We start from the raw sequence: 72,089 nt of genomic DNA, 5'->3' as shown, positions 1-72,089 counted from the left end.
CTCCGTTTAGGGGTGAAGATTACGATTAAGATCTTTGTTAAAAACTCTTGAGCCACTTTGGATGGCAGTTTTATAAAATTTGTTATGAAGTCTTTGCGCTCATAAAATATTCCTTTTAAGGTTAGACATGGCAAAATCGCGGGCCGATAAATCAGTTTTTTGAGGTACGCTTAGTGGTCACCCCATTGTAGGAAAGGCACTAGGTGGGTTTCTACTCTCAATATTTCATGGCTAATTATCCAGTATGATCCAGTATGTTGAGGCACAAGAAATCATTTTTGAGATTATTTTCACTTGGAGTAAACCATTCTTTATGACCAAGGGTTCACGTATCTTCTCATCCGCGCATCCCCTTAAGTATAGGGATAAATTCAGATCAACTCACTCATTGTACGAAGAGTTCACTCTCGTTCAAAGATCACACCTTTCGTAAGATTTTCTATCGAAAATGTAATGTAAAATACTTTAAAAATCTATGAATCTTGTTATCCTCTTGGAAGGGACTGCTTAAAACATCTATAACACTGTGGTGGTTACTCTATATATTTCTTCCTTCGTTGGTTGCAACTATATGTTGTTCTAGTCGATGTTAACCCTAACTTCAGCATGTAACTGAAAGCATATAGTTGCATTATGGAACTGTGCTTTCATTCCATCCCAGGATAAGTTCACCTGCAGTATGTTAAACTGGGCGATATCTTTCATTGTTCATTCAGACCGTCCTGAAGACACTATAAATAATTATGGCTTGCATTGCATATAAGTCCGATTAGTCACTTCCAGCAAAAACTTCAAATCATTTATTCAAATGAAACATTTCTTAAATATCGGGTTCTTTATGCCTATGGTCACCTTCCGAAATTAAGGGGTTAGTAAAATCCGTGGCTAACACTATCCAGACATCAAATCGCATGGTTGTGATCACCATGTTTTCTATTCTACCTGTCAGCTTTGTATTGCGACATAAGCGCTCAATGTTTTAGATGAGTTGGTAAGATCCATAATGCATTTCATGCATCCAGCTTACTGATGTAGCGACCCGACAAAATCGTCATTGACGGCGCCGTCTACTTAGGTCCCGTTACGTGGTCATAAGTCTTTAAAATGACGTTTGACCAAAATATGTCGCATTCATTTCAAATGTAAAAGTGTTTCAAGTTTACAAAGGTAGTTCCACGACTAGTTACATTACAATGTTTAACGTACAAATGAAACCTATGAGACACAATTTTGAAAGTAATCCAAAAGATGCTCCATGTATGCATATATACTCGACATCTAAGCAAGTATCAAAAAGAGTGCGGAAGCATGTATCACAAAGCCTTCAAGGACCTGAGAAAACATATAGAAAACTGTCAACGAAAAACTTTGGTGAAATCATAGGTGTCTTAGTAATGTTATTTTTGAACCACAAGATTTAATATAGTTGATTATCCAAATCGTTTGTATTCCAAAAGTATGTTCGCGAGCACCCAATTATCAAGACTTAACTGTTTTGCACCCTGTTACGTAGTGTTAGAACATACACTATACTCGAAAATATATTTCATCCGCTAACGGTAGCTAACCATCCGAATGAGGCTCATCAAGCCCATGTGATCACATAATATAAGTTCTCGTTTACACCCTGCAAGTGTAACTAATGATAATTGAATTGAGGCTTTTTGTTCAAACTCGCACGTGGAATGTTTGTTTTCGTACTTGTGTTCAAAGCATAAAAGTATGATACGTATATGTTTCTCATCCCATAGTTTAAAGTAAAAGTTGTTGAAAAGGTGGGACTATGATCTCACCTTGATTGCAAGCGTATAAAAGTACTTCACAAGTAAACGTGTGCAAGGACGAATGCTAGTCTTGACCTAAACCAGTAGGTCGTATCAATAACGGTAAACACGTTTGGTTAAAGTGTTCAATTAGTCCTATGGCTCGTTTCAACTCGATTATTATAGCATGTGAATCAAATTGTCAAGTTTCATGCAAGGTACAAGTATAGAAACATGTTAGAATGGTTGCATAAGTATTTGGTTAAGTTTGGACAAAAGTCAACTTTGGTCAAGTCAAAGTCAACGAAAAAGTCAACACGTTCGGGTCGGGTGCGTTTGACCATATATAAGCATATTAGAACAAGTTACATGTGAATTGGAGGTGCGTAGCATAGAAAATATTTTTTGAAATTTGACCATGTAGGTCAGTCCCTGAATGCGGCTGATGTGCGTAGAGGTGTATACGAAATAGTTTTATATTTTTTATGAAATACTATTAAATACGATACAATTTTACACAAGTTATTTATTTATTTATAGAGTGGATATACCTAAACCTTGCTCCAACACTTATAGGCAGTGTACCTAATCGTACAGTAGTGTAGTTTAGTAAGTCGGGTTCGTTCCACAGGGAGCTAGCCAAGTTTAACGCTATATTTTTAAAACTATATTTGTAAATATATAAATATATATATATATATATAAGTAGTATTATTATTATAAAAGGGGTTTTTTACCGTTTAATGACCGGTTTGTCGATTTTATGTCTTAAGTCGCAGTTAAAACCTAATGTAAAATATTAAAAATAAATATAACTTAATTTAAAGCGTAAAGTAAATGACAATAATTAAAGTGCAATAATTAAAAAGTACGATAATTAAAAGTGCGATAAATAAAATGACAGTAAATAAAATTGCGATGAAATATGAAATAAAAGAATTATGCTTATTTAAACTTCCGTAATCATGATGTTTGACGTGTTGATTTTAGTTTATTACCATGGGTTAATTATCCTTTGTCCTGGATTATTCAATATGTCCATCTGGTTTTGTCTATAACAGTCTATCAGTCATAAATATAAAGTGCGAGTGTCCTCGTCAATTTATCCTCATATCCGAAGTCAAATATTCCAACTAACTGGGGACTTAAACTGTAATAAGGTTTTAATATTTTATTATCAATTACACCAAGTGTCCTTGCATGTAATCCACCCCTGTTTTAATGAGTCCATTGACTATTAATCCATTCCCGTGTCCGGTTAAATGAACGATTATTAGTACTTATAAATATCCTGCCCATCGTGTCCGATCGAGTGTATATGGTTATTTATAGGTATGTCCAATTGTAAATCTTTATATTAAATTAACGAACTATCATTCAATTAAACAAATATAAATCCCATTAATAGCCCATAGTCTAATTTCCACAAGTGTCATTCTTTTGTCCAAACCCCAATTATGGTACAAAACCCAATTACCCAGTCTTAATATTTTAGCCCAACATCACGATTACTTTGATTTAAATAAGCATAATAATAACTTAGCTACGAGACATTAATATAAAAAGGTTGAACATAACTTACAATGATTAATAATAGCGTAGTGTTACACGGACAGAATTTCAACTTACACACTTACAACATTCGCTAACATACCCTTATTATTATTAATCTTAAATTAAAATTAAAATTATAAATTATATATATATATATATATATATATATATATATATATATATATATATATATATATATATCGTGAGAGATAGAGAGGATAGAAAAAGATGTGTTATTTTCGGCCAAAACACGCGAAATTTATAGGACCTGAGCTGATACAGTGCACCATGCGATCGCATGGTTTTTGGTCTTCCTGGCCATGCGATCACATGGCCTTCTTTTACAGCTCACATACTTTTGTTTTTTATTTTCCGACAGTTTTAATAAATAAATATAATATATATATAATTTTAAGAATTATTTATATATTATATTATATTTATGTGCATAGTTGACTTGTAATTTTTAGTCTGTTGCGTCACACGTTGAGAGTTGACTCTGGTCCCGGTTCCGGATTTTTGAACGTCCATGCGTACTATTTAATATCTTGTACTTTGTATTTTGCGGCTCGTTCTCTTGTAACTTTTAGACGTTTCTCATCAATAATTTGAACCTCTTGGATTGTACTTTGTACTTTTGAGCTTTTTGGTCATTTGTGTCTTTAATTCGTCGAATCTGTCTTTTGTCTTTGAAATGTCCCGTTCATATTGATTATAAACGTTCCATATTAATTGATTTCGTTGCGAGGTTTTGACCTCTATATGAGACATTTTTCAAAGACTGCATTCATTTTTAAAACAAACCATAACCTTTATTTTATTGACAAGGTTTAAAGGACACCACCTAGATTATCAGAAATGATAATCTAAAAATATCACACTTACACACTACCAATACATATTGGTTTACAATATTAATATGTTACAACAAAGTAAATTTCGAATGTAGTTTTAAACAATATTATACAAGCATGCTGACTCCAAATCTTGTCCATATATTAGCATGTAACAGCGGAAGCTCTTAATAATCATCTGAGAATAAACATGCTTTAAACGTCAACAAAAATGTTGGTGAGTTATAGGTTTAACCTATATATTTATCAAATCGTAATAATAGACCACAAGATTTCATATTTCAATACACATCCCATACATAGAGATAAAAATCATTCATATGGTGAACACCTGGTAACCGACATTAACAAGATGCATATAAGAATATCCCTATCATTTCGGGACATCCATCGGATATGATAAAATAACATCGAAGTACTAAAGCATCCGCTACAACGGATGGGGTTTGTTGAGCTCAATAGATCTATCTTTAGGATTCGTGTCAATTAGTAAACTGGTTTACTAATTCTTAGGTTGCCAAGTAAAAGGGGCATAGTCGGCTTCGATTGTTCAACCATAGAAAGTAGTTTCATGTACTTGTGTCTATTTTGTAAATCATTTATAAAACTGCATGTATTCTCATCTCAAAATATTAGATTTTAAAAGTGGGACTATAACTCACTTTCACAGATTTTTACTTCGTCGGGAAGTAAAACTTGGCCACAGGTCGATTCATGAACCTATAACAAATATGTACATATATATCAAAGTATGTTCAAAATATATTTACAACATTTTAAATACGTTTTAATGTTTTAAGTTTATTAAGTCAGCTGTCCTCGTTAGTAACCTACAACTAGTTGTCCATAGTTAGATGTATAGAAATAAATTGATATATATTATCTTGACCCAATCCACGACCCAGTGTATACACATCTCAGGCTAGATCACAACTCAAAGTATATATATTTTTGGAATCAACCTCAACCCTGTATAGCTAACTCCAACATTACTGCATAAAGAGTGTCTATGGTTGTTCCAAATAATATATATAGATGGGTCGATATGATATGTCAAAACATTTGCATACGTGTCTATGGTATCCCAAGATTACATAATATATTAGAATACATGTATAATACAATATAAGTTAGCTAGGATATGATTTGTATAGAATTGTTACAGTATTTCCCGTAGCTACAACAATCAAAAAAATATCCAATCTTGTTTTACCCATTACTTATTCGTTTTAAATCCGTTTTGAGTGAATCAAATTGCTATGGTTTCATATTGAAGTCTATTTTATGAATCTAAACAAAAAAAGTATAGGTTTTTTGTCGGAAATATAAGTTACAAGTCATTTTTGTAAGAGGTAGTCATTTCAGTCGAAAGAACGACGTCTTGATGACCATTTTGAAAAACATACTTCCACTTTGAGTTTAATGATGATTTTTGGATATAGTTTCATGTTCATATGAAAAATCATTTTCCCAGAAGAACAACTTTTAATCAAAGTTTATCATAGTTTTTAATTGTCAAACCCAAAACAGCCCGCGGTGTTACTACGACGGCGTATATCCAGTTTTACGGTGTTTTTGGTGTTTTTAGGTTTTAAATCATTAAGTTAGCATATCATATAGATATATAACATGTATTTAGTTGATTTTAAAAGTCAAGTTAGAAGGATTAACTTTTGTTTGCGAATAAGTTTAGAATTAACTAAACTATGTTCTAGTGATTACAAGTTTAATCCTTCGAATAAGGTAGTTTTATATATATGAATCGAATGATGTTATGAACATCATTACTACCTCAGGTTTTGTGGATAAACCAATTGGAACTGAGAAAAATAGATTTAGCTTCAAAGGATCCTTGGATGGCTTGAAAGTTCTTGAAGCAAAATCATGACACGAAAACAAGTTCAAGTAAGATTTCCACTCGAAATAAGATTGTTATAGTTATAGAAATTGAATCAAAGTTTGAATATGAGTAATACCTTGTATTAGAAAGATATCTTACTATAAATAAGAAAGATTTCTTGAGGTTGGATGATCACTTTACAATATTGGAAGTAAACTAGCAAACTTGGAAGTATTCTTGATTTTATGAAACTAGAACTTATAGAATTTATGAAGAACACTTAGAACTTGAAGATAGAACTTGAGAGAGATCAATTAGATGAAGAAAATTGATGAATGAAAGTATTTGTAGGTATTTTTGGTCGTTGGTATATGGATTAGATATAAAGGATGTGTAATTTTGTTTACATGTAAATAAGTCATGAATGATTACTAATATTTTTATAATTTTATGAAATATTTCATTCTAGTTGCCAAATGTTGGTTCCCACATGTGTTAGGTGACTCACATAGGCTACTAAGAGCTGATCATTGGAGTGTATATACCAATAGTACATACATCTAAAAGCTGTGTATTGTACGAGTACGGATACGGGTGCATACGAGTAGAATTGTTGATGAAACTGAACGGGGATGTAATTGTAAGCATTTTTGTTAAGTAAAAGTACTTTTATAAGTGTCTTAAAGTCTTTCAAAAGTGTATGAATACATATTAAAACACTACATGTAAATACATTTTAACTAAGTCGTTAAGTCATCGTTAGTCGTTACATGTAAATGTTGTTTTAAAACCTTTAGGTTAACGATCTTGTTAAATGTTGTTAACCCATTGTTAATTATATTTAAAGAGATGGTAAATTGTTACATTATCATGATATTATGATATATAATATATCTTAGTATGATATATATACAGTTAAATGTCGTTACAACGATAATCGTTACGTATATGTCTCGATTCGAAATCATTAAGTTAGTAGTCTTATTTTTACATATGTAGTTCATTGTTAATACACTTAATGATATATTTACTTATAATTTAACATAATTAACCAAGTGTATCAATATCTTAATATGATTCATATGTACTTAGTAAGACGTTGTTATAAAGATAATCGTTATATATATCGATTTCGAGTTTCTTAATTCAATAGTCTCATTTTTATGTATATAACTCATTGTTAAAATACCTAATAAGATACTTGAAGGAAATTCGTATGCCCGAGAGACATAATTAATTAATGTGGCCAATATGTTATGATCCAAGTCGGGTCATACCCAATAACAAGCCGTCAACACTTTTATGTATTTATTTTAATGAGTGGATCTTTAAAATAAATACTTGACACTTAGACTTTAGAAATTGGTTTTCTAAAGATAAAATGCTTGAGATAATTATTTGGATAATTATAAGTGCAAGTTTAATTATTTATATAATTAAACTTACATGTGTGAGTTATAATTTTATAAAATGGTTTATAGAATTAAGTAAATGTGCAAGTAACATACATATCTTTATAAGTGGTTTATAAAGTTAAGATGTGTATGTGTTATATATAAAATAATGCAAGACTTATTTTATATATTTGTACAAGTTATTTAGCATGCAAGAAATACAAAAGAAAAGCAAAAAAAATTAAAAGGATGGGTGATGGTTGGTGGCGGTTTTGGGGTGCCCAAGACAAGCCACCCCATGCTTGATTTAATGTATAAAACACTCCAAGTAAATGCATGCATTGTCTCTCTCACACACACACCCTTTCTAGCATTTTGAACTTGCAAAAAATCTCTCCCATTTCTCTCCCTTTTGGCCGAAATATTAGAGGAGGAAGAAGAGGTTCTTCAATCTTGTTTTGCTTGTTAATTAGTGTTAAAAATCCTAACCAAGTTCTAGGGTGTTGAAGTAAAAAGGTTTGTGGGTATACAAGGCTTGAGGTTTCAAGTTAGAAACTTGCTTTCTTCATCTTCATCTTCATCTTGCTTCAACCTCCATTTTAGGAGAAGGTATAAACCCTAACTAGCTCTATTTACATTTTAGTATATTTTCAAGACTAGATCTATAAATGGAATTCATGTTTAAAAGTTTTATATACACATGCAACTTGAAAATGCTTCCGCTTGGTCCTTATTTTGGCCGAATTTTAACATGCATAAATGGGTTTTGTGACTTGTTAACATGTGATGAATTCCATCAATGGTATCTAGAGCCAAAGTCTTGTTAATATGCTTCTTGTTTTTGGCTAGTAAACTCATTTATTTTACAATCTACCAACATGCATGAAAGTAGAATGTAAAAATCTTGAGTTTTGGTGGGTTTGATGGGTTGGCCGAATTTTTGGGCTTCCAAAATGGGTTTGGAGCATCAAGTTTGGCCAAGATTTGTTGTTGGTTTAGTTCACAATCATGCCTTGACCTTGTGGTTGGATTTGTGTGTGATTTGGTTGGTTATTCATTCTTATGGTTTGTAATAATTATTTATTTGGTTTGTAATTAATCTTGTAATTTCTTGATGTAATTTATTCTATTTGGTTTGTAAAATAGAATAGGTTGTTATTTCATTTTCTAGAAAAGAATTGTATTAGGATATAATTTTGTAAAGAGAAAATGAAGATTCATGAAGAAGATTACAAGATGGAACTTTGAAGATTACAAGATTAAGTGGGAGATTTTGTTTAAAATCTCTTACTTGTTTAACCCTTTAAGTAACACTTGTTTTGGCTAAACAAGTGCTTACCACTTTGGCATGATTGTGGACTTTTATTTTGCATGCTTGTATGGTTTTGTGTATGTGTTTGGTTGCTACAACAATTTCACATGTTTACAACTTGCAAAATACATTATAAATGGTTATAATAAAAATAACAAAATGACACTAATAATTGGTTATTAGACCTAAATAAAATGGTTTATTTAAAAGGTAATGAAATGGTTTATAACTAGTAATTGGTTTACTAAAAGGACATGAAAATAAGTTTTTCATAAAACACTACACACCAAATGCATGTTGGTGTATAGCACTTTGTTTTCTAAAACTAGAATGTAGAAAACATAAAATCCCTTTAACTAAAACAAGGTAAACAAGTTAAACGCCATCCTTTTATATGAACACTTGGACATATTAGGAAACTCTTGATGGGATAAAGGTCACCTAACCGTCATGAGTGAACTAATATGAATAAGGTACACTTCGCATACATGTGGGATAAAGGTCACCTAACCACTTGTATGTTAAGTCTACATGTTCACGCAAGTAGGACGACTTGATTTGGGAATCATGAACTTAGGGTCACCGAAGCATGAGGAACAAATAGGCGTTGATGGGATTAATATGCCATGCAAAAGGATTGCATGATCCCATAACTTAGAAGTTGCAAAAGGATTGCAATTATCATTATGACTACCTAGCTAAATCAAATGACGGGATAAAGGTCACCTAACCGAAATTTGATTTACCGTTGGATTCTAATATTTAATAAAACAAATTAAAAGGGTATTGTTTATTAAATTTAAAATCGATACTTAAAAGGACTTTGTTGAATTTTGTAGATGGCCGCTAATAACAACAACAACATGCAAAACGCACTACTTAACATGAACAACCTATCGTTACGGTCTCTCCTCGAGAAAGACAAACTCAACCATACCAACTTTATGGATTGGTTCCGCAATCTTCGGATTGTCCTCAAACAAGAGGATAAAGCGTATGTACTTGAGGACCCCATTCCCGATCAACCGGATGAGAATGATGTGGAGGCAATGGCCTCTTATGATAAGTATTGCCACGACTCCCTTCAAGTCTCATGCCTAATGCTTGGGACTATGATACCCGAACTCCAAAACGATTTCGAGCATCATAGTGCATACGACATGATAACGCAATTGAAGGAGATGTTCCTTCAACAAGCGCGTGTCGAGCGCTTCGAAACGGTTCGGGCGCTACATGCTTGTCGTATGGACGATACCCAATCGGTTTCATCTTATGTACTTAAGATGAAAAGCCTTATCGATCGTGCTAACCGTCTTAACCTAAACATATCTAATGAGTTAGCCACCGATCTTATCCTTAACTCCCTATCAAAAAGGTTTGATCAATTTGTAATTAATTACAATATGAATGGGATGGATAAGAGCATAGGTGAGCTTCACGGTATGCTTAGAACGGCGGAAACTAGCATGGGTAAAAGGGCTTTACCCGTGTTAGCAATCGATCAAGGTGGATCCAAAGGTAACACCTCTAAGCCTAAGGTGGCTAAGAGAAAAGGACCCGCCCATCAAGGCAAACGGAAGGGGAAGATGGTTACCACAACCATCAACAAGGCTAAGAAGAAATAGGTAGCCGAGAAGGCAAACCCCAAGGAAGACCCATGTTTCGGTTGCGGTGAGATGGGTCATTGGAAACAAAACTGTCCGGTCTACCTTAAGGAGTTGAAGGACAAGAGGGATGCAGGGCAAACCTCAGGTAATATATATATGGTATATATAGAGCTTAGTATTACTTCTTCTAATACATGGGTATTAGACACTGGATGTGGAACTCATATTTGCAATTCTTTGCAGGGGTTCAAAAGAAGTAATCATAAGGCGGGAACATCAAGTCTCTATATGGGCAATGGTGCAAAGGTGCATGTTAAAGCTCAAGGAGATTTTATTTTGAAGCTTCCAAGCGGATTGGAACTTATTTAGAAAATGTTTTGTATGCTCCGGATTTGTATAGAAACATTATTTCTATTTCTCGCTTAAAACAATGTGGTTACGTTGTTAATTTTATTGATGATGATATTCATGTTTCTAAAGATAATGTATTCTATTTCAAGGCTTCGCCTTCAAATGGAATTTATGAATTGGTTCATGATGACGCATCATCGAGCTCTATATACCATACTAGCACCAAGAAACTCAAAAGGGATTTAAGTGATTCCTATTTATGGCATTGTCGCCTTGGTCACATAAACAAGAACCGAATACATACACTTCAAAAGAATGGACTTTTGAAATCAAATGAAATGGATTCGTTTGATGTATGTGAATCTTGTTTACAAGGCAAGATGACTAAAGCACCTTTCAAAGGGACTTATGAAAGGGCTAAAGATTTATTGGGATTAATACATTCGGATGTATGTGGACCCTTTAAACCCATGACTAGGAATGGTGAAAGATACTTTGTTACTTTCATTGATGACTTTAGTCGTTTCGGATATGTATACTTATTAAGACACAAGGACGAAACGTTTGAAGCATTCAAAGAATATCAAAACGAAGTACAAAATCAACTCAATAGGACAATTAAGGCACTTCATACCGATAGAGGAGGTGAATACCTAAGCGATGCCTTCCAAGATCATCTTAGGAGTTGTGGGATTATCTCACAACTTACTCCACCCGGAACACCCCAACTTAATGGAGTTTCCGAAAGGAGGAACCGAACCCTAATGGATATGGTTCGATCTATGATGGCAAGAAGCTCGTTACCTCTATCATTTTGGGGTTATTGTCTAAGCTCCGCGGCTCGTATTTTAAATATGGCCCCAACCAAGAAAGTGGAACGAACTCCTCATGAGATGTGGTTTGGAAAACCACCTTCTCTTTCATACTTAAAAGTATGGGGATGCGAAGCTTATCCTAAGCGTTATGTAGCTAATAAGCTACATGCTCGATCCACAAAGTGTATCTTCATAGGATATCCCAAAGATGACATGGGATATTACTTCTATGATCCATCCGAGCAAACGGTATTTGTTGCTCGAAAAGCGGAATTCCTTGAAACCAAATTCCTTATGGAAGGTAATGGTGAAAGGAAGATAGATCTTGTAGAGGTACAAGATCAAGTCGATGATACACAATTGGTTGGCACTAGTACTCAACATGAGGATGTTGAAAATGATCAAGTGGATGATCAAGGTACACAAGACGTTCGAAGATCTAGTAGGATTAGTAATCCTCCCGAGAGATATGGGTTTCTCATGGATGGTTGCTATACGGTTGATTTGGATGAACCGACAAACTACAAAGATGCTTTATCAAGGATTGATAAAGATAAATGGCAGGAAGCCATGAACGCCGAGATGCAATCCATGTATGAAAACCAAGTTTGGGAACTTGTTGTGCAACCTCCTAGCTCTAAGCTAGTTGATTGGAAATGGCTTTTCAAGAAGAAAACCGACATACATGGAAACTTGGATACATACAAAGCTAGACTTGTAGCAAAAGGTTTCACTCAAACTCAAGGGGTTGACTATGATGAAACTTTCTCGCCAGTGGCAATGCTAAAGTCTATTAGGATATTATTTGCCATTGCTGCTCACTATGACTATGAAATATGGCAAATGGATGTCAAAACCGCTTTCCTAAATGGATATCTTGAGGAAGATGTCTATATGGTACACCCCGAAGGTTTTGTTGATCCGAAAAATCCTAAAAAGGTATGCAAGTTAAAGAAATCAATCTACGGATTGAAACAAGCATCTAGAATGTGGAATCATCGTTTTAATGAAGAGGCAAAGAAATTTGGCTTCATTAAAAATGGTGATGAAGCTTGTGTATACAAGAAGGCTAGTGGGAGCTCTATAATGTTCCTTGTGCTATATGTGGATGATATATTATTGTTTGGGAATGATATTACCACAATGCAAGAAGTCAAAACTTGGCTAAAGAGTTGCTTCTCCATTAAGGATCTTGGAGAAGCACAATACATATTGGGGATTGGGATCTATAGGAATAGATCTAAGAGATTGATAGGTTTAAGTCAAAGTACATACATTGATAAAATCTTGAAAAGGTTCAAGATGGAAAACTCTAAGAAAGGTTTGGTACCTATTCAAAAGGGAACCGTTCTCAGTTCATCTCAGTGTCCTACCACGAAAGATGAACAAGAGAGAATGAAGAAAGTCCCATACGCATCTGCTATTGGGTCTATCATGTATGCAATGATATGTACTAGACCGGATGTGTCATGCGCTTTAAGCTTGACAAGTAGATACCAGAATAACCCAGGAAATAGTCATTGGACTGCGGTTAAATGTATATTGAAATACCTTAGAAGGACTAAGGATATGTTTCTAATATATGGGTCTGGTGAGGAGGAACTCGCTGTAAAAGGTTACGTGGATGCGAGTTTCCAAACTGATCGAGATGACTCTCGATCACAATCCGGTTATGTCTTCATGTTGAATGGTGGTGCGGTCTCTTGGAAGAGCTCAAAACAGGAAGTTGTTGCGTTATCCACTACAGAGTCGGAGTACATTGCCGCCTCATTGGCAGCCTAGGAAGCTGCATGGATGAAGAAATTCATCGACAACTTAGGAGTGGTCCCTTCCATTCAGGACCCTCTTGAGATCTTTTGTGACAACGAGGGTGTGATTGCTCAAATCAAGGAACCTCGTGCTCATCAAAAGACTCGTCACATTGAGCGGAGATTCAACTACATCAGGGATGAGGTTGAAAAGGGAAAGATATGTATTCACAAGGTTCACACAGATCAAAATGTTGCGGATCCACTCACGAAGCTTTTACATGGGCCAAAACATGAGGGACATGTTTGTGCATTAGGGCTTCGATATTCTGGTGATTGGAATTGATCTATTTAAGTATTGTAACGGAACGAATTAGTTCAAACTCATTAATATAATTATGGTATTAATTTAATTATGAGTCATGTTCCAATTTTGCATATTTTATCCATGAATAAACTATTATTCTAAATTTCGTAGTTGATCACATTTGTGGGAACAAGTGTGAGGTCTAGACTATTATGAACTTGGATTGGTTAACATTCAAATGGTGAATGTGGGGCAAGGTTGCAACCAAGGTTCATAGGTATTTGTGGGACACAAATATTGGAAGACCCGCTCTCAAGATTTACTATATGGAGCCTTTGTGGTTGATCACATGTAATCTTGAGTAAAGGAGAATATCATTATATCCTCTGACCTGAGACACATATTGGGTTCGGATATTCACCGAATATTGTGCCTTGATTCTTTCCTTCGCTATTCTGGAACATGGTAGTACATAAGGGAGGCTTCAGGTATGGTACAAGGTGTAGTATCTAGGACGTATGTAGTCAAGATGGAATTTGTCCCTCTTATTCGTTGAGAGTCAGATGTCTAAGGCCTGATAAAGTTAAATCTATAAGAGAGTGATCATTCTATGTCTCTTGGATTTAACATGACATCTAGGACGAAAGGATATATTGAAAATTCACCTAATCATATTCGAGATGGGAACTCGAAAGGGATGATGTTATTGAATGGCACTAAGTCATAACATATTGGGGGTGATGGACGGTCGTTAGGTGGTATCCGTCACTTGCATTAATTTCTTATGTTCTCGTGCAAGTGGGAGATTGAAGGAAATTCGTATGCCCGAGAGACATAATTAATTAATGTGGCCAATATGTTATGATCCAAGTCGGGTCATACCCAATAACAAGCCGTCAACACTTTTATGTATTTATTTTAATGAGTGGATCTTTAAAATAAATACTTGACACTTAGACTTTAGAAATTGGTTTTCTAAAGATAAAATGCTTGAGATAATTATTTGGATAATTATAAGTGCAAGTTTAATTATTTATATAATTAAACTTACATGTGTGAGTTATAATTTTATAAAATGGTTTATAGAATTAAGTAAATGTGCAAGTAACATACATATCTTTATAAGTGGTTTATAAAGTTAAGATGTGTATGTGTTATATATAAAATAATGCAAGACTTATTTTATATATTTGTACAAGTTATTTAGCATGCAAGAAATACAAAAGAAAAGCAAAAAAAATTAAATGGATGGGTGATGGTTGGTGGCGGTTTTGGGGTGCCCAAGACAAGCCACCCCATGCTTGATTTAATGTATAAAACACTCCAAGTAAATGCATGCATTGTCTCTCTCACACACACACCCTTTCTAGCATTTTGAACTTGCAAAAAATCTCTCCCATTTCTCTCCCTTTTGGCCGAAATATTAGAGGAGGAAGAAGAGGTTCTTCAATCTTGTTTTGCTTGTTAATTAGTGTTAAAAATCCTAACCAAGTTCTAGGGTGTTGAAGTAAAAAGGTTTGTGGGTATACAAAGCTTGAGGTTTCAAGTTAGAAACTTGCTTTCTTCATCTTCATCTTCATCTTGCTTCAACCTCCATTTTAGGAGAAGGTATAAACCCTAACTAGCTCTATTTACATTTTAGTATATTTTCAAGACTAGATCTATAAATGGAATTCATGTTTAAAAGTTTTATATACACATGCAACTTGAAAATGCTTCCGCTTGGTCCTTATTTTGGCCGAATTTTAACATGCATAAATGGGTTTTGTGACTTGTTAACATGTGATGAATTCCATCAATACTTACTTATCATAATATCATGTTAACTATATATATAACCATATATATGTCATCATATAGTTTTTACAAGTTTTAACGTTCGTGAATCACCGGTCAACTTGGGTGGTCAATTGTCTATATGAAACCTATTTCAATTAATTAAGTCTTAACAAGTTTGATTGCTTAACATATTGGAAACACTTAATCATGTAAATAACAATTTCATTTAATATATATATAAACATGGAAAAGTTCGGGTCACTACAGTACCTACCCGTTAAATAAATTTCGTCTCGAAATTTTAAACAGTTGGAGGTGTTGACATATCTTCTGGAAATAAGTGCGGGTATTTCTTTTTCATCTGATCTTCTCGTTCCCATGTGAACTCAGGTCCTCTATGAGTATTCCATTGAACCTTAACAATTGGTATCTTGTTTTGCTTAAGTCTTTTAACCTCACGATCCATTATTTTGACGGGTCCTTCGACGAATTGAAGTTTTTCGTTGATTTGGATTTCATCTAACGGAATAGTGAGATCTTCTTTAGCAAAACATTTCTCCAAATTTGAGACGTGGAATGTGTTATGTACAGCCGCGAGTTGTTGTGGTAATTCAAGTCGGTAAGCTACTGGTCCGAAACGATCAATAATCTTGAATGGTCCTATATACCTTGGATTTAATTTCCCTCGTTTACCAAATCGAACAACGCCTTTCCAAGGTGCAACCTTAAGCATGAACATCTCTCCAATTTCAAATTCTATATCTTTTCTTTTAATGTCAGCGTAGCTCTTTTGTCTACTTTGGGCGGTTTTCAACCGTTGTTGAATTTGGATGATCTTCTCGGTAGTTTCTTGTATTATCTCTAGACCCGTAATCTTTCTATCCCCCACTTCACTCCAACAAATCGGAGACCTGTACTTTCTACCATAAAGTGCTTCAAAAGGGTCCATCTCAATGCTTGAATGGTAGCTATTGTTGTAGGAAAATTCCGGTAACGGAAGGTGTGGATTCCAATTGTTTCCGAAATCAATAACACATGCTCGAAGCATGTCTTTAAGCGTTTGTATTGTCCTTTCGCTCTGCCCATCAGTTTATAGATGATAAGCAGTACTCATGTCTAGACGAGTTTCTAATGCTTGCTATAATGTCTGCCAGAATCTTGAAATAAATCTGCCATCCCTATCAGAGATAATAGAGATTGTTATTCCATGTTTGGAGACGACTTCCTTCAAATACAGTCGTGTTAACTTCTCCATCTTGTCATCTTCTCTTATTGACAGGAAGTGTGCTGATTTGGTGAGACTGATGTGTGAAAGCTAAGGGGTAAAAAATACTATTAAATTTTAGCAGGAAATACTATTAAATACGATACAATTTTACACAAGATATTTATTTATTTATAGAATGGATATACTTAAACCTTGCTACAACACTTATAGGAAGTGTACCTAATCGTACAGTAGTGTAGTTTTTAGTAAGTCCGGTTCGTTCCACAGGGAAAATCTTTTAATCAAAGCTTAACGCTATATTAGTTTAATTTATAAAAATACGAATATATATATAAGTAATATTATTATTTTAAAGGGGGGTTTTTACCGTTTAACGACCGGTTTGTCGATTTTAAAACTTTAGTCGCAGTTAAAACAAAATGTAAAATATTAAATAAATAAAAGACTTAATTTAAAGCATAAAGTAAATAACGATAATGAAATTGCGATAAATAAAAGTGCGATAAAATAAACTTGCGATAATTAAAAAGTACGATAATTAAAATTGCAATTAAATATAATAACAATAAATAAAAGTGCGATAATTAGAAGTGCAATTAAATATAAAATAAAGGAAATTAAATATGAAATAAAAGAATTATGCTTATTTAAACTTCCGTAATCATGATGTTTGACGTGTTGATTTTAGTTTTATGCCCATGGGTTAATTGTCCTTTGTCCTGGATTATTTAATATGTCCGTCTGGTTTTTGTCCATAACAGTCCATCAGTCATAAATATAAAGTGCGAGTGTCCTCGTCAAATTATCCTTATACCCGAAGTTAAATATTCCAACTAATTGGGGACTTAAACTGTAACAAGATTTTAATACTTTGTTTAATAATTACACCAGGATGTCGACTGAATGTAACCCAAGGTTTTAATACTTTGTTATCAATTACGCCAAGTGTCCTTGTACATAATTTCACCCCCGTTTTAATAATTCTAGTGGCTATTAATCCATTCCCGTGTCTGGTTAAATGAACGATTATTCGTACATATAAATACCCCGCCCATCGTGTCCGATCGAGTGTAAATGGTTATTTATAGGGACGCCCAATTGTAAATCTTTATATTAACATTAACAAACTATCATTTAGTTAAACAAATATAAAGCCCATTAATAGCCCATAGTCTAATTTCCAAAAGTGTCGTTCTTTTGTCCAAACCCCAATTATGGTACAAAGCCCAATTACCCAATTTTAATATTTTTAGCCCAACATCATGATTACTTCAGATTAAATAAGCATAATAATAACTTAGCTACGAGACATTAAATTAAAAAGGTTGAACATAACTTACAATGATTAAAAATAGCGTAGCGTTACACGGACAGAATTTCGACTTACACCCTTACAACATTCACTAACATACCCTTATTATTAGAATTAAAATTAAAATTAAAATTAAAATTAAAATATAAATATAAATATATACTACGTATATAGATAGAGAGATTGATATATATTGAAAAATAGTGCACCAAAGCTCGATTTTTATAGGCATGTGATCTGGAAAAGGGGCTCATGCGATCGCATGAGCTTTGCTCTTCAAGGCCATGCGATCTAATGGCCAGCTGGGGAGGCTCACATTTGGTTGTTTTCTTCTGCCGACGATTTTATAATATAATATAATATATATATTAATTTTAAGAATTAATTATATATTATATTATATTCATGTGCATAGTTGACTTGTAATTTTTAGTCCGTTGCATCGAGCGTTGAGAGTTGATTCTGGTTCCGGTTCCGGATTTTCGAACGTCCTTGCGTACAATTTAATATCTTGTACTTTGAGTTTTGAATCTTGTACTCTTGTAATTTCGAGACGTTTCTTATCAATAATTGGAACCTCTTTGATTGTATTTTGCTCTTTTGAGCTTTTTGGTCGTTTGCGTCTTCAATTCGTCGAATCTGTCTTTTGTCTTCACCTTTTATTATTTAAACGAATATCACTTGTAAATAGAACAATTGCAACTAAAAGCTTGTCTTTCTTGAGGAATAATGCTATGAAATATATTTTTTTTAGCATTATCAAATATTCCCACACTTGAGCGTTGCTTGTCCTCAAGCAATATAGTCTTAAAATACTAGAATCACTTCTTTATTCTTCACTCTTTGTACATCAGTGATTTCTTTACGGCGGTATAAACAATGGTAGTAACGATGTGGTTTACAGTCCCACATGACTATAAAATTTAGATCCATTAAGGAAATTGGATCTTTATGAAAACATTTGATCTTTTGAAAATTAAATCTAGTTTTTACCCTAGATAAGTTTTCCAGAATAACCCTTCACCGGTGTTTGCAAAATATTTTTGTGGGCTTGGTGGGTTTCAGATTTGAAAATTTTAGCTCAAAACTTGTGATTTTGTGTCACCCACTTGCTAGCCTTGTATTAGGAAAGCAACACATCCAGTATACTTGCTCTGTATATTACCTTTCGGTAAACTACCGTCCGGTTATAAAGGAAAGCGTTGAACAAGCAACTGTTAAGGCAATGTCCCCTGACATGCTTTTAATTATGGTCTATAACGTGTCGGACGCAATTACTATCCTTTGTAGGAGCAATAGTAAAGCTCACCCTTATGATTTTTTGGTCTGGCACAAGGTCCTGTCTTCGATCATGCTATGCAACCACCGTTCTTACGGTTGACACCCGATTTGGTTCAGGTGACCTAATGAATTCCAGGTGAATTCCTAGGATTTTACGTTCAATGGTAATGAACGCATTGAAAATGGGTTTTCAGAAAACAAATCGGTTTGTAATTTGATCAAAATATTTTCTCGTTCAAGCTCGAGTTTAGATATCATTGAATTCCATGAGTTTGAATTCTCAATCTTTAAGGTCAATCTCAAAGATTGAGTAATATCAGGCTTAAAAGCTGATTTTTAATCTTTTAAGGAGATTATCCTTTCTGGGGATCTGATTTATTAGTCTTATCAAGCTAATTTGCACGGCGCCCTCCCCATTTTACAAGACAGATCCTCTCATGGTTAGGATAAGTCTGACCACTTGGCGACCCTGTTTTATGCTGAGGTCCGTGGATTTCCTGCTGATTTTAGAGATGACTTTTCTATATTTTTCGTCAACCTACAGCTGGTCTGGACGACAACTTCCTGACCTAAATCAAGAAGCGTGTTTCTTTCTCGGAAGACTTTACTTCCTTTTAATGATGGAATTGATTCATCGTGTAGATCCATCTCTTCTTTTCTTTCATCGGGTAAAACAGTTTAGTTTAGTCTAAAGCAAAAGTATCTTCAATTATTTGTTACAGAAATATGTGACATATGTTTAAAATAACTTGGTAAATTTTCCCACACTTGGCTTTTATTTTCCTTTTTATTGTCCTCTATTCCATTTTAAATGAATTCTAACATTTTGGTTTGTTTCTCAATTTATGTCCTTTCCGAGGTAACAATAATTTCGGTGTTAAAACCTAGTTTTATCATTCATAAATATGTATAAACATGATTTTGAGTTCATTTAATTGAAAATTTTGAAAATTTTTACTAGAATTGGGTAGTCAGTATATAAGACTAGGGCTGTTCTTTATTATCAGAGAGCACTAGATTCTAATACAACTACTACTTTACTAGTATTTCTAATGGTAACCAAGTGTATAAAGTAAAAATTTTAAAATTCGAAAGAATTTAACCCCTTCCCACACTTAAGATCTTGCAATGCCCTCATTTGCAAGAAATCAGTAACAATTTAAATTATTGAGGGTGATTAGCGTAGAAATGATTAAATTTTACCAAAGTTTCCAAACATATTGTTGTTTGTATTGAATGATAAATGGTGCACATCATTTGTTCATTCCGTCTTGTTGTTATTTCACATATATTTTGCATCTTGTCGTCAAAATTAGTTGCTTTTGATGAACTTAATGCCATTCTTTGAAAATGCGTTGTTTTACCCTGTTGTGTACATAAGATAAACTGCAAACATATATACATATTTTTGAAGTTTGGTATATTACCCCACATTCAAAAATTATTAAAATCTAATAATAAAAGTTTGTAAATTATAAAAACTAATACAATTCCAACATAAGTATTAAATGTATCAACATTACAAATTATAAAATAAATAAAACTAAGTAGACTAGGGATGATACTGATACCAGTAGGGGTTCCATGCATAACCATATGTGTTATAAAATGCTTCGGCTGGGTTATACGTAGGATACGGTGGTTGGATCTCTATAGACCAGGGAGGAAATACGGGCGATGGAGTAGGAATATAGTTTCTACCTACATGTTCGCAATGAGCTATGATTTGGTTTTGATGAACTTGCCAATCTTCAAATGCTCTATGTCTAGCATTTTCATACTCTTGTGAAGCTATAAACCTTTGCATTTCTGTCATTTCATTTCCTCCTCCCACATTACCTGGATGTTGGTTTCTCTCAACCTGTGGATGTCTACCATTATATCGTACTGCGGCGTTATTTCGCCTCTTCAAAACTTTAGCACCATGGTATACATTTAAACCAATTGTATCGTGGGGTTCTGGTTCTTCGATTAATAATCCCCCCGACTTATATCCACATCGAGATATTCAGCAATCAAAGTAATAAATATACCACCTCCTATTATACTGTGCGGTCTCATCCCCCTAACCATAGCTGATAAATAATAACCCACACAATAAGGTATACTTACAGCGCTTTGTGGGTCTCGAATACACATGTGGTAAAACAAATCCTGTTCATTTACCTTTTCCTTATTCTTACCTCGTTGTGTAATCGAATTGGCTAAAAACCTATGAATTACTCTTAACTCTGCTCTATCTATATCCAAATAAGAGTAATTTCCCCCTTTAAATCGGTGATGGCTAGTCATTTGACTCCATACACCATGCGTATCAAAATTTTCATCAATTTTCCTACCGTTCAATATCAACCCTCTACAATCGGCAGATGCTAACTCCTCAGGCGTATATATACGTAAGGCCTGAGCCATGTCTAGTAAAGACATGTGGCGCATCGAACCTCCTAACAAAAATCTAATAAAAGATTGATCGGTTAAACTAACTACCCGATCATTTATTTCTATACTACACAATAATTCTTCACACCATACTTTATATACAGGTCTACGAATGGTGAAAAGACGTTCCCAGTCGTTAAAAGTAGAATTACCATACCTCTGTGTAAGTAATTCTCTAATTGGCCCGGCAAATTCTACAGCTTCTAATGGTCCCCATTCTATTACCCTAGGTACTTCAACAACTTTAGAATGAAGAGTATGCAAACCCCTATGGTATTTTGGATAATCTATCCAACGTCTGTCAAATCTCAAGTTCGGGTGCAACTCTTCCAAGTGCATATCTGAAAATGTCATGACTGGATGAGGTATATCTTGTTTGTAGTAGTTATCCACCTCCTGTTGTTCCGCATTCTCAGCAGGAGCATTGCGAGCTTGGGATGAAGATTCACCTCTTTCAGTCTGCAAAACACATCAAACACAATTTTTGTGCATCCAAATATGCACTAGTGTCAGCAAAATCATCAATCAAAATAATTACAATGACATGTCCAATTTATATCAAACTTATGCTCATTTTCATATTTTTATCAAATCTACACTTTTTCAAATAAGCATATACGAAAATGTTCGCCAAGTTCATAAGCATTCAACTCAAATAACATGTCAAAATAATCATTACTAGCAATTAAACAAGTTTCAAATGGCATTATCTCTCAAAAATCAAGTTCATGAATTTTAGACTTGAAAAAGTCTACTTTAATTCTCAAAATCATGTTTATGCTCAAAGTTTAGATCATTTAACTACCTAAACATGTTACACTACTTAATTTAGCAACAATTCATGACAAAAATCGGCCATAACCTGTTTATATCAAAAAGCCCCAAATTTGCTCAAGAACACAAACCCTAGATTACTCAAAATTTGAAGTTTAAGGCTTCTAATCATGTTAAATAGCATCAATCTAGGTTATACAAGCATAATACATAAGCAATTTAAGCATAATTACACTAAAAAGCATCAAAATCGAATTGGGTATAAAATTGCTCAAGAACACTAATTTTCGGATTAAATGGTGTTTAGGTGTAGAAATTTACCGTTTTTCTTGAGTAATTCCTTGATAGCATTCTTCTCAACATGATTTTAGTAAAAAATGTGATGAAAAATGATGAAAAATTGTGAATTTCGGAGGTTTTTGTGTGTGTTTTTCGTGTGTATTTTCGCAGTAATTTTGGGTTGGGTGTGTTGACTGATCTGTTCTGGCCATTTTATTTTTTTCTGGATTTTCGGTCCTCCGCGAGTCGCGGTGATTTTGTTCTTCAAACTCCGCGAGTCGCGGCGTTTGGTTTTTTTTTTTTTTTAATAAGCCTTAACTTATAAAACAAATATAAAATAAATTTAAATTTTTGTTTTCCTTTGTTTTAGGATGAGGTCGTTTCGGATCGATGTCCTAGTCCGTCCCTCGACAAAATTTTAAAATTTGTCTTTTTCAAGCGATTGTTTTAAAAGCTTAGATTTTTGGGTTTTTTAATGTTTTTGGCATAGTTTAATTCAATAAGATTAAAAATAATGATAATCAAAGTTCTCGTCCCTCCCTTGGGTAAAGCAATTTTGGTTCAAAGACCTAGTCTTCAACTCACGACGAATTTTAAAAATCATATTTTTAACTTACGAAATAAAGTAAATTTTTGTTTTTAAAATCACACCAAACTTAAATTTAAAATGCATAAAATTAAAAATTTACACCAAACTTAATTTTAAAATGCATAAAATTAAAAATTCACACCAAACTTAATTAAAAATTCATATTATAAATTCACACCAAACTTATATTATATTTTTGTTTTTATACATACAAACTTATATTTAAAAGATTAATTTTTCAAATATTTACAATTTTAAATATATTGATTTTAAAAAGTTTACAATATTATTTTAATTTTTATATATTAATTTTTTAAAACATGGTAAAATTAAAAATCTTTTTGGCTTTTATCCCACTTTAATCAATCAAATATTATCAAAAATATGTGCCCCTCTTTTCGGTAAAGTAATTTCGGTTCCATGACCTAATTTAACTCATGACAAATTTTTGAAATATTTTGGGTTGATTGATTAAAGATATTTATACCTTAAGAATAAACGTTAAATTTTGCAGTGATGTAATAAATTTTGTATGATATCAATAATTTCGGTTGCCAAACCTAATTTTATTCAATACCAATTTAATACTTTATAGCGAACAAATTAGCGTTTATTATCAAAAGGTTAAAAATAAAAATAAAAATAAAAACTGTACAGACTTACCTGTGAGATAGTATTCTTAGTGATATGATCTATCCCATTCATAAGATAGTCGGTTTAATTGGTTTTCCATAGCTACATAGGCGTAACCTCGAACATTCAGTGTTTTTTCTTCTAAACATATGAGCGGTCCGTCTCTGCATAAAGTAACAAATTCGGTGTTTGAATAGGTTTGATTATTTGAACATTTACCTCCATGTGACCATTTTCCGCATTTGTGACATCTTTCTAGGTGTCGTGCTCTTCTTTTCGCTGCGGATTTTGATTTTCCTTTACCAAATTGTAACTTATTATCTTCGCATCTGGATTCTTTTCTTACTCCATCCAATCTTTCTTTGATTAGTGATACTATTTCACTCGGAAGTGTGTCATTATTACGTTTAGTGATCAAAGCGTGTAGCATTAGACCATGGTTTAGTTCACAGGAAGTCTTCATTTCGTAAAAACAAAAAAAAAAAAATTCAGAATGGGGGGAGAATACTAGTTCTTTAGGGTCTGCTAGGGAAAGACCATTCGGGTTTCATTTTCGAGAACTACACGAAACCAGACAATCTAACTCTAACAAAAATACATATTATCCTTTAAAGACTTGATTCTCCCCACACTTAGTTAGCTGTGGTATCGAAATTGTGATTAACTTCGTTGTCAACTTCCATCGGACTATCTATGTAGTGTTTAACTCTGTGACCATTAACCTTAAATTCAATTCCATTTGAATTTATTAATTCTATCGTTCCGTATGGGAAAACTCTTTTGACTATGAATGGTCCAGAACATCTTGATTTCAATTTTTCAGGAAATAGCTTGAATCGTGAATTGAAAAGAAGAACTCTGTCTCCTTCTTTAAATTCTTTTAAAATTCCGATTCTTTTATCATGCCATTTCTTCGTTCTTTCCTTATAGATTAACAAATTTTCGTATGCTTCATGTCTTAATTCTTCTAATTCGTTTAGTTGACTTAATCGTAGACGTCCGGCTTCATGTAAATCAAGATTACATGTCTTCAAAGCCCAAAATGCTTTGTGTTCAATTTCTACTTGAAGATGACATGCTTTTTCATAAATAAGTTTAAAAGGTGTGGTTCCAATTGGAGTTTTGTAGGCTGTTCTAAAAGCCCAGAGTGCATCCTCCAATTTAATGGACCATTCCTTCGGATTTGATCCTACGGTTTTCTCTAGAATACGTTTTAAAGCTCGGTTAGTATTTTCAACTTGTCCACTTGTTTGTGGATGATAAGCAGTGGAGATTTTATGAGTTACTCCATATCTTTTAAGAACTTTCTCAAGTTGATTATTACATAAATGAGTTCCCCGATCACTTATTAAAGCTTTCGGTGTTCCAAACCTTGCAAAAAGACGTTTTAAAAAGTTGACTACAACTCGTGCATCGTTAGTTGGGAGAGCTTGTGCTTCCGCCCATTTAGATACATAATCAATGGCTACGAGAATATAGAGATTATTATGAGATTTTGAAAATGGACCTATAAAGTCAATACCCTAAATGTCAAATACTTCACATACTTGGATGACATTTTGTGGCATTTAATTACGTTGACTTATTTTTCCGGCCCTTTGACAAGCATCACAGGATTTGCAAAGAAGGTGTGCGTCTTTGTAAATTGTAGGCCAATAGAATCCAGCATCATAAACTTTTCTTGCTGTTAGTTGAGGCCCATAGTGCCCTCTTGTTGGTCCTGTGTGACAATGGTTTAAAATTTTACTAGCTTCATCTCCGAATACACATCGGCGTATTATTCCATCGGGACAACTTTTAAACAGATGTGGATCTTCCCAAAAATAGTGTTTTATATCACTGAAGAATTTCTTTTTTTTTTTGGTACGATAATCCTTTTTCAAGGAATCCACATACTAAGTAGTTTGCATAGTCTGCAAACCATTGTATTTCATTATAATCTATCTTCAATAGATATTCATCAGGAAAATTGTCTTATATGGCCGATTCATTTAGAACTTCTAATTCAGGATTTTCAAGACGAGAAAGATGATCAGCGGCTAGATTTTCTGCTCCTCTTTTATCTCGGATTTCAATATCGAATTCTTGTAAGAGTAAGATCCAACGGATTAATCTTGGTTTGGCATCTTGTTTCGAAAATAAGTATCTAAGAGCAGAATGGTCGGTATAGAACACCGTTTTTGCTAGAATAAGATATGAACAAAATTTGTCAAAAGCAAAGACAGTAGCAAGGAGTTCTTTTTCAGTAGTTGTATAATTTGTTTGTGCTCCTTGTAACGTCTTACTAGCATAATATATAGGTTGAAATCGTTTTTCAATCCTTTGTCCTAAAACGGCTCCCATTGCAAAATCACTTGCATCGCACATTAATTCAAACGGTAGATTCCAATTTGGTGTTATCATGATCGGCGCATTAGTAAGTTTCTCTTTAAGAATATTAAAAGATTTGATACATTTATCTGAAAAGATGAATGGAGCATACTTTTCTAGGAGTTTATTCATAGAAGTGGCAATTTTAGAAAAATCTTTTATGAAACGTCGGTAAAAATCGGCATGCCCTAGAAAACTCTTAACTCCTCTAACATTGGTGGGATGTGGAAGTTTAGCAATTACATCTACTTTAGCTCTATCCACTTCAATTCCTTCTTTTGAAATTTTATGTCCAAGAACGATGCCTTCTTTAACCATGAAATGGCATTTCTCCCAATTAAGTACTAGATTTGATTGTTCGCATCTAATCAGCATTCGTTCAAGATTAGCTAGACATGATTCAAATGTATCACCGAAGACTGAAAGGTCATCCATGAAAACTTCCATGCATTCTTCTATCATGTCGTGAAAAATCGCCATCATACACCTTTGAAAGGTTGCAGGGGCGTTGCAAAGTCCAAATGGCATGCGTTTGTAAGCAAAAGTACCATAAGGACACGTGAACGTGGTTTTCTCTTGATCTTCGGGTGCTATTGGAATTTGAAAATATCCGAAAAATCCATCAAGAAAATAATAGTAACTATTTCCGGCTAATCTTTTCAACATTTGATCAATAAAAGGTAAGGGAAAGTGATCTTTTCTTGTAGCGTCATTTAATTTTCTATAATCAATACATACACGCCATCCCGTTACAGTCCTAGTAGGAATAAGCTCATTTTTTTCATTTGTAATGACAGTCATGCCACCCTTCTTAGGCACGCATTGAACTGGGCTTACCCATGGGCTATCAGAAATTGGATAAATTAAACCTGCGTCTAGCAGTTTAATAATTTCTTTTTTAACTACATCTTGCATATTCGGATTTAGTCTTTGTTGGCGTTGCACATACGTTTTATGACCTTCTTCCATAAGGATTTTATGTGTGCAATACGAAGGACTTATTCCTTTAATATCATGAATCTTCCATGCAATGGCTGGTTTATGAGCTTTCAACACAGAAATGAGTTGTGATTTCTCATTTTCAGTAAGAGAAGACGATATTATTACATGTAATTCAGATTCACCATGTAAATAAGCGTATTCCAAATGGTTTAGAAGTGGCTTTAACTCTAATTTCGGAGGTTCTTCTATCGATGATTTATATCGATATCTCTCTTCTTCTTTTAGCATTTGAATTTCTTCTGTTGTTGGTTCATATCCATTAGCTATAAGTGTAGCTAACATTTCAGCTTCATCAATTTGTTCAGTTCCTTCTTCTAAAGAACATTCTCCTGTTCCTTGTAATTCTGGAAATTCTTCTAACAATTCTGCATGTGAATCTATAGTTTGAATATAATAACATGTATCATCTGCAGATTGTGGTTGTTGCATTGCTCTATCAACTGAAAAGGTAACACTCTCGTCCTCTATACTTAGGGTCAATTTCTTACCGAACACGTCTATCATTGTTTTAGCCGTGTTTAAGAATGGTCTTCCTGATATGAGAGGAACTTGAGAATCTTCTTCCATGTCCAGAACAACAAAATCTACTGGAAATACTAAAGTACCAACTCTAACTAACATATTCTCCATTATCCCTCTAGGATATTTTATTGATCGATCAGCTAGTTGTATGCTTATTCTTGTTGGTTTCAATTCTCCAAGGTCTAGTTTAGTGTATAGTGAAAACGGCATTAAATTTATACTAGCACCTAAGTCTGCCAATGCTTCTATTGAACTAAGACTACCCAGAAAACATGGAATTGTGAAACTTCCTGGATCAGATAGTTTTTCTAGTATCTTATTCAACAACACTGCTGAACAATTAGCATTCATAGTAACAGCCGAGAGTTCTTCCATTTTCTTTCTATTCGAGATTAGATCTTTCAAGAATTTAGCATATCCAAGCATTCCTGAAATCACATCAATGAAAGGAAGATTTACATTTATATGTTTAAACATATCCAAGAATTTGGATTGCTCGGCTTCAAGTTTCTCTTTCTTCATTTTACTCGGGTAAGGAAGTGGTGGTTGGTATGGTTTAACATAAGGTTTAGCCTTAACTGTGTTATCTTCATTAACCTTTTCATCTACCGGTTCTTTTTCCTTATCTTGATCAGGTTGTGGTTCTTGTGGAGTAGGAATAGCTTCATCAGAAGTTACAGGTATTTCAGGTGGTTTAAGTGTTGTACCACTTCTTGTGGTAATGGCTTTAGCTGTTTCATTCCGGGGGTTAGCATTTGTATCACTAGATAAACTTCCCGGTTTTCTTTCACCTATTAACCTTGCTAGGTTACTTACTTCTTATTCCAAGTTTTGAATAGAAGCTTGTTGATTTCTAAATGCTTGAGCATTTTGTTCATTGGTTTGTTTCTGAGATGTGAAAAACTGCGTTTGAGTTTCAACTAGCTTTGTCATCATATCTTCTAAATTCGGCTTTTTATCATCGGGTTGTGGTTTGTTTTGAAAATTAGGTCTTTACTGGTTGTAAGTATTATTGGATACTTGTTGATTGCTAGGACCTTGTTGGTCATTGTATGGAACATTTCTGTTATAATTCTGGTTTTGATTGTAGATCGGTCTTAGCGGTTGATAATTATTCTGATAATTATTTCCAGGCCTTTGGTTTATGTATGAAATATTCTCTCTTTGTTCCATTGTTAATTCAATACTGAGACAATCTTTTGTCAAATGTGGTCCTCCACACTGCTCACAACTAATTCGTATTGAGTGAATATCCTTAGTCATCTTTTCCATTCGTCTCTCGACAGCATCTATCTTTGCAGAAATGGAATCTAAGTCATGGCTAGAATCGGCTCTAGCTGCTTTAGATGATCTAACGATATCTTTTTCTTGGTGCTACTCATGTGAGTGGGAAGCAGTGTTATCAATAATTTTATAAGCATCAGTTTCGGTTTTCTTCATAATAGAACCACCAGCTGCTATATCGATGTCTTTTCTTGTAGTGATGTCGCATCCTTGGTAGAATATTTATACAATTTGACAGGTGTCTAAACTATGTTGCGGACATCCTCTCAATAATTTTCCAAATCTTGTCCACGCCTCATATAGAGTTTCATTCGGTTTCTGTGTGAACGTAACAATTTCTCCTTGAAGTCTTACGGCTTTAGATGCCGGAAAGAATTGTTTAAGAAATTTTTCAACTAAAACGTCCCATGTATCAATCGCCCCTTTAGGTAACGATTCCAACCAATCTTTGGCTTCTCCCTTTAAAGTCCAGGGAAATAACATGAGATATATCTGTTCATCCTCAACTTCTCTTATTTTAAATAGTGTGCAGATCCTATTAAAGGTACGAAGATGTTCATTTGGATCTTCCTTCGGCGCACCACTAAATTGGCATTGATTAGTCACCATGTGTAGAATTTGTCCTTTGATTTCATAATCTGGCGCATTAATTTCTAGATGAGTAATTGCGTGACCTTGGCCAGTACGTTTAGCTCTCATTCGGTCTTTCATACTTAAAGGTTCTAGATTCTCCATAATTGAATTTGTTGCATCGGAATCACTAGAGGATTCTGATTTAATGGTTCTTTCCTCAACAATCTCTGTTTGAATGATTGGTGGTTCCGGAGGAAAATTTAATGGTTCAGGATCTAGGAATCGTCCCTGAATATTCTCCGGATTCTCAATTGTGAGGTCGGGTTCAAAAAATGGATTATCGGAAATTTGAATTGGAGTACTTGGTCGACTGGATGACGATTCTAAAGAAAAATCAACGGCGGTAATATTTGCTAAATGTCTTGATCTAGTTACAGGTGGTGAACGTACAAAAGGTGGTGAACGTCTTGCTTGGTGCATTCACTGAATATCCTATTAGTTTTTAAAAAGGAAAGAAAAATTATATAAGTTATCCAATTAATAGACTTTTCTGATTTTGCCCACGTTTCGAATAGCCAAAAGATGCAGCAGAGGGGCAGGATTCGTTTGGTCTCAATATAATTGAGGACTGTTTGGCTCCAATAACCCGGTCCACGTACAAATCCAACTATTACTACGAACCAGAAAATTTTGATGTCTATCAATTTAACCACTTAAAATAAATTTTCGTAATTTTAAGAAATTTAGATAAGAAGCAGAAAAAAAAATCTATGTCTTAAAACTAGAATAGCGAGAAATAAGAAAGAAAAAGAGTGCGTCAAAAAAGGTCGAAAAAGAAAAGATTGAAAAAGAGTGACTATAAAACTTAAAAACACTTGACTAACCCAACCTTATTACTATTACTAACTTAAAATTATAATCGCAAATTGAGATTACTAATTGGAATGATAATTGATACATAGTAAAAGGCGTCTAAATATATTAAAGCTTACAAGTAAAATTATATCCCAAATGGCAATATCTTAAAAAGGTATTAAAACTTAAAAAGACGTCGCAAAATTCTAAAGCACTTTAATCTTAGTCTAAAGAGAAAAAAAACACTTAAGGGATTTTACGGCAAGGCCTAAAAATCTATAAATAAAAATAACTATAGCAAAAACTAAGTTTAAAACTAAAAACGAGCGAAAAATATAAATATTACGCTAAAACAATTAAAAAGGGACAAAATATAAAAATATACTAAAAGTTGTAAAAAGTACAATTTTTATAAAAATATTATTTTTATATTATTTATTTTATAAAATTATTAATTTTATAATTTATTTAAATTAATTAAACTAAGTATACAAATTAAATAAATAAACTAAACTTAATTAATTAAAAATTGAAACCTAATTAGGGTTTTTAATTAATAATAATAATAATAATTACGTAATTAATGCGAAATTAGGGTTCTGTGTAACCCGTGTCAGACGGCTCCGGAGTTGCGGTATTCCAGGTAAAAAAAACTCCGCGAGTCGCGGGGTTCGAAATTCCGGATGACAGGCTGTTTCGGTTGACACGTTTCGACGTAATTTTATTTATATATATTTTTTTATTTTTCTGTTTTTAATTTAATTAAAATATTTATATAATTTAAATAAAACTTATATTTTAAAAACTAGAATAGAAATAAAAATATGTTATAATTTTATAAATAAAAATCTTAAAACTAGATTTATATATAAATTTTTTTTTCGGTTTTTGATTTTATGTTTTAAATAAAAACAAAATATTTAAATAAAACTTATATTTTTATAAAATAAAAATAAATAAACTTTATAAAACTTAAATATTTAACAAACTCTTAAAAATATTATAATTTTGTTTTTCTTTTTATGTTTTCAAATATTTAAAACGTATTTTTTTAAAAAGCGTCTTTTTATAAAAGTAAACTAAAAATAATTTTTTTTTTAATATTTAGCGTTGCGCTTTCGGCGTTTAAGTTCCCCGGTAGCGGCGCCAAAAATACTTGATGTGTGAAAGCTAAGGGGTATAAAATACTATTAAATTTTAGCAGGAAATACTATTAAATACGATACAATTTTACACAAGATATTTATTTATTTATAGAATGGATATACTTAAACCTTGCTACAACACTTATAGGCAGTGTACCTAATCGTACAGTAGTGTAGTTTTTAGTAAGTCCGGTTCGTTCCACAGGGAAAATCTTTTAATCAAAGCTTAACGCTATATTAGTTTAATTTATAAAAATACGAATATATATATAAGTAATATTATTATTTTAAAGGGGGGTTTTTACCGTTTAACGACCGGTTTGTCGATTTTAAAACTTTAGTCGCAGTTAAAACAAAATGTAAAATATTAAATAAATAAAAGACTTAATTTAAAGCGTAAAGTAAATAACGATAATGAAATTGCGATAAATAAAAGTGCGATAAAATAAACTTGCGATAATTAAAAAGTACGATAATTAAAATTCCAATTAAATATAATAACAATAAATAAAAGTGCGATAATTAGAAGTGCAATTAAATATAAAATAAATTAAATTAAATATGAAATAAAAGAATTATGCTTATTTAAACTTCCGTAATCATGATGTTTGACGTGTTGATTTTAGTTTTATGCCCATGGGTTAATTGTCCTTTGTCCTGGATTATTTAATATGTCCGTCTGGTTTTTGTCCCTAACAGTCCATCAGTCATAAATATAAAGTGCGAGTGTCCTCGTCAAATTATCCTTATACCCGAGGTTAAATATTCCAACTAATTGGGGACTTAAACTGTAACAAGATTTTAATACTTTGTTTAATAATTACACCAGGATGTCGACTGAATGTAACCCAAGGTTTTAATACTTTGTTATCAATTATGCCAAGTGTCCTTGTACATAATTTCACCCCCGTTTTAATAATTCTAGTGGCTATTAATCCATTCCCGTGTCTGGTTAAATGAACGATTATTCGTACATATAAATACCCCGCCCATCGTGTCCGATCGAGTGTAAATGGTTATTTATAATTGTAAATCTTTATATTAACATTAACAAACTATCATTTAGTTAAACAAATATAAAGCCCATTAATAGCCCATAGTCTAATTTCCACAAGTGTCGTTCTTTTGTCCAAACCCTAATTATGGTACAAAGCCCAATTACCCAATTTTAATATTTTTAGCCCAACATCATGATTACTTCGGATTAAATAAGCATAATAATAACTTAGCTACGAGACATTAAATTAAAAAGGTTGAACATAACTTACAATGATTAAAAATAGCGTAGCGTTACACGGACAGAATTTCAACTTACACCCTTACAACATTCGCTAACATACCCTTATTATTAGAATTTAAATTAAAATTAAAATTAAAATATAAATATAAATATATACTGCGTATATAGATAGAGAGATTGATATATATTAAAAAATGGTGCACCAAAGCTCGATTTTTATAGGCCTGTGATCTGGAAAAGGGGCTCATGCGATCGCATGAGCTTTGCTCTTCAAGGCCATGCGATCGCATGGCCAGCTGGGGAGGCTCACATTTGGTTGTTTTCTTCTGCCGACGGTTTTATAATATAATATAATATATATATTAATTTTAAGAATTAATTATATATTATATTATATGCATGTGCATAGTTGACTTGTAATTTTTAGTCCGTTGCGTCGAGCGTTGAGAGTTGATTCTGGTCCCAGTTCCGGATTTTCGAACGTCCTTGCGTACAATTTAATATCTTGTACTTTGCGTTTTGAATCTTGTACTCTTGTAATTTCGAGACGTTTCTTATCAATAATTGGAACCTCTTTGATTGTATTTTGTTCTTTTGAGCTTTTTGGTCGTTTGCGTCTTCAATTCGTCGAATCTGTCTTTTGTCTTCACCTTTTATTATTTAAACGAATATCACTTGTAAATAGAATAATTGCAACTAAAAGCTTGTCTTTCTTGAGGAATAATGCTATGAAATATATGTTTTTTTTAGCATTATCAGAGACGATCAACTATTACCCAAATAGTATCAAAACCACTTGCAGTCCTTGGCAATTTAGTGATGAAATCCATGGTAATGTTTTCCCATTTCCATTCCGGGATTTTGGGTTGTTGAAGTAGACCTGATGGTTTCTGATGCTCAGCTTTGACCTTAGAACACGTCAAACATTCTCCTACGTATTTAGCAACATCGGCTTTCATACCCGGCCACCAAAAATATTTCTTTAGATCCTTGTACATCTTCCCCGTTCCATGGTGTATTGAGTATCTGGTTTTATGAGCTTCTCTAAGTACCATTTCTCTCATATCTCCAAATTTTGGTACCCAAATTCTTTCAGCCCTATACCGAGTTTTGTCTTCCCGAATATTAAGATGCTTCTCCGATCCTTTAGGTATTTCATCCTTTAAATTTCCCTCTTTTAAAACTCCTTGTTGCGCCTCCTTTATTTGAGTAGTAAGGTTATTGTGAATCATTATATTCATAGCTTTTACTCGAATGGGTTCTCTGTCCTTTCTACTCAAGGCGTCGGCTACCACATTTGCCTTCCCCGGGTGGTAACGAATCTCAAAGTCGTAATCATTCAACAATTCAATCCACCTGCGCTATCTCATGTTCAGTTGTTTCTGATAAAATATGTGTTGAAGACTTTTGTGGTCGGTATATATAATACTTTTGACCCCATATAAATAGTGCCTCCAAGTCTTTAATGCAAAAACAACCGCGCCTAATTCCAAATCATGCGTCGTATAATTCTGCTCGTGAATCTTCAATTGTGTAGACGCATAAGCAATTACCTTCGTTCGTTGCATTAATACACAACGGAGACCTTGCTTTGAAGCGTCACAATATATCACAAAATCATCATTCCCTTCAGGTAATGATAATATAGGTGCCGTAGTTAACTTTTTCTTTAACAATTGAAACGCTTTCTCTTGTTCATCCTTCCACTCAAATTTCCTCCCTTTATGCGTTAATGCAGTTAAGGGTTTTGCTATTCTGGAAAAATCTTAGATGAACCTTCTGTAGTAACCAGCTAGTCCTAAAAATTGGCGTATATGCTTCGGAGTTTTCGGGGTTTCCCATTTTTCAACGGTTTCAATCTTTGTTGGATCCACCTGAATACCTTCTTTGTTTGCTATGTGACCGAGGAATTGAACTTCTTCCAACCAAAATGCACACTTTGAAAACTTAGCGTACAGTTTTTCCTTCCTTAACAACTCTAGCACTTTTCTCAAATGTTCTTCATGATCTTGGTCATTCTTTGAGTAAATAAGTATGCCATCGATGAAAACAATGACAAACTTGTCAACGTATGGTCCACACACTCAGTTCATGAGGTCCATGAACACAGCTGGTGCGTTAGTCAACCCAAACGGCATAACCATAAACTCGTAATGATCGTAACGCGTCCTAAAAGCAGTCTTTGGAATATCATCCTCCTCCGCATATGATGATACCCAGAACGTAAATTAATCTTAGAATAAACTGATGAGCCTTGTAGTTGATCAATTAAATCATCGATTCTCGGTAGTGGGTAGCGGTTCTTGATGGTAAGTTTGTTCAACTCTCGGTAGTCGAAACATAACCTAAATGTACCATCCTTCTTCTTGACAAACAAAACAGGAGCTCCCCATGGTGATGTGCTTGGTCGAATGAAACCACGCTCTAAAAGTTCTTGTAATTGGCTCTGAAGTTCCTTCATTTCGCTGGGTGCGAGTCTGTATGGAGCACGAGCTATTGGTGCAGCTCCCGGTACAAGGTCTATTTGAAATTCAACAGATCGGTGTGGAGGAAGTCCCAGTAATTCTTTCGGAAATACATCGGGAAATTCTTTTACGACGGGAACATCATTGATGTTCTTTTCTTCGGTTTGTACTTTCTCGACATGTGCTAGAACAGCATAACAACCTTTTCTTATTAGTTTTTGCGCCTTTAAATTACTAATATGATTTAGCTTCGCATTGCTCTTTTAAATTACTAATATAATGTGAATTGCGTTTTTGTAACAAATGATCTCTACTTTTACTTCTTTCAACCAGTTCATACCGATTATCACATCAAAACTCCCTAACTCTACTGGTATCAAGTCAATCTTAAATGTTTCGCTAACCAGTTTAATTTCTCGATTCCGACATATATTATCTGCTGTAATTAATTTAATGTTTGCTAATTCGAATAAAAATTTATTATCCAAGGGCGTCGGTGAACAACTTAGTTTAGCACAAAAATCTCTACTCATATAGCTTCTATCCGCACCCGAATCAAATAAAACATAAGCAGATTTATTGTCAATGAGAAACGTACCCGTAACAAGCTCCGGGTCTTCCTGCACTTCTGCCGTATTAATATTGAAAACTCTTCCGCGGCCTTGCCCATTAGTATTCCCCTGATTCGGGCAATTTATAATAAAGTGGCCCGGTTTTCCACATCCAAAACAAACTATGGCGGTGTTATTGGTTCTGACATTATTTCTTCCTTTAGTTCTGTTATGCATTGGTCCGTAGATTTCGCACTTCTTCGCGCTATGACCATTTCTTTTACACCTGTTTCAAAATTTCGTGCAGAATCCCAGGTGATGCTCTTCACATCTTTGGCATGGCTGTTTTTGGTTTTTGTTGCCATTGTTGTTATTGAGATTGTTGTTGGGATTGTTATTGTTGATGATGTTGTTGTTGTTGTTATTATTATTGTTGTTGGGACGGTTATTGTAGTTGTTGTTGGGACGTTTGTTGAAGTTGTTGTTGCGATTGATGTTGCGGTTATTGGGATAGTTATTGCGATTGTGGTTGTGATTGTTGTTGGTGTGGTATTGGTGACTCTTGTCATTGGTTTCTTCCCACTTTCTCTTGACTTGTTTCATGTTAGTCTCTTCGGTCGCCTGCTCTTTAATCCTTCCTTCGATCTGGTTCACTAATTTGTGAGCCATTCGACTTGCCTTTTGTATGGAGGTGGGCTCGTGTGAACTCACATCTTCTTGAATTCTTTCCGGTAACCCTTTTACAAATGCGTCGATCTTATCTTCTTCGTCTTCGAACATTCTAGGACATAATAGGCACAATTCTGTGAATTGTCGTTCGTACGTGGTGATATCGAAACCTTGCGTTCGTAATCCTCTAAGCTCTACCTTGAGCTTATTGACCTCGTTTTTGGGACGATACTGCTCGTTCATCAATTGCTTGAATGCTGACCATGGTAGTGCGTAAGCAGCATCTTGTCCTAAATGCTTGAGATAGGTATTCCACCATGTTAACGCCGTACTTGTGAAGATAAGCGTAGCGTACTTTACTTTGTCTTCTTCAGTACATTTACTTATGGCAAACACCGATTCAACCTTCTCGGTCCACCGTTTCAATCCAATTGGACCCTCGGTTCCATCAAATTCCAAAGGTTTGCAGGCAGTGAATTCTTTGTAGGAGCATCCTACACGATTTCTTGTGAAATTAGTTCCACTGCTAGTGAAATGTCCCGTTCTTATTGATTAAAAACGTTCCATAATAATTGATTTCGTTGCGAGGTTTTGACCTCTATATGAGACGTTTTTCAAAGACTGCATTCATTTTAAAACAAACCATAACCTTTATTTCATCAATAAAGGTTTAAAAAGCTTTACGTAGATTATCAAATAATGATAATCTAAAATATCCTGTTTACACACGACCATTACATAATGGTTTACAATACAAATATGTTACAACAAAATAAGTTTCTTGAATGCAGTTTTTACACAATATCATACAAGCGTGGACTCCAAATCTCGTCCTTATTTAAGTATGCGACAGCGGAAGCTCTTAATAATCACATGAGAATAAACATGCTTAAAACTTCAACAAAAATGTTGGTGAGTTATAGTTTTAACCTATATATATCAAATCATAATAATAGACCACAAGATTTCATATTTCAATACACATCCCATACATAGAGATAAAAATCATTCATATGGTGATCACCTGGTAACTGACATTAACAAGATGCATATATAAGAATATCCCCATCATTCTGGGACACCCTTCGGATATGATATAAATTTCGAAGTACTAAAGCATCCGGTACTTTGGATGGGGTTTGTTAGGCCCAATAGATCTATCTTTAGGATTCGCGTCAATTAGGGTGTCTGTTCCCTAATTCTTAGATTACCAGACTTAATAAAAAGGGGCATATTCAATTTCGATAATTCAACCATAGAATGTAGTTTCACGTACTTGTGTCTATTTTGTAAATCATTTATAAAACCTGCATGTATTCTCATCCCAAAAATATTAGATTTTAAAAGTGGGACTATAACTCACTTTCACAGATTTTTACTTCGTCGGGAAGTAAGACTTGGCCACTGGTTGATTCACGAACCTATAACAATATATACATATATATCAAAGTATGTTCAAAATATATTTACAACACTTTTAATATATTTTAATGTTTTAAGTTTATTAAGTCAGCTGTCCTTGTTAGTAACCTACAACTAGTTGTCCACAGTTAGATGTACAGAAATAAATCGATAAATATTATCTTGAATCAATCTACGACCCAGTGTATACGTATCTCAGTATTGATCACAACTCAAACTATATATATTTTGGAATCAACCTCAACCCTGTATAGCTAACTCCAACATTCACATATAGAGTGTCTATGGTTGTTCCGAAATATATATAGATGTGTCGACATGATAGGTCGAAACATTGTATACGTGTCTATGGTATCTCAAGATTACATAATATACAATACAAGTTGATTAAGTTATGGTTGGAATAGATTTGTTACCAATTTTCACGTAGCTAAAATGAGAAAAATTATCCAATCTTGTTTTACCCATAACTTCTTCATTTTAAATCCGTTTTGAGTGAATCAAATTGCTATGGTTTCATACTGAACTCTATTTTATGAATCTAAACAGAAAAAATATAGGTTTATAGTCAGAAAAATAAGTTACAAGTCGTTTTTGTAAAGGTAGTCATTTCAGTCGAAAGAACGACGTCTAGATGACCATTTTAGAAAACATACTTCCACTTTGAGTTTAACCATAATTTTTGGATATAGTTTCATGTTCATAATAAAAATCATTTTCTCAGAATAACAACTTTTAAATCAAAGTTTATCATAGTTTTTAATTAACTAACCCAAAACAGCCTGCGGTGTTACTACGACGGCGTAAATCCGGTTTTACGGTGTTTTTCGTGTTTCCAGGTTTTAAATCATTAAGTTAACATATCATATAGATATAGAACATGTGTTTAGTTGATTTTAAAAGTCAAGTTATAAGGATTAACTTTTGTTTGCGAACAAGTTTAGAATTAACTAAACTATGTTCTAGTTATTACAAGTTTAAACCTTCGAATAAGATAGCTTTATATGTATGAATCGAATAATGTTATGAACATCATTACTACCTTAAGTTCCTTGGATAAACCTACTGGAAAATAGAAAAATGGATCTAGCTTCAACGGATCCTTGGATGGCTCGAAGTTCTTGAAGCAGAATCATGACACGAAAACAAGTTCAAGTAAGATCATCACTTGAAATAAGATTGTTATAGTTATAGAAATTGAACCAAAGTTTGAATATGATTATTACTTTGTATTAGAATGATAATCTACTGTAAGAAATAAAGATTTCTTCAGGTTGGATGATCACCTTACAAGATTGGAAGTGAGCTAGCAAACTTGAAAGTATTCTTGATTTTATGTAACTAGAACTTGTAGAATATATGAAGAACACTTAGAACTTGAAGATAGAACTTGAGAGAGATCAATTAGATGAAGAAAATTGAAGAATGAAAGTGTTTGTAGGTGTTTTTAGTCGTTGGTGTATGGATTAGATATAAAGGATATGTAATTTTGTTTTCATGTAAATAAGTCATGAATGATTACTCATATTTTTGTAATTTTATGAGATATTTCATGCTAGTTGCCAAATGATGGTTCCCACATGTGTTAGGTGACTCACATGGGCTGCTAAGAGCTGATCATTGGAGTGTATATACCAATAGTACATACATCTAAAAGCTGTGTATTGTACGAGTATGAATACGGGTGCATACGAGTAGAATTGTTGATGAAACTGAACGAGGATGTAATTGTAAGCATTTTTGTTAAGTAGAAGTATTTTGATAAGTGTATTGAAGTCTTTCAAAAGTGTATAAATACATATTAAAACACTACATGTATATACATTTTAACTGAGTCGTTAAGTCATCGTTAGTCGTTACATGTAAGTGTTGTTTTGAAACCTTTAGGTTAATGATCTTGTTAAATGTTGTTAAACCAATGTTTATAATATCAAATGAGATTTTAAATTATTATATTATCATGATATTATCATGTATGAATATCTCTTAATATGATATATATACATTAAATATCTTTACAACGATAATCGTTACATATATGTCTCGTTTAAAAATCATTAAGTTAGTAGTCTTGTTTTTACATATGTAGTTCATTGTTAATATACTTAATGATATGTTTACTTATCATAGTATCATGTTAACTATATATATATATATCCATATATATGTCATCATATAGTTTTTACAAGTTTTAACGTTCGTAAATCACCGGTCAACTTGGGTGGTCAATTGTCTATATGAAACATATTTCAATTAATCAAGTCTTAACAAGTTTGATTGCTTAACATGTTGGAAACATTTAATCATGTAAATATCAATCTCAATTAATATATATAATCATGGAAAAGTTCGGGTCACTACAGTACCTACCCGTTAAATAAATTTCGTCCCGAAATTTTAAGCTGTTGAAGGTGTTGACGAATCTTCTGGAAATAGATGCGGGTATTTCTTCTTCATCTGATCTTCACGCTCCCAGGTGAACTCGGGTCCTCTACGAGCATTCCATCGAACCTTAAAAATTGGTATCTTGTTTTGCTTAAGTCTTTTAACCTCACGATCCATTATTTCGACGGGTTCTTCGATGAATTGAAGTTTTTCGTTGATTTGGATTTCATCTAACGGAATAGTGAGATCTTCTTTAGCAAAAAATTTCTTCAAATTCGAGACGTGGAAAGTGTTATGTATAGCCGCGATTTGTTGAGGTAACTCAAGTCGGTAAGCTACTGGTCCGACACGATCAATAATCTTGAATGGTCTAATATACCTTGGATTTAATTTCCCTCGTTTACCAAATCGAGCAACGCCTTTCCAAGGTGCAACTTTAAGCATGACCATCTCTCTAATTTTAAATTCTATATCTTTTCTTTTAATGTCAGCGTAGCTCTTTTGTCGACTTTGGGCGGTTTTCAACCGTTGTTGAATTTGGATGATCTTCTCGGTAGTTTCTTGTATAATCTCCGGACCCGTAATCTGTCTATCCCCACTTCACTCTAACAAATCGGAGACCTGCACTTTCTACCATAAATTGATTCAAACGGCGCCATCTCAATGCTTGAATGGTAGCTGTTGTTGTAGGAAAATTCTGCTAACGGTAGATGTCGATCCCAACTGTTTCTGAAATCAATAACACATGCTCGTAGCATGTCTTCAACCATTTGTATCGTCCTTTCACTCTGTCCATCAGTTTGTGGATGATAGGCAGTACTCATGTCTAGACGAGTTCCTAATACTTGCTGTATTGTCTGCCAGAATCTTGAAATAAATCTGCCATCCCTATCAGAGATAATAGAGATTGGTATTCCATGTCTGGAGACGACTTCCTTCAAATACAGTCGTGCTAACTTCTCCATCTTGTCATCTTCTCTTATTGGCAGGAAGTGTGCTGATTTGGTGCGATCAACTATTACCCAAATAGTATCAACACCACTTGCAGTCCTTGGCAATTTGGTGATGAAATCCATGGTAATGTTTTCCCATTTCCATTCCGGGATTTCGGGTTGTTAAAGTAGACCTGATGGTTTCTGATGCTCAGCTTTGACCTTAGAACACGTCAAACATTCTCCTACATATTTAGCAACATCGGCTTTCATACCCGGCCACCAAAAATGTTTCTTGAGATCCTTGTACATCTTCCCCGTTCCAGGATGTATTGAGTATCTGGTTTTATGAGCTTCTCTAAGTACCATTTCTCTCATATCTCCAAATTTTGGTACCCAAATCCTTTCAGCCCTATACCGGGTTCCGTCTTCCCGAATATTAAGATGCTTCTCTGATCCTTTGGGTATTTCATCCTTTAAATTTCCCTCTTTTAAAACTCCTTGTTGCGCCTACTTTATTTGAGTAGTAAGGTTATTATGAATCATTATATTCATAGATTTTACTCGAATGGGTTCTCTGTCCTTCCTGCTCAAGGCATCGGCTACCACATTTGCCTTCCCCGGGTGGTAACGAATCTCAAAGTCGTAATCATTCAATAATTCAATCCACCTACGCTGCCTCATATTCAGTTGTTTCTGATTAAATATGTGTTGAAGACTTTTGTGGTCGGTATATATAATACTTTTGACCCCATATAAGTAGTGCCTCCAAGTCTTTAATGCAAAAACAACCGCGCCTAATTCCAAATCATGCGTCGTATAATTTTGTTCGTGAATCTTCAATTGTCTAGACGCATAAGCAATCACCTTCGTTCGTTGCATTAATACACAACCGAGACCTTGCTTTGATGCGTCACAATAAATCACAAAATCATCATTCCCTTCAGGCAATGACAATATAGGTGCCGTAGTTAGCTTTTTCTTCAATAACTAAAACGCTTTCTCTTGTTCATCATTCCATTCAAATTTCTTCCCTTTATGCGTTAATGCAGTCAAGGGTTTTGCTATTCTGGAAAAGTCTTGGATGAACCTTCTGTAGTAACCAGCTAGTCCTAAAAACTAGCGTATGTGTTTCGGAGTTTTCGGGGTTTCCCACTTTTCAGCAGTTTCTATCTTTGCCGGATCCACCTTAATACCTTCTTTGTTCACTCTGTGACCGAGGAATTGAACTTCTTCCAACCAAAATGCACACTTTGAAAACTTAGCGTACAATTCTTCCTTCCTCATTACTTCTAACACCTTTCTCAAATGTTTACCGTGTTCTTGGTCATTCTTTGAGTAAATAAGTATGTCATCAATGAATACAATGACAAACTTGTCAAGGTATGGTCTACACACTCGATTCATAAGGTCCATGAACACAGCTGGTGCATTAGTTAAACCAAACGGCATGACCATAAACTCGTAATGACCGTAACGTGTTCTGAAACCAGTCTTTGGAATATCATCTTCTTTCACCCGCATTTGATGATACCCGGAACGTAAGTCAATCTTTGAATAAACAGACGAGCCTTGTAGTTGATCAAATAAGTCGTCGATTCTCGGTAGTGGGTAGCGGTTCTTGATGGTAAGTTTGTTCAACTCTCGGTAGTCGATACACAACCTGAATGTACCATCTTTCTTCTTGACAAACAAAACAGGAGCTCCCCACGGTGATGTGCTTGGTCAAATGAAACCACGCTCTAAAAGTTCTTGTAATTGGCTTTGCATTTCTTTCATCTCGCTGGGTGCGAGTCTGTAAGGAGCACGAGCTATTGGTGTAGCTCCTGGTACAAGATCTATTTGAAATTCAACGGATCGATGTGGGGGTAATCCCGGTAATTCTTTCGGAAATACATCGGGAAATTCTTTTGCAATGGGAACATCATTGATGCACTTTTCTTCAGTTTGTACTTTCTCGACATGTGCTAGAACAGCATAGCAACCTTTTCTTATTAGTTTTTGTGCCTTCAAATTACTAATAATATGTAGCTTCGTGTTGCCATTTTCTCCGTACACCATTAAGGGTTTTCATTTTTCTCGTATAATGCGAATTGCATTTTTGTAACAAACGATCTCTGCTTTCACTTCTTTCAACCAGTCCATACCGATTATCACATCAAAACTCTCTAACTCTACTGGTATCAAATCAATCTTAAATGTTTCGCTAACCAGTTTAATTTCTCGATTCCGACATATATTATCTGCTGAAATTAATTTACCATTTGCTAATTCGAGTAAAAATTTACTATCCAAAGGCGTCAATGGACAACTTAATTTAGCACAAAAATCTCTACTCATATAGCTTCTATCCGCACCCGAATCAAATAAAACGTAAGCAGATTTATTGTCAATAAGAAACGTACCTGCAACAAGCTCCGGGTCTTCCTGTGCCTCTGCCGCATTAATATTGAAAACTCTTCCGCGGCCTTGTCCATTCGTGTTCTCCTGGTTCGGGCAATTTCTAATAATGTGGCCCAGTTTTCCACATTTATAACAAACTACATTGGCATAACTTGCTCCGACACTACTTGCTCCGCCATTACTCATTCCGACACCATTTGTTCCTTTCGTTCTATTAACCCCTGGTCCATGGACCTCACACTTCGTCGTGCTATGACCATTTCTTTTACACTTGTTGCAAAATTTGGTGCAGAACCCCGAGTGATACTTTTCACACCTTTGGCATAGCTGCTTCTGATTGTTATTGTTGTTGCGGTTATTATTGTTGTTGGGATGATTGTTGTAGTTGCTGTTGTTGTTATTGTTGTTGTTGTTGTTGTTGTTGTTGTTGTTGTTGGGCCATTTGTTGTAGTTGCGATTGATGTTGCGATTGTTGGGATAATTGTTGCGATTATTGTTGTAATTGCTGTTGTTGTTGTATTGGTGATTCTTATCACCGTTTTCCTCCCACTTTCTTTTGACTTGCTTCACATTGCCCTCTTCAGCAGTCTGTTCTTTAATTCTTTCTTCAATATGGTTCACTAGTTTGTGAGCCATTCTACATGCCTGTTGTATGGAGGCGGGCTCATGTGAACTTATATCTTCTTGGATTCTTTCCGGTAATCCTTTCACAAACGCGTCGATCTTCTCTTCCTCATCTTCGAATGCTCCCGGACACAATAGGCACAATTCTGTGAATCGTCTTTCGTACGTGGTAATATCAAATCCTTGGGTTCGTAACCCTCTAAGTTCTCTCTTGAGCTTATTGACCTCGGTTCTGGGACGGTACTTCTCGTTCATCAGGTGCTTGAATGCTGACCACGGTAGTGCGTACGCATCGTCTTGTCCCACTTGCTCTAGATAGGTATTCCACCATGTTAACGCAGAACCTGTGAAGGTATGCGTAGCGTACTTCACTTTGTCCTCTTCAGTACACTTACTTATGGCAAACACCGATTCGACCTTCTCGGTCCACCGTTTCAATCCGATCGGTCCTTCGGTTCCATCAAATTCCAAAGGTTTGTAGGCAGTGAATTCTTTGTAGGTGCATCCTACACGATGTCCTGTACTGCTAGATCCAAGGTTATTATTGGTATGTAGCGTAGCCTGTACTGCGGCTATGTTTGAAGCTAGAAAAGTACGGAATTCCTCTTCATTCATATTCACGGTGTGTCGAGTAGTCGGTGCCATTTCCTTCAAAATAGTCAAATGGAACAAGTTAATCATACAGAATATTAAGAGTAGTTAATAGTATTTCGTAGCATAATATGAACTCATTTATAAAAGCTTTTTCTTCATATTAGCATTTTATAAGTTTAAATTCGGGTAGTACCTACCCGTTAAGTTCATACTTAGTAGCTAATATACAATTCAACTACTACAATTCTATATGAAAAACTGATTATAATAATATTTCGCATTCAAACTTTTACACAATATTTTACAAACTTACAATACCGCTTATTTTACATATAGCATGAAATATAGCACACAATAAATTTGATACAAGATGGTTGTGAAGATAATTCTAGCTAGTACACAAGTCGTTCAGCAAAGGCAATAAAGACACATAATTCATACGTCCAGAAACAAGTCATGCATTCTGGTTTTACTAGGATTACTTCCCATCCTTGGTCTTGTGGAACATAACTGTTATGGCCTTTGATAAGACAGCGTGTTGTAACGTCGTCAAAGGGACGAGGGTTACGTAATGTCCAACAGTCCCGTAACAATCTAAAAACCTCATTTCTTACCCCAATTACCGACTCCGTCACTTGTGGGAACGTTTTGTTGAATAGTTGTAGCCCGATGTTCTTGTTCTCACTTTGGTGAGAAGCGAACATTACTAATCCGTAAGCATAACATGCTTCTTTATGTTGCATGTTAGCCGCTTTTTCTAAATCACGAAGTCCAATATTCGGATATATTGAGTCAAAATAATTTCTTAACCCATTGCGTAAAATAGCATTTGGGTTCCCCGCAATATATGCCTCAAAGTAAACACATCGTAACTTATGGATTTCCCAATGTGATATCCCCCATCTTTCGAACGAAAGCCTTTTATAAACCAAGGCATTCTTGGAACGTTCTTCGAATGTCTTACAAACTGATCTCGCCTTAAATACTTGTGCCGAAGAATTCTGACCGACTCTAGACAAGATTTCATCAATCATGTCTCCGGGTAGGTCTCTTAAAATATTGGGTTGTCTATCAATTTTGTGTTTTTATACTGTAAAATAGACAAGAGTTAGATTCATAAAAAAAAAAATACTTATTAATACAAGCAATTTTTACATATATCATAAAGCATAAGCACACTATATTACATATATTACACCACACGAATACAACTATCTTATTCCGACTCGCTTGTTTCTTCTTCTTCGGTTTTGGTTCGTTTTACCAAGTTTCTAGGGATATATGATGTTCCCCTAATACGAGCCGTCGTTTTCCACATTGGTTTAGAAAAACCTGGTGGTTTAGAGGTTCCCGGGTCATTGTTACAACTTAAGGACTTCGGGGGTTGACGATACATATAAAGTTCATCGGGGTTGGAATTAGATTTCTCTATTTTTATGCCCTTTCCCTTATTATTTTCTTTTGCCTTTTTAAATTCAGTTGGGGTAATTTCTATAACATCATCGGAATTCTCGTCGGAATCCGATTCATCGGAGAATTGGTAATCCTCCCAATATTTTGCTTCCTTGGCGGAAACACCATTGACCATAATTAACCTTGGTCGATTGGTTGAGGATTTTCTTTTACTTAACCGTTTTATTATTTTCCCCACCGGTTCAATTTCTTCATCCGGTTCCGATTCTTCTTCCGGTTCCGATTCTTCTTTCGGTTCCGACTCTTCTTCCGGTTCCTCTTCGGGAACTTGTAAATCAGTCCACGAATCATTCCAATTTACATTTGACTCTTCATTATTATTAGGTGAGTCAATGGGACTTGTTCTAGAGGTAGACATCTATCACATAATATCAAACGTGTTAAGAGATTAATATATCACATAATATTCACATGTTAAAAATATATAGTTTCCAACAAAATTTGTTAAGCAATCATTTTTAAAGTAAACACGGTCGAAGTCCAGACTCACTAATGCATCCTAACAAACTCGATAAGACACACTAATGCAAAATTCTGGTTCTCTAAGACCAACGCTCTGATACCAACTGAAATGTCCCGTTCTTATTGATTAAAAACGTTCCATAATAATTGATTTCGTTGCGAGGTTTTGACCTCTATATGAGACGTTTTTCAAAGACTGCATTCATTTTAAAACAAATCATAACCTTTATTTCATCAATAAAGGTTTAATGGTTTACAATACAAAATATGTTACAACAAAATAAGTTTCTTGAATGCAGTTTTTACACAATATCATACAAGCATGGACTCCAAATCTCGTCCTTATTTAAGTATGCGACAGCGGAAGCTCTTAATAATCACCTGAGAATAAACATGCTTAAAACGTCAACAAAAATATTGGTGAGTTATAGGTTTAACCTATATATATCAAATCATAATAATAGACCACAAGATTTCATATTTCAATACACATCCCATACATAGAGATAAAAATCATTCATATGGTGAACACCTGGTAACCGACATAAACAAGATGCATATATAAGAATATCCCCATCATTCCGGGACACCCTTCGGATATGATATAAATTTCGAAGTACTAAAGCATCCGGTACTTTGGATGGGGTTTGTTAGGCCCAATAGATCTTTCTTTAGGATTCGCGTCAATTAGGGTGTCTGTTCCCTAATTCTTAGATTACCAGACTTAATAAAAAGGGGCATATTCGATTTCGATAATTCAACCATAGAATGTAGTTTCACGTACTTGTGCCTATTTTGTAAATCATTTATAAAACCTGCATGTATTCTCATCCCAAAAATATTAAATTTTAAAAGTGGGACTATAACTCACTTTCACAGATTTTTTCTTCGTCGGGAAGTAAGACTTGGCCACTGGTTGATTCACGAACCTATAACAATATATACATATATATCAAAGTATGTTCAAAATATATTTACAACACTTTTAATATATTTTAATGTTTTAAGTTTATTAAGTCAGTTGTCCTCGTTAGCAACCTACAACTAGTAGTGCACAGTTAGATGTATAGAAATAAATTGATAAATATTATCTTGAATCAATCCACGACCCAGTGTGTACGTATCTCAGTATTGATCACAACTCAAACTATATATATTTTGGAATCAACCTCAACCCTGTATAGCTAACTCCAACATTCACATATAGAGTGTCTATGGTTGTTCCGAAATATATATAGATGTGTCGACATGATAGGTCGAAACATTGTATACGTGTCTATGGTATCTCAAGATTACATAATATACAATACAAGTTGATTAAGTTATGGTTGGAATAGATTTGTTACCAATTTTCACATAGCTAAAATGAGAAAAATCATCCAATCTTGTTTTACCCATAACTTCTTCATTTTAAATCCGTTTTGAGTGAATCAAATTGCTATGGTTTCATATTGAACTCTATTTTATGAATCTAAACAGAAAAAGTATAGATTTATAGTCGGAAAAATAAGTTACAAGTCGTTTTTATAAAGGTAGTCATTTCAGTCGAAAGAACGACGTCTAGATGACCATTTTAGAAAACATACTTCCACTTTGAGTTTAACCATAATTTTTGGATATAGTTTCATGTTCATAATTAAAATCATTTTCTCAGATTAACAACTTTTAAATCAAAGTTTATCATAGTTTTTAATTAACTAACCCAAAACAGCCCGCGGTGTTACTACGACGGCGTAAATCCGGTTTTACGGTGTTTTTCGTGTTTCCAGGTTTTAAATCATTAAGTTAGCATATCATATATATATAGAACATGTGTTTAGTTGATTTTAAAAGTCAAGTTAGAAGGATTAACTTTTGTTTGCGAACAAGTTTAGAATTAACTAAACTATGTTCTAGTGATTACAAGTTTAAACCTTCGAATAAGATAGCTTTATATGTATGAATAGAATGATGTTATGAACATCATTACTAACTTAAGTTCCTTGGATAAACCTACTAGAAAAGAGAAAAATGGATCTAGCTTCAACGGATCCTTGGATGGCTCGAAGTTCTTGAAGCAGAATCATGACACGAAAACAAGTTCAAGTAAGATCATCACTTGAAATAAGATTGTTATAGTTATAGAAATTGAACCAAAGTTTTAATATGATTATTACCTTGTATTAGAATGTTAACCTACTGTAAGAAACAAAGATTTCTTGAGGTTGGATGATCACCTTACAAGATTGGAAGTGAGCTAGCAAACTTGAAAGTATTCTTGATTTTATGTAACTAGAACATGTAGAATATATGAAGAACACTTAGAACTTGAAGATAGAACTTGAGAGAGATCAATTAGATGAAGAAAATTGAAGAATGAAAGTGTTTGTAGGTGTTTTTGGTCGTTGGTATATGGATTAGATATAAAGGATATGTAATTTTGTTTTCATGTAAATAAGTCATGAATGATTACTCATATTTTTGTAATTTTATGAGATATTTCATGCTAGTTGCCAAATGATGGTTCCCACATGTGTTAGGTGACTCACATGGGCTGCTAAGAGCTGATCATTGGAGTGTATATACCAATAGTACATACATCTAAAAGCTGTGTATTGTACGAGTACGAATACGGGTGCATACGAGTAGAATTGTTGATGAAACTGAACGAGGATGTAATTGTAAGCATTTTTGTTAAGTAGAAGTATTTTGATAAGTGTATTGAAGTCTTTCAAAAGTGTATAAATACATATTAAAACACTACATGTATATACATTTTAACTGAGTCGTTAAGTCATCGTTAGTCGTTACATGTAAGTGTTGTTTTGAAACCTTTAGGTTAACGATCTTGTTAAATGTTGTTAACCCAATGTTTATAATATCAAATGAGATTTTAAATTATTATATTATCATGATATTATCATGTATGAATATCTCTTAATATGATATATATACATTAAATGTCTTTACAACGATAATCGTTACATATATGTCTCGTTTAAAAATCATTAAGTTCGTAGTCTTGTTTTTACATATGTAGTTCATTGTTAATATACTTAATGATATGTTTACTTATCATAGTATCATGTTAACTATATGTATATCCATATATATGTCATCATATAGTTTTTACAAGTTTTAACGTACGTAAATCACCGGTCAACTTGGGTGGTCAATTGTCTATATGAAACATATTTCAATTAATCAAGTCTTAACAAGTTTGATTGCTTAACATGTTGGAAACATTTAATCATGTAAATATCAATCTCAATTAATATATATAATCATGGAAAAGTTCGGGTCACTACAGCTAGATCCAGAGTTATTGTTATTTTGCATCGCAGCTTGTACTGCGGCTATGTTTGCTGCAAGGAAAACACGGAAGTCTTCCTCGCTCATGTTCAAATTCTGACGAGTCGTCGGTGCCATTTCCTTTAAAAATAGCCCAAAAGAATTAAGTTAATCATATAGAATTTTAAGAGTAGTCAATAGTATTTCGTAGCATAGTATGAACTTATTTATAAAAGCTTTTTCTTCATATTAGCATTTTATAGTTTTTAATTCGAGTACTACCTACCCGTTAAGTTCATACTTAGTAGCTAATATACAATTCAACTACTACAATTCCATATGAAAAACTGATTATAATAATATATCACATACAAATATTCTTCAAACTTACAACTTCGCTATATTACATATAACATGAAATATAGTACACTTTCATACAGGACTGTTTTGAAGATAAATCGAGTTAATACGCAAGTTGTTCAGCAAAGGAAATAAAGACACGTAATTCATAAGTCTAGAAACAAGTCATGCATTTTGGTTTTACTAAGACGACTTCCCATCCTTGATCTTGTGGAAAGTAACCGTTATGACCATTGGCTAGGCAGCATGTTGTAATGTCATCAAAAGGACGAGGGTTTCGTAATGTCCTACAGCCCCGTAATAATCTAAAAACCTTGTTTCTCACCCCAACTACTGAATCCATCACTTGTGGGAAAGTTTTATTTAAAAGTTGTAATCCGATGTTCTTTTTCTCACTTAGGTAAGAAGCGAACATCACTAACCCGTAAGTATAACATGCTTCTTTATGTTGCATGTTAGAAGCTCTTTCTAACTCACGAAATCCTATGTTGGGATATGTTGAGTCAAAATAGGTTCTTAACCCGTAGCGTAAAATTGGATTTGGGTTCCTAGCATTTAACGCTTTAAAGAAAACAAGGCGTAACTTACGGTCCCCCCAATGTGATATACCCCACCTATCAAAGAAAAGCCTTTTATAAACTAAGGCATTTCTGGAAAGTCTTTCAAATGTTCGACAAGTTAATTTCGCCATAACTAAATGTGCTGATGAATTCTGACCGACTCTAGATAAGATTTCCTCAATCATATCCTCTGGTAGGTCTTCTAAAATATTCGGTTGTCTACCCTTAACGTCGATTTTGTTTTTATACTGTAAAATAGACAAGGATTAGATTCGTAAAAGACAATTAACAAACAATACTAGCAATTTTTACATAGAACATAAAAGTACAAGCACACTACAATACATATAATACACAACATGATTACAACCCTCTAATCTGAATCACTGGTTTCTTCTTCTTCGGACTTGGTTCGTTTTCCTAATTTTCTAGGAATATATGGTGTTCCTCTAATATGAGCCGTCGTTTTCCACAATGGTTTAGAAAAACCTGGTGGTTTAGAGGTTCCCGGGTTATTGTTACAATTTAGGAAATACGGACATTGGTGATACATATAAAGTTCATCGGGGTTGGAATCAGGTTTCTCTATTTTTGTACCTTTTCCCTTATTATTTTCTTTTGCTTTATTAAATTAGGTCGAGGTAATTTCTATAACATCATCGGAATCCTCATCGGGATTCGATTCATCGAAAAATTGGTAATCTTCCCAATATTTTGCTTCCTCGGCGGAAACACCATTGACCATTATTAACTTTGGTCCGTTGGTTGAGGATTTTCTTTTATTTAATCGAATTACTGTAGGTATCAATATTTCTTTCTCCGGAACCTCTTCTTCTTTCGGTTCCTCCTCTTCCAGTTCCTCCTCTTCCGGTTCCGCTTCTTCCGATTCCTCCTCTTCCGGTTCCTCCTCTTCCGGTTCCTTTTCTTCCGATTCCTCCTCTTCCGGTTCCTCTTCGGGAATTTGTGAATCTTCCCAAAATATATTCGACTCTTCATTATTATTAGGTGAATCGATGGGATTTGTACTAGTGGTAGACATCTATCACACAATATCAAACACATTAAGAGGTTAATATATCACATAATATTTACATGTTAATAATATATAGTTTCCAACAAAAGTGTTAAACAATCGTTTTTAAAGAAAACACGGTCGAAGTCCAAACTCACTAATGTATCCTAACAAACTCGATAAGACACACTAATGCAAATTTCTGGTTCTCTAAGACCAACGCTCGGATACCAACTGAAATGTCCCGTTCATATTGATTATAAACGTTCCATATTAATTGATTTCGTTGCGAGGTTTTAACCTCTATATGAGACGTTTTTCAAAGACTGCATTAGTTTTTAAAACAAACCATAACCTTTATGTTATCGACAAGGTTTAAAGGACACCACCTAGATTATCAGAAATGATAATCTAAAAATATCACACTTACACACTACCAATACATATTGGTTTACAATATTAATATGTTACAACAAAGTAAATTTCGAATGCAGTTTTAAACAATATTATACAAGCATGCTGACTCCAAATCTTTTCCATTTATTAGCATGTAACAGCAGAAGCTCTTAATAATCACCTGAGAATAAACATGCTTTAAACGTCAACAAAAATGTTGGTGAGTTATAGGTTTAACCTATATATTTATTAAATCGTAATAATAGACCACAAGATTTCATATTTCAATACACATCCCATACATAGAGATAAAAATCATTCATATGGGGAACACCTGGTAACTGACATTAACAAGATGAATATAAGAATATCCCCTATCATTCTGGGACATCCATCGGACATGATAAAACAACATCGAAGTACTAAAGCATCCGCTACAACGGATGGGGTTTGTTGAGCCCAATAGATCTATCTTTACAATTCGCATCAATTAGTAGACTGGTTTACTAATTCTTAGGTTATCAAGTAAAAGGGGCATATTCAGCTTCGATCGTTCAACCATAGAAAGTAGTTTCATGTACTTGTGTCTATTTTGTAAATCATTTATAAAACTGCATGTATTCTCATCCCAAAATATTAGATTTTAAAAGTGGGACTATAACTCACTTTCACATATTTTTACTTCGTCGGAAAGTAAAACTTGGTCACTGGTCGATTCATGAACCTATAACAAATATGTACATATATATCAAAGTATGTTCAAAATATATTTACAACATTTTTAATACATTTTAATGTTTTAAGTGTATTAAGTCAGCTATCCTCGTTAGTAACCTACAACTAGTTGTCCATAGTTAGATGTACAGAAATAAATTGATATATATTATCTTGACCCAATCTACGACCCAGTGTATACACGTCTCAGGCTAGATCACAACTCAACGTATATATATTTTTGGAATCAACCTTAACCCTGTATAGCTAACTCCAACATTACTGCATATAGAGTGTCTATGGTTGTTCCAAATAATATATATAGATGGGTCGATATGATATGTCAAAACATTTGCATACGTGTCTATGGTATCCGAAGATTACATAATATATTAGAATACATTTATAATACAATATAAGTTAGCTAGGATATGATTTGTATAGAATTGTTACAATATTTCCCGTAGCTACAACAATCAAAAAAATATCCAATCTTGTTTTACCCATAACTTCTTCGTTTTAAATCCGTTTTGAGTGTATCAAATTTCTATGGTTTCATATTGAAGTCTATTTTATGAATCTAAATAGAAAAAGTATAGGTTTATAGTCGGAAATATAAGTTACAAGTCGTTTTTGTAAGAGGTAGTCATTTAAGTCGAAAGAACGACGTCTTGATGACCATTTTGAAAAACATACTTCACTTTGAGTTTAATGATGATTTTTGGATATAGTTTTATGTTCATAAGAAAAATCATTTTCCCAGAAGAACAACTTTTAAATCAAAGTTTATCATAGTTTTTAATTGTCAAACCCAAAACAGCTCGCGGTGTTACTACGACGGCGTATATCCAGTTTTATGGTGTTTGTGGTGTTTCCAGGTTTTAAATCATTAAGTTAGCATATCATATAGATATATAACATGTGTTTAGTTGATTTTAAAAGTCAAGTTAGAAGGATTAACTTTTGTTTGCGAACAAGTTTAGAATTAACTAAACTATGTTCTAGTGATTACAAGTTTAAACCTTCGAATAAGGTAGTTTTATATATATATGAATCGAATGATGTTATGAACATCATTACTACCTCAGGATTTGTGGATAAACCTACTGGAAATGAGAAAAATAGATCTAGCTTCAAAGGATCCTTGGATGGCTTGAAAGTTCTTGAAGCAAAATCATGACACGAAAACAAGTTCAAGTAAGATTTCTACTCGAAATAAGTTGTTATAGTTATAGAAATTGAATCAAAGTTTGAATATGAGTAACACCTTGTATTAGAAAGATATCTTACTATAAATAAAAAAGATTTCTTGAGGTTGGATGATCACTTTACAAGATTGGAAGTAAGCTAGCAAACTTGGAAGTATTCTTGATATTATGAAACTAGAACTTATAGAATTTATGAAAAACACTTAGAACTTGAAGATAGAACTTGAGAGAGATAAATTAGATGAAGAAAATTGAAGAATGAAAGTGTTTGTAGGTTTTTTTGGTCGTTGGTATATGGATTAGATATAAAGGATGTGTAATTTTTTTTACATGTAAATAAGTCATGAATGATTAATAATATTTTTGTAATTTTATGAGATATTTCATGCTAGTTGCCAAATGATGGTTCCCACATGTGATAGGTGACTCACATGGGCTGCTAAGAGCTGATCATTGTAGTGTATATACCAATAGTACATACATCAAAAAGCTGTGTATTGTACGAGTACGAATACGGGTGCATACGAGTAGAATTGTTGATGAAACTGAACGAGGATGTAATTGTAAGAATTTTTGTTAAGTTGAAGTATTTTGATAAGTGTCTTGAAGTCTTTCAAAAGTGTATGAATACATATTAAAACACTACATGTAAATACATTTTAACTGAGTCGTTAAGTCATCGTTAGTCGTTACATGTAAATGTTGTTTTAAAACCTTTAGGTTAACGATCTTGTTAAATGTTGTTAACCCATTGTTAATTATATTTAAAGAGATGTTAAATTGTTACATTATCATGATATTATGATATATAATATATCTTAGTATGATATATATACAGTTAAATGTCGTTACAACGATAATCGTTACGTATATGTCTCGATTCGAAATCATTAAGTTAGTAGTCTTATTTTTACATATGTAGTTCATTGTTAATACACTTAATGATATATTTACTTATCATTTAACATAATTAACCAAGTGTATCATTATCTTAATATGATTCATATGTACATAGTAAGACGTTGTTATAACGATAATCGTTATATTTTCGAGTTTCTTAATTCAGTAATCTCATTTTTATGTATATAACTCATTATTAAAATACCTAATGAGATACTTACTTATCATAATATCATGTTAAATATATATATATAACCATATATATGTCATCATATATTTTTACAAGTTTTAACGTTCGTGAATTACCGGTCAACTTCGTTGGTCAATTGTCTATATGAAACCTATTTCAATTAATCAAGTCTTAACAAGTTTGATTGCTTAACATGTTGGAAACACTTAATCATGTAAATAACAAATTCATTTAATATATATAAACATGGAAAAGTTCGGGTCACTACTGTACCTACCCGTTAAATAAATTTCGTCCCGAAATTTTAAACAGTTGGAGGTGTTGACGTATCTTCTGGAAATAAGTGCGGGTATTTCTTCTTCATCTGATCTTCTCATTCCCAGGTGAACTCAGGTCCTCTATGAGCATTCCATCGAACCTTAACAATTGGTATCTTGTTTTGCTTAAGTCTTTTAACCTCACGATCCATTATTTCGACGGGTTCTTCGACGAATTGAAGTTTTTCGTTGATTTGGATTTCATCTAACGGAATAGTGAGGTCTTCTTTAGCAAAACATTTCTTCAAATTTGAGACATGGAAAGTGTTATGTACAGCCGCGTGTTGTTGTGGTAATTCAAGTCGGTAAGCTACTGCTCCGACACGATCAATAATCTTGAATGGTCCTATATACCTTGGATTTAATTTCCCTCTTTTACCAAATCGAACAATGCCTTTCCAAGGTGCTACCTTAAGCATGACCATCTCTCCAATTTCAAATTCTATATCTTTTATTTTAATGTCAGCGTAGCTCTTTTGTCTACTTTGGGTGGTTTTCAACCGTTGTTGAATTTGGATGATCTTCTCCGTAGTTTCTTGTATTATCTCTAGACTCGTAATCTGTCTATCCCCCACTTCACTCCAACAAATCGGAGACCTACACTCTCTACCATTAAGTGCTTCAAACGGCGCCATCTCAATGCTTGAATGGTAGCTATTGTTGTAGGAAAATTCTGCTAATGGAAGGTGTCGATCCCAATTGTTTTCAAAATCAATAACACATGCTCGTAGCATGTCTTCAAGCATTTGTATTGTCCTTTTGCTCTGCCCATCAGTTTGTGGATGATAAGCACTACTCATGTCTAGACGAGTTCCTAATACATGCTGTAATGTCTGCCAGAATCTTGAAATAAATCTGCCATCCCTATCAGAGATAATAGAGATTGGTATTCCATATCTGGAGACGACTTCCTTCAAATACAATCGTGTTAACTTCTCCATCTTGTCATCTTCTCTTATTGGCAGGAAGTGTGCTGATTTGGTGAGACGATCAACTATTACCCAAATAGTATCAAAACCACTTGCAGTCCTTGGCAATTTAGTGATGAAATCCATGGTAATGTTTTCCCATTTCCATTCCAGGATTTTGGGTTGTTGAAGTAGACCTGATGGTTTCTGATGCTCAGCTTTGACCTTAGAACACGTCAAACATTCTCCTAGGTATTTAGAAACATCGGCTTTCATACCCGGCCACCAAAAATGTTTCTTGAGATCCTTGTACATCTTCCCCGTTCCAGGGTGTATTGAGTATCTGGTTTTATGAGCTTCTCTAAGTACCATTTCTCTCATATCTCCAAATTTTGGTACCCAAATTCTTTCAACCCTATACCGGGTTCCGTCTTCCCGAATATTAAGATGCTTCTCCGATCCTTTGGGTATTTCATCCTTTAAATTTCCCTCTTTTAAAACTCCATGTTGCGCCTCCTTTATTTGAGTAGTAAGGTTATTGTGAATCATTATATTCATAGCTTTTTACTCGAATGGGTTCTCTGTCCTTTCTGCTCAAGGCGTCGGCTACCACATTTGCCTTCCCTGGGTGGTAACGAATCTCAAAGTCGTAATCATTCAACAATTCAATCCACCTGCGCTGTCTCATGTTCAGTTGTTTCTGATTAAATATGTGTTGAAGACTTTTGTGGTCGGTATATATAATACTTTTGACCCCATATAAGTAGTGCCTCCAAGTCTTTAATGCAAAAACAACCGCGCCTAATTCCAAATCATGCGTCGTATAATTCTGCTCGTGAATCTTCAACTGTCTAGACGCATAAGCAATTACCTTCTTCGTTGCATTAATACACAACCGAGACCTTTCTTTGAAGAGTCACAATATATCACAAAATCAGCATTCCCTTCAGGTAATGATAATATAGGTGCCGTAGTTAACTTTTTCTTTAACAATTGAAACGCTTTCTCTTGTTCATCCTTCCATTCAAATTTCCCCCCTTTATGCGTTAATGCAGTCAAGGGTTTTGCTATTCTGGAAAAATCTTAGATGAACCTTCTGTAGTAACTAGCTAGTCCTAAAAATTGGCGTATATGCTTCGGAGTTTTCGGGGTTTCCCATTTTTCAACGGTTTCAATCTTTGCTGGATCCACCTGAATACCTTCTTTGTTCACTATGTGACCGAGGAATTGAACTTCTTCCAACCAAAATGCACACTTTGAAAACTTAGAGTACAGTTTTTCCTTCCTTAACAACTCTAGCACTTTTCTTAAATGTTCTTCATGATCTTGGTCATTCTTTGAGTAAATAAGTATGTCATCGATGAAAACAATGACAAACTTGTCAAGGTATGGTCCACACACTCGGTTCATGAGGTCCATGAACACAGCTGGTGCGTTAGTCAACCCAAACGGCATAACCATAAACTCGTAATGACCGTAACGCTTCCTAAAAGCAGTCTTTGGAATATCATCCTCCTTCACCCGCATTTGATGATACCCAGAATGTAAACCAATCTTAGAATAAACCAATGAGCCTTGTAGTTGATCAAATAAGTCGTCGATTCTCGGTAGTGGGTAGCGGTTCTTGATGGTAAGTTTGTTCAACTCTCGGTAGTCGATACATAACCTAAATGTATCATCCTTCTTCTTGACAAACAAAACAGGAGCTCCCCATGGTGATGTGCTTGGTCGAATGAAACCACGCTCTAAAAGTTCTTGTAATTGGATCTAAAGTTCCTTCATTTCGCTGGGTGCAAGTTTGTATGGAGCACGAGCTATTGGTGCAGCTCCCGGTACAAGGTCTATTTGAAATTCAACAGATCGGTGTGGAGGAAGTCCCGGTAATTCTTTCGAAAATACATCCGGAAATTCTTTTGCGACGAGAACATCATTGATGTTCTTTTCTTCGGTTTGTACTTTCTCGACATGTGCTAGAACAGCATAGCAACCTTTTCTTATTAGTTTTTGCGCCTTTAAATTACTAATAAGATTTAGCTTCGCATTGCTCTTTTCTCCGTACACCATTAAGGGTTTTCCTTTTTCTCGTATAATGCGAATTGCGTTTTTGTAACAAATGATCTCTGCTTTTACTTCTTTCAACCAGTCAATACCGATTATCACATCAAAACTCCCTAACTCTACTGGTATCAAGTCAATCTTAAATGTTTCGCTAACCAGTTTAATTTCTCGATTCCGACATATATTATCTGCTGTAATTATTTACTGTTTGCTAATTCGAGTAAAAATTTATTATCCAAGGGCATCGGTGAATAACTTAGTTTAGCACAAAAATCTCTACTCATATAGCTTCTATCCGCACCAGAATCAAATAAAACATAAGCAGATTTATTGTCAATGAGAAACGTACCCGTAACAAGCTCCGGGTCTTCATGCGCTTCTGTCGTATTAATATTGAAAAATCTTCCGCGGCCCTGCCCATTAGTATTCCCCTGATTCGGGCAATTTCTACTAAAGTGGCCCGGTTTTCCACATCCAAAACAAACTATGGCGGTGTTATTGGTTCTGACATTATTTCTTCCTTTAGTTCTGTTATGCATTGGTCCGTAGATTTCGCACTTCTTCGCGCTATGACCATTTCTTTTACACCTGTTGCAAAATGTCGTGCAGAATCCCAGGTGATGCTCTTCACATCTTTGGCATTGCTGTTTTTGGTTTTTGTTGCCATTGTTGTTATTGAGATTGTTGTTCGGATTGTTATTGTTGCTGTTGTTGTTGTTGTTGTTGTTGTTGTTGTTGTTGTTGTTGTTTTTGTTATTATTGTTGGGACGGTTATTGTAGTTGTTGTTGGGATGTTTGTTGAAGTTGTTGTTGCAATTGATGTTGCAGTTATTGGGATAGTTATTGCGATCGTGGTTGTGATTGTTGTTGTTGTTGTATTGGTGACTCTTGTCATTGGTTTCTTCCCACTTTCTCTTGACTTGTTTCATGTTAGCCTCTTTGGTCGCCTGCTCTTTAATCCTTCCTTCGATCTGGTTCACTAATTTGTAAGCCATTCGACTTGCCTTTTGTATGGAGGTGGGCTCGTGTGTACTCACATCTTCTTGAATTCTTTCCGGTAACCCTTTTACAAATGCGTCGATCTTCTCTTCTTCGTCTTCGAACGTTCTGGGACACAATAGGCACAATTCTGTGAGTCGTTGTTCGTACGTGGTGATATCGAAACCTTGCGTTCGTAATCCTCTAAGCTCTACCTTGAGCTTATTGACCTCGTTTCTGGGACAATACTGCTCGTTCATCAATTGCTTGAATGCTGACCATGGTAGTGCGTAAGCAGCATCTTGTCCTACCTGCTCGAGATAGGTATTCCACCATGTTAACGCCGTACCTGTGAAGGTATGAATAGCGTACTTTACTTTGTCTTCTTCAGTACATTTACTTATGGCAAACACCGATTCAACCTTCTCGGTCCACTGTTTCAATCCAATTGGACCCTCGGTTCCATCAAATTCCAAAGGTTTGCAGGCAGTGAATTCTTTGTAGGAGCATCCTACATGATTTCTTGTGAAATTAGTTCCACTGCTAGATCCAGAGTTATTGTTATTTTGCATCATAGCCTGTACTGCGGCTATGTTTGCTCCAAGGAAAACACGGAAGTCTTCCTCGCTCATGTTCAAATTCTGACGAGTCGCCGGTGCCATTTCCTTCAAAAATAGCCCAAAAGAATTAAGTTAATCATATAGAATTTTAAGAGTAGTCAATAGTATTTCGTAGCATAGTATGAACTTATTTATAAAATCTTTTTCTTCATATTAGCGTTTTATAGTTTTTAATTCGGGTACTACCTACCTGTTAAGTTCATACTTAGTAGCTAATATACAATTCAACTACTACAATTCCATATGAAAAACTGATTATAATAATATATCACATACAAATATTCTTCAAACTTACAACTTCGCTATATTACATATAACATGAAATATAGTACACTTTGATACAGGACAGTTTTGAAGATAAATCTAGTTAATACGCAAGTTGTTCAGCAAAGGAAATAAAGATACGTAATTCATAAGTCCAGAAACAAGTAATACATTCTGGTTTTACTAAGACGACTTCCCATCCTTGATCTTGTGGAAAGTAACCGTTATGACCATTGGCTAGGCAGCATGTTGTAATGTCGTCAAAAGGACGAGGGTTTCATAATGTCCAACAGCCCCGTAATAATCTAAAAACCTTGTTTCTCACCCCAACTACTGAATCCATCACTTGTGGGAAGGTTTTATTTAAAAGTTGTAATCCGATGTTCTTTTTCTCACTTAGGTAATAAGCGAACATCACTAACCCGTAAGTATAACATGCTTCTTTATGTTGCATATTAGTTTCTAACTCACGAAATCCTATGTTGGGATATGTTGAGTCAAAATAGGTTCTTAACCTGTAGCGTAAAATTGCATTTGGGTTCCCCGCATTTAATGCTTTAAAGAAAACACGGCATAACTTACGGTCTCCCCAATATGATATACCCCACCTATCAAAGGAAAGCCTTTTATAAACTAAGGCATTTCTGGAAAGTCTTTCAAATGTTTGACAAGTTAATTTCGCCATAACTAAATGTGCTGATGAATTCTGACCGACTCTTGACAAGATTTCCTCAATCATATCCTCTGGTAGGTCTTCTAAAATATTCGGTTGTCTACCCTTAACGTCCATTTTGTTTTTATACTGTAAAATAGACAAGGATTAGATTCGTAAAAGACAATTAACAAACAATACTAGCAATTTTCACATAGAACATAAAAGTACAAGCACACTACAATACATATAATACACAACATGATTACAACCCTCTAATCTGAATCACTGGTTTCTTCTTCTTCAGACTTGGTTCGTTTTCCTAATTTTCTAGGAATATATTGTATTCCTCTAATAGACCCTTCATTTTCCACAATGGTTTAGAAAAACTTGGTGGTTTAGAGGTTCCCGGGTTATTGTTACAATTTAGGAAATACGGACATTGCCGATACATATAAAGTTCATCGGGGTTGGAATCAGGTTTCTCTATTTTTATACCTTTTCCCTTATTATTTTCTTTTGCTTTATTAAATTGGGTTGAGGTAATTTCTATAACATCATCGAAATCCTCATCGGGATGCGATTCATCAGAAAATTGGTAATCTTCCCAATATTTTGCTTCCTCGGCGAAAACACCATTGACCATTATTAACTTTTGTCCGTTTGTTAAGGATTTTCTTTTATTTAATCGAATTACTGTAGGTATCAATATTTCTTCCTCCGAAACCTATTGTTCTTCCGATTCCTCCTCTTCTGGTTCCGCTTCTTCCGATTCCTCCTCTTCCGGTTCCTCCTCTTCCGGTTCCTTTCCTTCCGATTCCTCCTCTTCCGGATCCTCTTCGGGAATTTGTGAATCTTCCCAAAATATATTCGAATCTTCATTATTATTAGGTGAGTCGATGGGATTTGTACTAGTGGTAGACATCTATCACACAATATCAAACACATTAAGAGGTTAATATATCACATAATATTTACATGTTAATAATATATAGTTTCCAACAAAAGTGTTAAGCAATCGTTTTTAAAGAAAACACGGTCGAAGTCCAGACTCACTAATGTATCCTAACAAACTCGATAAGACACACTAATGCAAATTTCTAGTTCTCTAAGACCAACGCTCGGATACCAACTGAAATGTCCCGTTCATATTGATTATAAATGTTCCATATTAATTGATTTCGTTACGAGGTTTTGACCTTTATATGAGACGTTTTTCTAAGACTACATTCATTTTTAAAACAAACCATAACCTTTATTTTATCGACAAGGTTTAAAGGACACCACCTAGATTATCAGAAATGATAATCTAAAAATATCACACTTACACACTACCAACACATATTGGTTTACAATATTAATATGTTACAACAAAGTTAATTTCGAATGCAGTTTTAAACAATATTATACAAGCATGCTGACTCCAAATCTTGTCCATATATTAGCATGCAACAGCAGAAGCTTTTAATAATCACCTGAGAATAAACATGCTTTAAACGTCAATAAAAATGTTGGTGAGTTATAGGTTTAACCTATATATTTATCAAATCGTAATAATAGACCACAAGATTTCATATTTCAATACACATCCCATACATAGAGATAAAAATCATTCATATGGTGAACACCTGGTAACCGGCATTAACAAGATGCATATAAGAATATCCCCTATCATTCTGGGACATCCATCGGACATGATAAAACAACATCGAAGTACTAAAGCATTCGCTACAACGGATGGGGTTTATTGGGCCCAATAGATCTATCTTTAGGATTCGCGTCAATTAGTAGACTGGTTTACTAATTCTTAGGTTACCAAGTAAAAGGGGCATATTCGGCTTCGATCGTTCAACCATAGAAAGTAGTTTCATGTACTTGTGTCTATTTTGTAAATCATTTATAAAACTGCATGTATTCTCATCCCAAAATATTAGATTTTAAAAGTGGGACTATAACTCACTTTTACAGATTTTTACTTCGTCGGGAAGTAAAACTTGGCCACTGGTCGATTCACGAACCTATAACAAATATGTACATATATATCAAAGTATGTTCAAAATATATTTACAATATTTTTAATACGTTTTAATGTTTTAAGTTTATTAAGTCAGCTGTCTTCGTTAGTAACCTACAACTAGTTGTCCATAGTTAGATGTACAGAAATAAATTGATATATATTATCTTGACCCAATCCACGACATAGTGTATACACCTCTCAGGCTATATCACAACTCAAAGTATATATATTTTTGGAATCAACCTCAACCCTGTATAGCTAACTCCAACATTACTGCATATAGAGTGTCTATGGTTGTTCCAAATAATATATATAGATGGGTTGATATGATATGTCAAAACATTTGCATACGTGTCTATGGTATCCCAAGATTACATAATATATTAGAATACATGTATAATACAATATAAGTTAGCTAGGATATGATTTGTATAGAATTGTTACAATATTTTTCGTAGCTACAACAATCAAAAAAATATCCAATCTTGTTTTACCCATAACTTCTTCGTTTTAAATCCGTTTTGAGTGAATCAAATTTCTTTGGTTTCATATTGAAGTATATTTTATGAATCTAAACAGAAAAAGTATAGGTTTATAGTCAGAAATATAAGTTACAAGTCATTTTTGTAAGAGGTAGTCATTTCAGTCGAAAGAACGACGTCTTGATGACCAATTTGAAAAACATACTTCCACTTTGAGTTTAACGATGATTTTTGGATATAGTTTCATGTTCATAAGAAAAATCATTTTCCCAGAAGAACAACTTTTAAATCAATGTTTATCATAGTTTTTTATTATCAAACCCAAAACAGCCCGCGGTGTTACTACGATGGCGTATATCCGGTTTTATGGTGTTTTTGGTGTTTTCAGGTTTTAAATCATTAAGTTAGCATATCATATAGATATATAACATGTGTTTAGTTGATTTTAAAAGTCAAGTTATAAGGATTAACTTTTGTTTCCGAACAAGTTTAGAATTAACTAAACTATGTTCTAGTGATTACAAGTTTAAACCTTCGAATAAGGTAGTTTTATATATATGAATCGAATGATGTTATGAACATCATTACTACCTCAGGTTTTGTGGATAAACCTACTGGAAATGAGAAAAATAGATCTAGCTTCAAAGGATCCTTGGATGGCTTGAAAGTTCTTGAAGCAAAATCATGACACGAAAACAAGTTCAAGTAAGATTTCCACTCGAAATAAGATTCTTATAGTTATAGAAATTGAATCAAAGTTTGAATATGAGTAATACCTTGTATTAGAAAGATATCTTACTGTAAATAATAAAGATTTCTTGAGGTTGGATGATCACTTTACAAGATTGGAAGTAAGCTAGCAAACTTGGAAGTATTCTTGATTTTATGAAACTAGAACTTATAGAATTTATGAAGAACACTTAGAACTTGAAGATAGAACTTGAGAGAGATCAATTAGATGAAGAAAATTGAAGAATGAAAGTGTTTGTAGGTGTTTTTGGTCGTTGGTATATGGATTAGATATAAAGGATGTGTAATTTTGTTTACATGTAAATAAGTCATGAATGATTACTAATATTTTTGTAATTTTATGAGATATTTCACGCTAGTTGCCAAATGATGGTTCCCACATGTGTTAGGTGACTCACATGGGCTGCTAAGAGCTGATCATTGGAGTGTATATACCAATAGTACATACATCTAAAAGCTGTGTATTGTACGAGTACGAATACGGGTGCATACGAGTAGAATTGTTGATGAAACTGAACGAGGATGTAATTATAAGCATTTTTGGTAAGTAGAACTACTTTGATAAGTGTCTTAAAGTCTTTAAAAAGTGTATGAATAAATATTAAAACACTACGTGTAAATACATTTTAACTGAGTCGTTAAGTCATCGTTAGTCGTTACATGTAAATGTTTATTTAAAACCTTTAGGTTAACGATCTTGTTAAATGTTGTTAACCCATTGTTAATTATATTTAAATAGATGTTAAATTGTTACATTATCATGATATTATGATATATATTATATCTTAGTATGATATATATACAGTTAAATGTCGTTACAACGATAATCGTTACGTATATGTCTCGATTCGAAATCATTAAGTTAGTAGCCTTATTTTTACATATGTAGTTCATTGTTAATACACTTAATGATAAATTTACTTATCATTTAACATAATTAACCAAGTGTATCAATATCATAATATGATTCATATGTACTTAGTAAGACGTTGTTATAACGATAATCGTTATATATATCGATTTCGAGTTTCTTAATTCAATAGTCTCATTTTTATGTATATAACTCATTATTAAAATACCTAATGAGATACTTACTTATCATAATATCATTTTAACTATATATATAACCATATATATGTCATCATATAGTTTTTACAAGTTTTAACGTTCGTGAATCACCGGTCAACTTGGGTGGTCAATTGTCTATATGAAACATATTTCAAATAATCAAGTCTTAACAAGTTTGATTGCTTAACATGTTGGAAACACTTAATCATGTAAATAACAATTTCATTTAATATATATAAACATGGAAAAGTTCGGGTCACTACAGTACCTACCCGTTAAATAAATTTCGTCCGGAAATTTTAAACAGTTGGAGGTGTTGACTTATCTTCTGGAAATAAGTGCGGGTATTTCTTCTTCATATGATCTTCTCGTTCCCAGGTGAACTCAGGTCCTCTATGAGCATTCCATCGAACCTTAACAATGGGTATCTTGTTTTGCTTAAGTCTTTTAACCTCACGATCCATTATTTCGACGGGTTCTTCGAAGAATTGAAGTTTATCGTTGATTTGGATTTCATCTAACGGAATAGTGAGATCTTCTTTAGCAAAACATTTCTTCAAATTTGAGACGTGGAAAGTGTTATGTACAGCCACGTGTTGTTTTGGTAATTCAAGTCGGTAAGCTACTGGTCTGACACGATCAATAATCTTGAATGGTCCTATATACCTTGGATTTAATTTCTCTCGTTTACCAAATCGAACAACGCCTTTCCAAGGTGCAACCTTAAGCATGACCATCTCTCCAATTTCAAATTCTATATCTTTTCTTTTAATGTCAGCGTAGCTCTTTTGTCTACTTTGGGCGGTTTTCAATCGTTGTTGAATTTGGATGATCTTCTCGGTAGTTTCTTGTATTATCTCCAGACCCGTAATCTATCTATCCCCCACTTCACTTCAACAAATCGGAGACCTGCACTTTCTACCATAAAGTGATTCAAACGGTGCCATCTCAATGCTTGAATGGTAGCTATTGTTGTAGGAAAATTCTGCTAACGGAAGGTGTCGATCCCAATTGTTTCCGAAATCAATAATACATGCTCGTAGCACGTCTTCAAGCATTTGTATTGTCCTTTCGCTCTGCCCATCAGTTTGTGGATGATAAGCAGTACTCATGTCTAGACGAGTTCCTAATGCTTCATGTAATGTCTGCCAGAATCTTGAAATAAATCTGCCATCCCTATCAGAGATAATAGAGATTGGTATTCCATGTCTGGAGACGACTTCCTTCAAATACAATCGTGTTAACTTCTCCATCTTGTCATCTTCTCTTATTGACAGGAAGTGTGCTGATTTGGTGAGACGATCAACTATTACCCAAATAGTATCAAAACCACTTGCAGTCCTTGGCAATTTAGTGATGAAATCCATGGTAATGTTTTCCCATTTTCATTCCGGGATTTTGGGTTGTTGAAGTAGACCTGATGATTTCTGATGCTCAGCTTTGACCTTAAAACACGTCAAACATTCTCCTACGTATTTAGCAACATCGGCTTTCATACCCGGCCACCAAAAATGTTTCTTGAGATCCTTGTACATCTTCCCCGTTCCAGGGTGTATTGAGTATCTGGTTTTATGAGCTTCTCTAAGTACCATTTCTCTTATATCTCCAAATTTTGGTACCCAAATTCTTTCAGCCCTATAACGGGTTCCGTCTTCCCGAATATTAAGATGCTTCTCCGATCCTTTGGATATTTCATCCTTTAAATTTCCCTCTTTTAAAACTCCTTGTTGCGCCTCCTTTATTTGAGTAGTAATGTTATTGTGAATCATTATATGCATAGCTTTTACTCGAATGGGTTCTCTGTCCTTTCTGCTCAAGGCGTCGGCTACCACATTTACCTTCCCCGGGTGGTAACGAATCTCAAAGTCGTAATCATTCAACAATTCAATCCACCTGCGCTGTCTCATGTTAAGTTGTTTCTGATTAAATATGTGTTGAAGACTTTTGTGGTCGGTATATATAATACTTTTGACCCCATATAAGTAGTGCCTCCAAGTCTTTAATGCAAAAACAACCGCGCCTAATTCCAAATCATGCGTCGCATAATTCTGCTCGTGAATCTTTAATTGTCTAGATGCATAAGCAATTACCTTCGTTCGTTGCATTAATACACAATCGAGACCTTGCTTTGAAGCGTCACAATATATCACAAAATCAACATTCCATTCAGGTAATGATAATATAGGTGCCGTAGTTAACTTTTTCTTTAACAATTGAAACGCTTTCTCTTGTTCATCATTCCATTCAAATTTCCTCCCTTTATGCGTTAATGCAGTCAAGGGTTTTGCTATTCTGGAAAAATCTTAGATGAACCTTCTGTAATAACCAGCTAGTCCTTAAAATTGGCGTATATGCTTCGGAGTTTTCGGGGTTTCCCATTTTTCAACGGTTTCAATCTTTGCTGGATCCACCTGAATACCTTCTTTGTTCACTATGTGACCGAGGAATTGAACTTCTTCCAACCAAAATGCACACTTTGAAAACTTAGCGTACAGTTTTTCATTCCTTAACAACTCTAGCACTTTTCTCAAATGTTCTTCATGATCTTGGTCATTCTTTGAGTAAATAAGTATGTCATCGATGAAAACAATGACAAACTTGTCAAGGTATGGTCCACACACTCAGTTCATGAGGTCCATGAACACAGCTGGTGCGTTAGTCAACCCAAACGACATAACCATAAACTCGTAATGACCGTAACGCTTTCTAAAAGCAGTCTTTGGAATATCATCCTCCTTCACCTGCATTTGGTGATATCCAGAACGTAAATCAATCTTAGAATAAACCGATGAGCCTTGTAGTTGATCAAATAAGTCGTCGATTCTCGGTAGTGGGTAGCGGTTCTTGATGGTAAGTTTTTTCAACTCTCGGTAGTCGATACATAACCTAAATGTACCATCCTTCTTCTTGACAAACAAAACAGGAGCTCTCCATGGTGATGTGCTTGGTCGAATGAAACTACGCTCTAAAAGTTCTTGTAATTGGCTCTGAAGTTCCTTCATTTCGCTGGGTGCGAGTCTGTATGGAGCACGCGCTATTGGTGCAGCTCCCGGTACAAGAACTATTTGAAATTCAACAGATCGGTGTGGAGAAAGTCCGGGTAATTCTTTCGGAAATACATCGAGAAATTCTTTTACGACGAGAACATCATTGATGTTCTTTTCTTCGGTTTGTACTTTCTTGACATGTGCTAGAACAGCATAGCAACCTTTTCTTATTAGTTTTTGCGCCTTTAAATTACTAATAAGATTTAGCTTCGCATTGCTCTTTTCTCCGTACACCATTAAGGGTTTTCCTTTTTCTCGTATAATGCGAATTGCGTTTTTGTAACAAACGATCTCTACTTTTACTTCTTCAACCAGTCCATACCGATTATCACATCAAAAATCCCTAACTCTACTGGTATCAAGTCAATCTTAAATGTTTCGCTAACCAGTTTAATTTCTCGATTCCAACATATATTATATGCTGTAATTAATTTACCGTTTGCTAATTCGAGTAAAAATTTATTATCCAAGGGTGTTGGTAAACAACTTAGTTTAGCACAAAAATCTCTACTCATATAGCTTCTATCCGCACCCAAATCAAATAAAATATAAGCAGATTTATTGTCAATGAGAAACCTACCCGTAACAAGCTCCGGGTCTTCCTGCGCTTCTGTCGTATTAATATTGAAAACTCTTCCGCGGCCCTGCCCATTAGTATTCCCCTGATTCGGGCAATTTCTACTAAAGTGGCCCGGTTTTCCACATCCAAAACAAACTATGGCGGTGTTATTGGTTCCGACATTATTTGTTCCTTTAGTTCTGTTATGCATTGGTCCGTAGATTTCGCACTTCTTTGCGCTATGACCATTTATTTTACACCTGTTGCAAAATGTCATGCAGAATCCCAGGTGATGCTCTTCACATCTTTGGCATGGCTGTTTTTGATTTTTGTTGCCATTGTTGTTATTGAGATTGTTGTTGTAGTGACTCGAACTTTTCTGAACCTTTCTATGATTATATGTTTAATGAAAACTATATTTACATGATTAAATGTTTCCAACATGTTAAGTAATCAAACTTGTTAAGACTTGGTTAATTGAAACAGAAATTTTGTAAACGTCTGATTACCCAGTTTGACCAATGATTCACGAACGCTATAAGTTGTATATGACATGATGATGCATAAATGAATAAATATATATATGTTTAACATGATATAATGATCATCAAGTATCTCATTAAAAATAGTAACAATAAGTTATATACTAAAAAAGGAGACTATTGACGTATGAAACTCGAAACGATACTTATAACGATTATCGTTATAACCATGTCTTACTAAATATATATGAAGCATATTAATACATTGTTATATTATATATAACATGATAATATGATAATTAAATATATCATTAAGTGTATTAACAATGAACTACATAAGTAAAAACAAGACTACTAACTTAAGGATTTCGAAATGAGACATATATGTAACGATTATCGTTGTAACGACATTTAAATGTATATATCATATTAAGATATATTAATATATCATAATATCATGATAATATAATAATTTAAAATCTCATTTGATATAATAAACTTTGGGTTAACAACATTTAACAAGATCGTTAACCTAAAGGTCTCAAAACAACACTAACATGTAACGACTAACGATGACTTAACGACTCAGTTAAAATGTATATACATGTAGTGTTTTAATATGTATTCATACACTTTTGAAAGACTTCAAGACACTTATCAAAATACTTCTACTTAACAAAAATGCTTACAATTACATCCTCGTTCAGTTTCATCAACAATTCTACTCGTATGCACCCGTATTCGTACTCGTACAATACACAGTTTTTAGATGTATGTACTATTGGTATATACACTCCAATGATCAGCTCTTAGTAGCCCATGTGAGTCACCTAACATATGTGGGAACCATCATTTGGCAACTAGCATGAAATATCTCATAAAATTACAAATATATGAGTAATCATTCATGACTTATTTACATGAAAACAAAATTACATATCCTTTATATATAATCCATACACCAACGACCAAAAACACCTACAAACACTTTCATTCTTCAATTTTCTTCATCTAATTAATCTCTCTCAAGTTCTAACTTCAAGTTCTAAGTGTTCTTCATAAATTCTACAAGTTCTAGTTACATAAAATCAAGAATACTTTCAAGTTTGCTAGCTCACTTCCAATCTTGTAAGGTGATCATCCAACCTCAAGAAATCTTTGTTTCTTACAGTAGGTTATCACTCTAATACAAGGTAATAATCATATTCAAACTTTGGTTCAATTTCTATAACTATAACAATCTTATTTCGAGTGATGATCTTACTTGAACTTGTTTTCATGTCATGATTCTGCTTCAAGAACTTCGAGCCATCCAAGGATCCATTGAAGCTAGATCCATTTTTTTCTTTTCCAGTAGGTTTATCCAAGGAACTTAAGGTAGTAATGATGTTCATAACATCATTCGATTCATACATAAAAAGCTATCATATTCGAAGTGGTAAACTAGTAATCACTAGAACATAGTTTAGTTAATTCTAAACTTGTTCGCAAATAAAGTTAATCCTTCTAACTACACTTTTAAAATCAACTATACACATGATCTATATCTATATGATATGCTAACTTAATGATTTAAAACCCGGAAACACGATAAACACCATAAAACTGGATTTACGCCGTCGTATTTACAACCGGGGGCTGTTTTGGTTTGGATAATTAAAAACTATGAAAAACTTTGATTTAAAAGCTATACTTCTGGAAAAATGATTTTTCTTATAAACATGAAACCATATCCAAAAATCACGGTTAAACTCAAAGTGAAAGTATGTTTTCCAAACAGTCATCAAGATGTCGTTCTTTCGACGGAAATGACTACCTCTTTCAAAAATGACTTGTAACTTGTATTTCCGACTATAAACCTATACCTTTTCTGTTTAGTTTCATAAAGTCAAGTTCAATACAAAACCGTGGCCACTTAAATCACTCAAAACGGATTAGAAACGAAGAAATGGCGAGCAAAACAAAATTGGTAAAAATTACTCATTTTAGCTACGTGAAAATTGGTAACAAATCTATTCCAACCATAACTTAATCAACTTGTATTGTATATTATGTAATCTTGAGATACCATAGACACGTATACAATGTTTCGACCTATCATGTCGACACATCTATACATATTTCGGAACAACCATAGACACTCTATATGTGAATGTTGAAGTTAGCTATACAGGGTTGAGGTTGATTCCAAAATATATATAGTTTGAGTTGTGATAAATACTGAGATATGTATACACTGGGTAGTGGATTGATTCAAGATAATATATATTGATTTATTTCTGTACATCTAACTGTGGACAACTAGTTGTAGGTTACTAACGAGGACAGCTGACTTAATAAACTTAAAACATCAAAATGTATTAAAAGTGTTGTAAATATATTTTGAACATACTTTGATATATATGTACATATTTGTTATAGGTTCGTGAATCGACCAGTGGCCAAGT

The sequence above is a fragment of the Rutidosis leptorrhynchoides genome, chromosome 3, assembly GCF_046630445.1.
Source record: "Rutidosis leptorrhynchoides isolate AG116_Rl617_1_P2 chromosome 3, CSIRO_AGI_Rlap_v1, whole genome shotgun sequence".
NCBI lineage: Eukaryota > Viridiplantae > Streptophyta > Magnoliopsida > Asterales > Asteraceae > Rutidosis > Rutidosis leptorrhynchoides.
The sequence above is the reverse complement of the archived record's forward strand: the minus strand, read 5'-3'. Positions refer to the sequence as shown.